Below are 71694 nucleotides of genomic sequence, written 5' to 3' on the forward strand. Positions count from 1 at the left end.
TCTTCCTTTTGGTGTAAGACAATGGACTTGTCCACACTTTGCTTGTTCCACACTTAGAAAACACGAGATCAAGTGGTTTTCCATTTGCCCCACCACTTCCCCTGGGAAAACTCACTCTTTATTGCTGAATCAGAGGATACATCAATGCACAGAAAGCCCAATTGATGTGTGCTCTGATTCAGCAGTAAAGAGTGTGTTTTCCCAAAGCAAGTATGGACAAGCTCACTGTCAAGCATGGCTCCTTCATGCCAATAATTTCCAAAATACATAGGGGAAAAAAGAAGAAACTGGAGCTTTGCATACCCCTCAATAAGCTCTGGGCTTCCACAAATCCCCAGGAGAGACCCCTCTGTGAGACTCCATTGAATAGTATTTTTATGCTGTTTTATGGTTGTGTTATGCTGATCAACTTTGTTTATTGTGCACTATAAAAGTCTACAAGTAGTTGGATGCTGACAGTTGAAAAGACAGGGCACACAAGCAAAAGAGAATGACAAACGAACAATTTTTATTTCACCGGACATTCTCCATCATGGAGACTTATTACAGTGTGAAGAAACATGTCAAAAGATGGATGGAATTAAACCCCCCTCTAACCAACTAAGCTATCCTTTAAAAAAAAAACTTATTGAAAAATATATTGTGCTAACATAAATTAACCTCCTTTGATATATTGTAAACAAATGTACAGTCAGTAAAATGACTTAAAACAGGAGTGAGGAAACAGAATAGATTCAAAAGTTGAAGGTGAGAGGAAATAGGATTGTAGGGAGGAAATTACAGGACAATTAGGATCTGTTTTTCATAATAAAATAAGTAACTGCATTGCAACTAATCAAAGGGGTGTATATGTGTGGAAATTAAAGTGTTCCACGAACAGCACCTTTCACCAGTTAAGTTTAATAGATGTAATGGAATGATTCCAGATTTGCATTGGTGCTGTTCAGAGTCCAGGACAAATGATTTCCACATTGCTAGAATGAGAACCTTGTGGCAATTAGGGAAATTTCTACATATATTGATCATCTTGTCACTCTTGAGAGTATTTTGGGTTTAGCTGGACTATCTGATCCATAGCTGTCAACCCTCCCTGCTGTTCCCCACTACTATATACATAGCTCTCAACCCTCCCTGCTGTTTCCCAATGCTATAATAAGGGAATTTCCCGCAAAAAAGGGAAAGGTTGACAGCTATGAATTTGATCCCAGTAGATCATAAAGAGCCTCTCATTCATTTCTTTATCATTGTCCTTCGCTGTGCTGTTGTATTGTGAGGGGAATAGTGTTTGCGTGAGGTACGCTTTTCTTTACATTGCAATGTAGTCGAAGCAAAATTCCAAGTATGGTTGATCCTTGGCCAATAAATTATCCCTATCCTATTCCTATCCTATAACTGATGTTCCATATGCTCAAATCAACCAACTTTGTTAGGTTTAGGGAAAGCTGGAGAAGGGTATTCAAAATAGCATCTTTATTACTGGTAAACTGGAATCAGTTTTTAAAAAGAAACAAGCAACCAAACTCTCCCATGGGGGGGGGGGAGCAGCATTTTGAAGTTAAAAGAACACTCTACCAACATTTCAGATCAAGAAATGCAATAACTTCTAATGTCATGTGTGAAGGTGACTGTATGATAGGGTTGCCATATATTGAAGAGCAAAAAAGAGGGCAGCCTGAGCCGCTGCCAGCCTCAGCTGGGGAAAGAGACACATGGGTGCACAAGGCCTCTGCTGCCCCTCCCCCCTCCGTGTGCCTCTTTCCCCGGGCTGCCAGCGGCTGCGGTGTGCAGAGCAGCCTGAGTCCAAGCTGCCCAAGCCTGAGCCCCCCCCCCAAAAAAACTCAGACATTTCCTTTAAAATGTAAAAATCCACCTGGACTGGCATGTCCAGGTTTTCCCAGACGTATGACAACCCTACTGTATGGGTTTTCCTTACTAGTATTTGCTATATGTAACAGTGTAGTACCAGCCTTATAAACACAGTATAGGAACAGATCAAGCTGCCTGGAAAGGTTGTTGTTGCAGTTCTTTGGACTGTTTTCAAGAGGATGCTTGACCTGCCAGGAATGCTTTGGATGCAGGTAATTTTGGTAGTGCAGGAGTGTGCAGTAGCTGTCCCACAGAACACCTCCCAGCTGTAGAATCCAATGGTTCCAAAAATGTAAATGTGCCTGCAACCTAGATGCTGCCTTTTCTTTGTGAGATCTATGTTTACCCGTGCAGGAACACTGGAAAAAAAGACACAACATTCCATAAAAATTCTTGTGCACAATATATCCCTTCTGCCACCTTTTTTTGCTAAACAGAGAACAGGTTGTGAATCTATGGACATGCACATATATCTCTGTGAGTGCGTGCACACAAATGCGCGCGCACACACACACACACACACACATCTTCCGAGAGATTTACCTATGTGCCGAAGCTGTAAAGAAGGGTATGTGAATCTGAATTTATGATATGGTTTATCTCCGTAGATCACAGCATAAAGATATTTTAAAAACCTAGATTCAAAGGTTTGTTAGCTCTCACAGCGCCAACAGGACAGCACTTAACCTAGAGATATTTAGGACTCTGCACACGTCTGCTTTGCTTTAAGGACAGGTATGCTTTCCTTCCCCCTCCCACCCTCTTTCTAGTGTGGGTTTATGGCAAAATTGTCATGCCCATGCTTCTGTAGGCCTTTAGAATAGTTAGGGAATCTCTAATCAAAGTGTGTATGTATTGTAATTTGCTACCTGCTTAGACTGTAACTTTGCTGTCTAAATCATCATTTTTATATGTTCTGTCACTCCTGTTTTATACAAGGTGTGACCAGAAAGTAGGGTTAATCACCCCTGTATGCATTAATGGGAACTGCTGGATTCGTGGAGAGACATGGGAGACGTTCATCCGTATCTCCGCTAACATATGCGCATTGTGCTCATGTGGTAGCATTTAGTAGCTGTTAATAGTGCAGTGCGTTGTGATTGAAAATGGAGCAGAGAGTCAATATGAAATTCAGTTTCAAATTGGGTAAATCAGCATCGGAAACCCACAAAATGCTCACAATTATGTACGGAGATGAAGCTGTAACTCGAAAGACAGTGTATGAATGGTGTAAGTGTTTCCGTGAAGGGCGGCAAACCATCGAAGATGACCCTCGGTCTGGCAGATCGTTGAGCAGAACAGTGGCAAATGTTGACAAGGGTTCATGAGTTATTGATGCGGGATCAGTGTTTGTCCATCCGAATGACGGCGGAAGAATCGCAAATTCTGTGTGAAATCATTACTGAGGTTACTGAGTTGTCCCATCCTCCATATTCTCCTGATCTGGTCCCACCTGATTTCTTTCTTTTTCCAAAACTGAAATCTGCACTGAAAGGGCACAGATTTTCCAACATTTCACACGTCCAAGCTGCTGTGACGAGGGAACTGAAAGCAGTATGGAAAGAGGATGTCTCCAGAAGTTTCCAACAGTTCTACTAATGTTGTGAATGGTGCATTGTACAATATCAGAGGGGACCTACTTTGAAGGCCTGTAAGGTATGTATGTTTGAATATTTCTCGCTGTCCGATTTCTGTGACCATTCACCGAACTTTTCGGTCACACCTTGTATAATAAACCAAGCTTTCTTTGTTTCTTCATGTGGGAGCTTCTTGTGGGCATAAGATTAAAGGTTAACACACATCCATAACAAACACACGTCATAACTCCAGCAAAAGTTCCTAAACCTCTCAGCAGTGTGTATATGAACATAGAGTACATGAATGCTGGTGATGCATATGTAAGTCCAGGTACACACATTGTAACAAAGCAGAAGCCCCTTTTGCACCTGCCTGCATGAGTTGCTGATTCTACACATCAGCATACATGACAGCTTGCTGAGGTGCAGGCGATGCATGGCTTTCTTTCCTCTCAAACATTTTCCCCCAGCTGGGGTGGAAGGATAGGTACCTGCATTTTCCACCTCATGTGTCTTAAGGGTCAAAGGCTTATTTCGTTCATCCTGATCCAGCCTTTGTAGCAACTGGCTCCTGCTGTTCCTTGCTGATCTGAAGCTGCGCTCACATCTCAGAAGGCGTTTTCCACGCACAGAACAACCAGGGAGTCGGAGCAGCTATGTGCATCCGCTGTGAGGAACTTGCCTCCGGCTGGAGGTGAAGCAAGGCCTTTGGACTGGCTGGAGGCTGTTCGCCACTCCTGACAGTCTTGATTTTCGGCCTGGCCTCCCAGTTGTTTGACACCATGCCAGACTGCCTTTTGTCTCCTGAACATACAAACAGCAGGGACATAGAAAAGTGGATAGCTGAAGTCAACTGCATGGCACAAAAAAGCACCCATCCTGTCTTGTCTCAATTCATTATTCCCAAGGGCTAAACTAGACACAATGGCTGTGGTTGCATGTATTTAAATGTGGAACTATTATCCCAATAGCATAGAAAGAGGTTGGATCTGATTTTAACAGCAAAAGGGAAGCCCAGCCCAGTATTTCCTGCAGGTTGCATTTACACCTCCCAGCAGCTCCTCTGCTCAGGTGTTTTTCATGGATAGGTGGAATCTACACACATATTAAAAAACGCTGTGAAAATGCTTTTTAAAAAAAAGTTTTGAAAAATATATTTAATTTGCCATAGCTCATGGTTGCCATCTAGTGTCAGATTTGTGTATTGCACTTTATAGCACACTTAAAACATTTTATTTGCAGCTGTATCGCTGAGTCCATAGCAGAGCTGTCAACCTTTTTTTGCAATGGGAAATGGCACTGGAATAAGGGAATTTCCTGCAAAAAAGGGGAAAGTTGACAGCTATGGTCCATAGTCATGGTTCCTTCCATTACTTGTGGTAAGAAAAGCACATGGAGAGACAAGCTGTGGAACAGGGGAGCTACGCAACAGGCAAGATGCAGGTTCTGAACTCTTCACCTGTGTGCTTCAAAAACCTTCCCCAGAAATCTAATATGTTGGACAAAGTTGACCTCATTACCCCTTCTGGGCCTCCTGAATATTCCCCACCCAGATATTCCCCAATTAGGTACAGTCCTACATATAGGGGAACTGGTGAATATAGTTTGGGATGCTCTGCTTGTACCTCCCGTATGGTCACATATCCCTACAGATGCTTTCTCTCCCCACATGATACTCACCACATAGGATCTGTCATGACATTGCGCCCACTGAATGTGTAGATGGGGGACTTTGGGGAACTGAAACGAGCAGCACTACTGAAGAGTGAATTCCAACTCTTTGCCAGCAGCTGGCCCTGCAACAGAAACAACACTTTTAAAACCCAAGTGTCTCAGCCACAGCAGCAGAAGGCACAAGAATCCTGCCCTTCCCAAAAACACAGGAGTGCCTGCTAGGATCATCACTTATCCATGAGAATTAGTTGGGCAGTTGCTAGGCAAGCGCCACATGCCTTTTTCACCAGGTACCAGTGCTCTCCTCAGAAATGATGTCTGCATTAAATCAAGAATTCAACAGGATGTTGCTACTAGCCTTAAGGTTGACAATAGGCAGGCTCCTGTCAGTTCTCTTCACGATGGAGACTAGGCTTTGAGTGGATGATGACAGGAAGGCCCGGAAAGTTCCACGCAGCTTCGCCTCCTGTGACTGCCGATAGCACCGCAGGTCAGCGCCACCAATCCCATTCATACTACCGGTCAGGGGAATGTTGAGGGCCACTAGGCGGAGCTAGAAAAATTGAGGGATTTTAGTTAAACACCTGACACCTAAGGAGGACAACAGGGTGGAGTAGACCAACCAGAGGAGTGGTGTCAATCAACCAGTCAGGTTCTTGTTATGGCCTTGCCAGGTTTTGCATTATATCTTCAAGGGGGCCTCCAGAAAGAAGAGATTGGTACAGCAAGGTCTATAAAAAAGGTAAAGGACCCCTGGACAGTTAAGTCCAGTCAAAGGCAACTATGGGGTTGTGGTGCTCATCTCGCTTTTCAGGCCGAGGGAGCTGGCATTTGTCCACAGACAGCTTTCTGGGTCATGTGGCCAGCATGACTAAACCGCTTCTGGCGCAACAGAACACCGTGATGGAAACTAGGAAACCAGAGTGCACAGAAATGCCGTTTACCTTCCCGCCTCAGCAGTACCTATATATCTACAGTGGTACCTTGGTAGTTGAACGGCTTGGCCCCCAAACAAATCAGCTACCGAATGCCGCAAACCTGGAAGTGAGTGTTCCGGTTTGCGAATGTTTTTCAGAAGCCGAATGTCCGATGCAGCTTCCGCGGCTTCCGATTGAGTGCAGGAGGCTCCTTCAGCCAATGAGAAGCTGTGCCTTGGTTTTCGAACTGTTTCGGGAGTCGAACGGAATTCCGGAACAGATTAAGTTTGAGAACCAAGGTACCACTGTACTTGTGGTATGTACCACTGGTATGTTTTCGAACTGCTAGGTTGGCAGGAGCTGGGACAGAGCAACGGGAGCTCACCCCGTAGTGGAGATTTGAACCATCGACCTTCTGATTGGCAAGCCCAAGAGGTTCAGTGGTTTAGACCACAGAGCCATCCGTGTCTCTCCCCACCCACTGCTGCTAAATTCTTTGCCTGAGACAATACTCAAAAACAAGAAAAGGCAGGCTGTTGTGCCAGCAGCTTGGCTGCTTTACACTCCTCTCCTGTTGAACTTACTGAAGGGATCCTCTGGGGGATGCTAGGTGGTACTGTCTTGACGGTTGCTTGGCTCTTGTCATTTTGGACCTAGGAAGACAGGATACATGGTGAAACAAAACACTTTTTAAATGTGACTCAGCTTAAACTCAAATACTGTGTCAACGAGCCCTTAGAATGCATGTGCATATAAACTGCAGCTGAGTATTGCCACCCCCAGACACCATCTGCCCCTCCTACTAGCTTTGCATGAAGTGCAAGAGAACTAGGAAGGAGATGAAGGTGATAGCAGCAGCAGCAGCAGCAGTGCATGCAGCCTATTCCCAGTAAGAGTTTTCTGCCTGTTCGTAGCCGTGGTGGGGCAGTTGTTGAGAAGAATTAAACTGGGCTGGAGAAAGGAGTTGTTGGTGTATAGAGGAAGTGCTTTACAAAAAAAATGAAATTTATTACTCAATCGGGTTTATATCACTTAATTTCATCATTACTTCATCCAGCAGTTAACTATGTTCTTCTGCATGTGTGCCACCCAAATGGGTGTAATATGGGCTTTTGGTTTCTTTGCTCTCCCCACTTTCAGCCCTTTAACTGTTATGCCAAAGCAAAACCCAGGAGACCTGCTGAATGGGCAATGGCAAAGGGTTAGAAGTTGGAAGAAGTCCACACCTGATTTCTCTCTGTAGACACCGAAGGGTCATCTCCAACCAGTAAAGACTCTGAATCCTCCAGCTGATCAAAAGACAATAGAAACGTAACATTTAAGGCCAAACCGAAAGGTGTAAAAACAAGCATTTGTTCTCATGTGAGAAAAGTTTAAATAAATTTGCCATCAGAGCAAGCATTGCAAAGGGTCTAAGCAGTCCAGGGAATCGTAGAGCAGTCCTACCTCCTGCTAATGCAATAAACCCACTACAACATCATCCCTGGTAAGTGGCTGTCCATTCTCCTGTTTCATATAGTGGCCAACCAGATGCTTGTGTATTGGAGATATTGAGCGAGTCTGAGTGCTGCACATCTATAGAGTCTTGCACATTAGTGTCCCAATGTTTTCCTACCAGAAGCCTGCTCCATCCCTTGGGGGTTCGGAAGAAAGCTTCATTCCCTTCACTGACGTAGACCAAGCTGCCTTCAGGAATGGAGGAGGCCGATTTGAACATCAGCTCTTTTGACTTGAAGATCCACGTGGAGTGCTGGAAAGTAAAGGAAGAGCAGGTGCCTTTATTAAAAGCACACTTACCCTCAACTGGTGGAAGGCTTTGCAATTCAGCGATCAAGAGACCTGTAGGTTAAGACTGACCAGAGTTAAGGCTATCTCATGCTGCCTCTCAAGCTCCACAAAGCCAGGAAACAGGAAGCTGAGGCCGATGCTTTAAGAGACATACTGTGACTTTAGTTGTGCCACATCATAAGCTGGGCTTGTTTAAAATTTGCCATCCGTGTGCCCCCATGTTTTTCTTTGGTCTCTCAGGCCCCAATGAAGTGTCTGGACCTGCAAAGATGCTCCACATTGTTTTGGCCCTGTAATGACTTACGAAACACCTGAGCCTTGCCGTATTGCTACAGGAATCCTTCAGTGAGTGAACTGTCTATGCCTAGGTGGAGTGTCCACAGTGTGTGTTTCTGTGTATGTTCTGGGGTATGTGGGATAGTTGTGTGTGTGTGTGTGTGTTAGGATGTGTGCAGTTGTGGAATGTGCACTTCATGTTCTTGGGGGGATATGTGCAGTGTGCCCACAATAACTTATCAGGCTTCCAAATGTGACCACAGCCCCAACGGCTGGTGTCCCCTGGTCTGTCCCACAACTAAAACAACAGGCATTACACATCCTATTCGCTAGGTGGCTCCCTCTGCAAACACTGAAGAACGGTCAATGAATATTGCTTCAATATTTATACGGCACACACATCGTATTATTTTGCCAACAGTGGCTATTATAGGCCTTAATGGGGCAATAAAACCATAATAACGTTTGAAGTGCTCCTCAGAACGTCATGAAACCAATGAAAACATGTCTTCAAGGAGCCTGAATTACTTCCATAGCTTCCCACCGAAATTGGAAACAAATATATGACACGGTTGTATAAAAATTGGGAGTAAAAAGGGTCAACGTGTCAATTTTCAGCACTTTTTAAACTTACTGTATCGTTGGCAATTTTCAGTGGATCATTTTGAAATTTGGCATAGGGCTAGGTTTCATCAGGTTGATGATTTATGCCATGCTTTACATTTTTAGTTCAACTATTGTCATTTTGATAAGTTACAGAAGTTTTAGGTTTATAGTAGCAAAATGTATTTGTTTGGTTTTTGCTACTCACCTTAACAAAAGGGGTACTCCCGAGCCGCTTCAGTGATCCTTAGATTATTATTGTAGAATCTAGTAGCTACTAACCTAACACTTAGTAGTTGTGTATTGTTTGAGCAGAATTTATAACTTTTGTTCCACCTGCAACCCCTGGCTTTCAGATAAGAAGCATGTTGTCTTAACACAGAGAAAAACATTTCTCTGATAGCTGAGAAATGAGATAGCTGAAGGCAGGGGCGTTGCTAGGGGGGTGCGGTGGGGGCGGTATGCCCCGAGTGGCAGGTGTGACAAGTGGCGGGTGGGGGTGACAAGCGGCGGGTGGGGGTGACAAGCGGCGGCCCCTCCCGCCACTCCCCACGCAACGCCGGTCACCCTGGGAGCAGCAGCGTTGCACGGACGGGGTGCTCCCTTGGCCGTGCGCTGTTGCTCCCGGGGCGACGGAGCAAGCGGCGGCGCATGGGGGTGACAAGCGGCAGCCCCTCCCGCCATTCCCAAGCGCTGCCGCTCCCTCCGTCACCCCAGGAGCAACAGCGCACGGCCGAGGGAGCACCCCGTCCGTGCAGCGCTGCTGCTCCCGGGGTGACCGGCAGCGTGGGGAGTGGCAGGAGGGGCCAGCGCTTGTCACCCCCACGCGCCGCCGCTCGCTCAGTCGCCCCGGGAGCAGCAGCGTCGGACCGCCGCTTCCACAGCCTCCTTTTGAGCCGCAGAGCTTAAAAGCGGGCTCTTCGGCTTAAAAGGGGGCTGCAGAAGCAGCGGCGGCACTCCCGGAAAACGCCCCGGGGGCGGGGCATCGTGACGGCACAGTGTGACGTCACGACGCCCCGCCCCTGGGGCGTTTCCTTTGCCGCCGCGGAGCCTAGCTCCGCCACTGGCTGAAGGAGATTTCATTGAGGGTGTGAAGAAATCCAGATTATTTGAAGTGAATTTCTAAATAATATTTATACCCCACCCATCTGGCTGGGTTTCCCCAGCCACTCTGGGTGGCTCCCAACAGAAAAAAACAGAATAAAACATCAAACATTAAAAACTTCCCTAAACAGGGCTGCCTTCATATCTATTCTAAAAGTCAGGTAGTTGTTTATTTCCTTGACATCTGATGGCAGGGCATTCCACAGGGCAGGAGCCACCACTGAGAAGGCCCCCTGCCTGGTTCCCTCTGCCTGTACTTGTTCAGCTCTTTACCCTACACTTACTATTGGAGGGAGTATCAGAAAGGAGAAGAATGAAGGTGACATACCTTAAACCCATACTGGTTTTCATTGGAAGAATCCTTCAAAGAAAGTCCATCATCTGCACAGCAGAAAAAAGGACAGAATGAACTAACCAGCCACCATCCATCCCTTTGTGGCAGGAAGCAAATATTCCATCAACTGTAAAGGAAAAAGCTCCCACCCCCCACACCAAAAGAGGAGAGTCTGTAAACAACATCCTGAAGTGCTGCATATTAACAGTTCTAAATTAGAATGCCTGGCAGATAACAATTCTTCCTTACTTACTGACTTGGCAACACACTCACAGCTCAAATTCCAAGACCAGTATGCTCCCAGTGGTGGAAAGGAAGACTGTGGGAAACACCCAAACAGTGCACCTTGCATGCATTTCCACAAGTTTCTCTTCCCTTGTAAAGGTGGTGAAGAAGGGACTGGCTAGGGCTAAACGTCTACTAGAAGCGTATATGCAAGTCCTGGGCTAATATTGTGTCATCCACAGGCTGCATTTAGCAAAGAACCGGTGGAACAACAGATTGCAGGGTCAGAGAAAAACCCTCTGCAGGCTATATCCTTCCCCCGAAGTGGCTGCCGGTTGGCCATCTCCGATAGATATGCAAGCCATATCAAACCACAGTAGAACAGATATGCAAGAGAAGCCGCACATTATTAGCCAGAGAGAAAACGGCTTGTACCTGAATCCAAAGATGGGTCTTGGATCAACTGGAAGAAAACAAAGAGCACAGAGATGAGCACCACATTAGCCAAGTTATAGAGACGAATGGAGTGTGCAGAAAACACCTTGCCCAATTTGGGGTGGGACTCAGTGAAAAATGCAATCAAAAGGTTTTTAAATCGGCTTCCTTGCTGAGCAAGGGACCCTTAACCCACAGGGCTGCGTCTTATGTGTGGGGAGCTTCTACCAAGTTCAGGGGTCAGCAGCATTAATTTTGTCTGCAGACCAGCAATGCCTGTTTACACACCGTCTGTTGTACCCAACCATTTCTGAAAATTTTGGTTGTGGTTCATCTTATGGCACTTTGGATTTTAAATTATTGCAAACTGCTTTGAGACCTTTTTTTATTTTGTAAAGAGCAATTCGTTAATGAAATGTATTTGCCAATTATGTAATAAATACCATTATTACTACTAATAATAATATTTCAGCCAAGGCTGCTGCTACACCAGAACCAACCATTTCTGTTTGTTCCGCACAGGAAATATTCCTTTGGCCTGTCCCCTCATGCAGCAGAGGCTTGGATTACTGAACAATGCTTTGGGTGGTGCCTGGCGCTACTTGTCTTTGCAAGACGTATTAGAGAGCAGCAAAAAAAGCAGCCATTTGGCCCTGCCAACTCACCGGTTGCTTGCAGTGCCTCCTGGGTGGGATAGGGATCACCCTCTGGAAATAGACAGATGGGAGGCGGAGGGAGGGGAAAAAAAACAGGTTAAAGAGGAAAGGGGGATAGCTTTCAGAATTACCGTATATCGCGGCGTATAAGACGACTTTTTAAGCCCGAAAAATCTTCTCTAAAGTCGGGGGTCGTCTTGTACGCTGGCAACATCATGCGATGTGACCCGGAGTTCCGCCCCGCCACTGGCTGCATGGAGCCTCTCCCCGGCGCTCCAGCCGCAACTGCTGCCTCAGCCGCCATGGAGCCCGGGCTGGGCGTGGGCAGCAAGCGCGGAGGCTTCCTGTGCGGCGACGGGGAGGTTCTCCCCGCTGCCCCAGGCGTCACTGCTGCCGCCTCAGCAGCCGTGGAAGCCGTCCTGCGCTTCAGCGGCAAGCGCGGAGGCCTCCTTTGGGGCGACGGGGAGCTTCTCCCCGCTGCCCCAGGCGTCGCTGCCACCGCCTCAGCAGCCGTGGAGGCCGCTGTGCGCTTGGGCGGCAAGCGCGGAGGCCTCCTTTGGGGCGACGGGGAGGTTCTCCCCGCTGCCCCAGGCGTCGCTGCCGCCGCCTCAGCAGCCGTGGAGGCCGTCCTGTGCTTCGGCGGCAAGCACGGAGGCCTCCTTTGGGGCGACGGGGAGCTTCTCCCCGCTGCCCCAGGCGTCGCTGCCGCCGCCTCAGCAGCCATGGAGGCCGCTGTGCGCTTGGGCGGCAAGCGCGGAGATCTCCTGTGTGGCGCGGGGGACGCTCTCCCCGCCGCTGCCGCCGCCTCAGCAGCCATGGATCCCGGGCTGGGTGAGTATACCCCAAACTCTGTTTTTTCACATAAAAAGTTGGGGGGTCGTCTTATACGCCGAGTCGCCTTATACGCCGCGATATACGGTAGATACAAAATCCCAAAAAGCAAGTGTTATAAGAATTTTAAGGTCCTCCTGTGTGTGTGGGGGGGGGGGGGAGCACCCTGTTGCAAAAGCTTTAATAAAGATCAGGCTTACTAGCTGCTTTGCTTCTCAATATTCTCTGGTTGGTCTCTGTTATTTTCTCCTACCGATAGAGAACCTACAAAAGGACTCTATATGGGCTCTTGGGTACCCCATAAGGGAAAAGGAGCAGTTTTTTTTTTTTTTTTTTACTTCCAGTGTATATCACAAGAAAACCCCCACCCCATGTATGTGATGTTTAAAAAGTCATTCTCTAAATATCATGTGGCTGCTCTATCTCCCCTAACATTGAGGTGGGGTTTTTTTTGGGGGGGGGAAATGAGGATCACTTACATTAAGGTAAATAACTCCCGGTGGTCCAGGAGGGCCTGGGGGCCCAGGCATGCCAGGATTTCCTGCGGGGCCTGGAGGACCCTAGAAGAAGCAGAGAAAGGAACAGAGACACTGGGTGTTACCTGCATTCTGAAGCTGAACTTTGCAAACACCATTACATTTCACACCTTTACGTCTGAATGGGCTGGCGAATAGCTTGCCTGCTTGCACAACTGTTTCTCGTGCAAGACTCAGGTGGACTCCAGTGCTCTAAGAACGTCAGCCTGGGAACTTTGGTTCCATACAATGCTCATTTAGTCTGGGGTAGTGGGTGGGTGGGTGGAAACTGGGGCCAAGGGGTCGAATGCAGAGCCCTCCGGGGCTCTCTACCTGCATCCCATCACCAAGCCCTTCTCAAGTGCTTTTGCCTGGCTGGACTGTGATTACGCCTCCTGCTAGCAGGACCAGCCTACCCATGAGGGAAGATGAAGCAGTTGCCTCAGGGCAGGAAGCTCTGGACAGCTGGGAGGGGCAGCAGATCCGGCCTCTGATGAGCACACCGCTCATGATCTTCTCCCCCCCCACTGTACACTCGCCGCCACATGCCCATGCATGCATGCAACAGCGGGCGCATGCCAGGCAGGTGCATGCATGGTGGGTGCACAGCAGCATGCAAGCATGCAGCATATGGGACAGGGGCAGCAATTTGTGTTTTGCGTCTAGTGTCCTGGGCTGGCCCTGCCTGCTAGCCTGGATGGAGGGATGTTTTGTATGTGTGTGTGCTGAAACTTGTGGCTTTTGCATGGCTGGAATGTATCCTCCTGTTGAAAGGTAGGAGTCGCATCCATTGCTCCACCCACTTTTGCCTCTGTACCCCATAAGGCTGCCATGAGGGAAGCCAGCGCTCAGACTGAAAAAGGTTCCTTACTCCCAATTTAGGCAAAAGTGCTTCTTTTTATCTGTTCTGTTCTGGTTTTTTTTTTTTTAAAGGAAAAGGTCAAGATTGGGAAGGCAGCACATTCTGAAGGCAAGATACAATTTTTTAAAAAAACAACAACAACCAAAACCAAACCAAGGTCTGTTGGAGAAGATGAAATGGCTGGCTTACACGGCTGGCAACTGAGCCATATATCTCAAGGTCTCCTTTGCCATTCTGGAGGAGGAGGAGAAGAAAAAGACGCCAACTCAATATCCTGGTATTGTTTATGGGCACATCTTGCCCACCCACGTCATTTTTACTTAATACATAATCCACACCCCCTCCCTGCCTCTTTTCCTATTGACTGCAGAAATTCAGGATGTTTATACCCATGGCAGGTCACATTTTGGAACACAACCACCCGTTAGCAAAGGCTGGGAGAGTCTCCTGACACTGCACTTTTGGCTCTTTTTATAAACCGCTTTGAGGCTCTGTTAGTCAACCGGTATATAAATCTTGTTACATGAAATAGTAAATAAATAAATAGGCCAATAACGGTGGCAACATTTTCTGTTTTTACTAAGCCATGCCTAAAGATTAATACAGTATTGGCATCGCTTTGGAACATGCATGTATCAGTACGATGGAGAAGCAGTGGGACATATTCAAGAATTGTTGGTTGATTTTTGGGGGTGTTTTTTCTACAAGTTGTGTGCACCTTAAGAGGGAAATGCCTGGGGAAACGCCTCCTCCAGTATGGCCCATGACAATCCAGACTAGCACTGAAAGCTCACTAAAATACCTTTTGCCCTACAGTGGCTTCTGCTTTTGTTTTTTGTTCCTCTACAGGCAAAGGCTTGTAGCAGATACCAGCACAAGTTTCCCCTTAGTTGATCCTTGGAGGAAACACTGCCCTGTGCACTCAGCGTTAAAACCACTGATCCTAAATGGCAGGGGGGGGGGACACATATTTCAGTGTACCTCTTGATAGGTAAAAGGTGTCCAGGAGTCAGAGTCAGCTTTTGTTGCTCCAGGGCAGTTGCAGCAATCCTGGGTAAGAAAACACAATGAAGGGCCTTAGAACAAGTTGAAGAAGAAGAAGAAGAAGAAGAAGAAGAAGAAGAAGAAGAAGAAGAAGAAGAAGAAGAAGAAGGGGAAGAAGAAGAATGCATCACAGTGCTTTGAAGATGTGGGTCCTCTTTGCACAACTACGTACCCGTTCTCCAGGTTCTCCTTTTTCACCCTGCAAGGGGGAAGAAAAGAAACCAAACAGAAGATCAAATTGCAAATCACCATGGCACACTTATAAGTACAGTCTACACTTAGAAGCACACAGCAACAAGCTTCTGATATAAGTACTTATAAGTACACAGCAACAAGCTTCTGATATAACCAGGATCAGGAGCTCTCAAGTTAGAGAACAAAACTCCTGGGGATGGTCCTTCCCCCCCCCCACCCACCCACCCAATTTCGGGAAGAAGACAGGGTGGTTTGCCGACTCAAAGGTCACTTCAATGAACATGTGGGCAGGGCTGCCTGAAGCTGATGGTTCGGGAGGACTCCAAATCACCCCACATTTAGAATCTCTAGGTTCAAAACAGGCCTTTCTTCACAGCAGCTTCCCCTGCCCAGCGTACAAACTTGCACTGCTAATTGTGTTCGGGGTATGATGAAGCTAACAGGGCTATTAACTGCTGCTTTGTCCCCTAGGTTTCGTTGCAGCTCTTTGCTTCTGAAAAGATCGCAGGGGAATAGATGGCTGTAGTAGTAAACGGGCTTTTGCCACAATCCAGCAAAGCAGATCTAAAGTTGCAGGCAGCTTCTCCGCACCTTAAAGTATGAACTCAGGAGGTCTGTGGCCTTGTAGTCAAACACACACAAACTCATACTGATACCCAAAAGTTCTTTTCACTGCTCTTCAGAAGGAGAGGTAGTGGACTCTCCTTCCTTGGAGGTTTTTAAGCAGATGTTGGATGGCCACCTTTCATGTCTGCTTTAGCTGAGATTCTTGCATTGCAGAGGGTTGGACTAGATGACCCTCAGGGTCCCTTCCAACTCTACAATTCCAGGATTAATCCACGATTAACTTATTAGACAGGCATGAAACTAAGGGCTTAGCTATACTTCTTTTTGCACTGCACTTTCCAGGCACAGGTCTGTGCTTTAGAACTCCATGTAGGAGCAGGGATTTTTTTTTTTTTTTTTTGTCCCAGCGCTTTCTCATTTTACCGCTGAATTGGAGCAAACCTTGCTTCGTTTTAAAGCACTAATGCGAACATACACAAGAGGCAAGACAGAAGCAGAGGAAGGTGGAGGGAAAGGGAGAGAGCGCTGGACAGAAATCCAAAGTTTGTAAGTACCATTTTTTTATTTTTTTAAAATAAAATGTAGGCTTGGAGTCCCTCACCTCTGACTCACACCCGCTCTGCTTTTGATACAAGGCAAAGCAGAGACCAGAGAAGCAGGGAGAAGATAAGATGGCAGGAATATAAATGCTGAAGAGACAAACAAAAGGATTTTTTTTCCAGGAGGAAGAGACACATATCATGAGAGGATATGAGCAAAAATAAACACAGCTACAAACAAGGATGAATAGAATTCGTGATCATGGGTTCTCTGGGTTTCCCACTTTTCCCATCCTTTCAGCTCAGGAAGAAAACTTTGAGGTGGGCTCAGTGAGCGAGGGCTCCTACCGCATCCTTGTGAAGAAGGGGCATCACCCAAAGAGAAAGGAAGGAGAGGCAGCCCACCACCCATCTCTCCACTCTTCCCCTTGTAATTGGGTGGCAGAGTGGTGAAAGTGAGGAAGAATAATAATTTCCAGGGTATCCAAAGTCAGCTCTAGTCCACAACCTAACTACACAGAGATTTTAGATGCCTTTCCTGTACCACCTTGTTTCTCCTGCTGGTATGACAGGGATGGGGGAAAGGGTGGTGCTGTGGTCTAAACCATTGAGCCTCTTGGGCTTGCTGATCGGAAGGTCTGTGGTTCGAATCCATGTGACGGGGCAAGCTCCTGTTGCTCTGTCCCGGCTCTTGCCAACCTAGCAGTTCGAAAGCATGCCAGTGCAAGTAGGGCTGGGGAACCTGCAGCCCTGCAGATGTCAGGTTACAACCCCCATCATCCCTCACCATTGACATTGCTGGCAGGGACTGAAGGGAGTTGGAGCCCAAGAACATGTGGAAGGCCACTGCTTCCCCCCCCCCCATCTCTGCCATGCTGCTTGATAGGCTTCATACTCACCTTAGGACCTGGAGGCCCAGGAACTCTTGCATGAGTGTTGCACTACAAAGAGAGAAGAGAAGGGCATTGATGCAAGCCATAAGGAACCCCCCCCCCCCAACAACTGCCCAAGCAAAAGTGACAGATCCTTTGGACCTGTGTTCTTGGCAGACTTTGGTGCATAGCTGTCAACTTTTCCTTTTTTGCGGGAAATTCCCTTATTCCAGTGCCGTTTCCCAATGCAAAAAAGGAAGGTTGACAGCTCTGCTTTGGTGCTTATGTCCAATTAAGAACAATTTTTGCACATACCTGTTTATATTTATAAAACATATGTATAGTTTTCAACGTCCATTCATCTTCCCTTAAGGAAAAAAAGGATTTTCTCCTCTCTTTTTTGCAACAACTGGGGGAGTGGAAGGTGGAAATGGAAGGGGCAAGGAAGAAAAAAAAAGCAGTCCCGTATGGAGGGGCAAGGGCCCAAGGATCAATAGGAAGCAACAGAAGCCTCGTAACTATCACAAGTAAGTTATACACAAGCTTGCCTTTGGGGCCATCTCACCCCACTTCTATGGGATAAGCAGCCTCATATAACCAACATGCTTAAGTCTAGCTAATGCACGAAGGCTTTAAGACCATAGAACAAGCTGTCTTGCCAGGCTTGGCTAGGTCACGCCTCCTTACCTTGGGTGGAAGGATTATCATGTGAACCCTACCTGTAAGGAGGTCTAAGTTGGATACTTCAAGCTAAGGCTGTGTGGCTTAGGCAAGCTATCTTTGTGTTTCTATACAAATAATTTAGAAGCATTCACCACTTTGGAACCTAAGTTCTACTGCCTGTGTTTTCTTGCCGATGTATGGAAAAACACATGAATATGACTGTTGAAGAGATTGTAAGTAAACCACTTACATGTGGTCTCTTTCTATGCTAAGGGAAGAGGAAAAAGAAGCAGTTTAAGGGTAGCATAGTCAAACTGGGCCCCGCATTGCAGGGGGCGCTAAAACAATGCTTTAGAATGGAGTGCAAGAGGCAGGGTGCATGCAGAATTTTAGTGTTGCACATGGTGCTACTGAAATTTGAGAGCCCAAAGTCTGCCACTGAGGGGAATTTTTGGAAGCAACTTAGAAGGGATTATTTTTTAAGAACTAATAGTCTATATTTCCACTATTTACTTTGCTGCATATTTTAAATCTCTGCTAGGGTTCCTCTAACCAAAAAGTACTTGCCCCGAACTTGGATCTAGGCATCCAGGGAATACTCCTTTTTATTTATTTATTTGATGTTCTGGGGGAGGCCCCCAGTGGATCATGGAGACGGAAGTTAATTGGGAGAGGGGAGAGGAGGAAGAGCCCAGAGTGTCTATGCTATAATTTGCAGCCAGCTCCTGCTGGGCTAGAGCCTGCAAGCTGAATGCACAGTTCTGTTAATAATAATAATTTTTATTATTAAAGGCACTCCCATCCACCTGGACATTCAAACCCTCCACCTGCCACCTGGATGGAGAGCAGGTGAACCTGGGGACTTCCGGTCAGACCTGGAGGTCAGGCAACCCTAATGCCTTCATATGGCTTTCATGATCAGATGGAAACTGGCTTGTGGGAGGAAAACACGTCAGAATGCAATGTTCCTCAAGACACTACAGGACAGGTGTGGATTGTGGTTAGTGTTGTGTGTATATGTCTTCACAAACCAGCCGTGGGAGAGCACTGGATGCAGAGTAAGCAGGAATGTGTACATGGCCTTAGTGTGCCATAAGTAAGCAACCCCAGATGGGTATCAGAGAGCATGCTAGCTCAGAGCAAAGTGCATTTCCACTGACCTGATTCTCACCAGGAGGACCCATGGGCCCAGGTACACCCTGAGGCCCCATTTCACCTTTCACACCTGGATTGCCAAGAGGGCCCTGTAGGCCAACCTCACCTTTCTCACCCTGCAAGAATAAACCATGAACATTATCAAAAGTCCTAAAACAGAAACCCAAGGTTTGTAAGTACAGTGGTACCTCGGTTTCCGAGCATCACAGAAGCCGAATGTTTCGGTTTTCGAACGCCGAAAACCCAGAAGTAATTGCTTCCGTTTTCAAACACACCTCGGAAGTTGAATGGATTTTGCTGCGTGTTTTTCAGTTTTCTCAGTGGCAATTGCAGGCGGCCCTTTGTGCCTTGGTTGTCAAATGTTTTGGAAAGTCGAACAGTCTTCCAGAACAGATTACGTTCAACAACCGAGGTACCACTGCACCAACATTTTTTTTAAAATTATTTTTATAAAGAGAAATGTAGGCTTGGTGTCCCTCGCCTCTGACTCACACCCACCCACTGTGCTTCTGATTCAAGGCAAGCAGAGACGCACCCAAATTGCTTTGGAAATTCAAGCATTTATCTACCAGCTAGCAAAATACCTGTCATTGTTACAGGGTGTACATAGGAGGAGGCCTGCAAGTTCGTGCCCCTGTTCCTGCCCGTCTTATTTAGCTTTCCTCTCCCTTCCATCCTGCATTCCTGCTATTAGGCCGCCCACCTCTGACAGTTCACCCATGATCCCAGTTTCAGCGCTGCTTACCTTTGGCCCGTCCTTCCCTGGAAGCCCTTCTCGTCCTGGAGGCCCTTTCTGCCCGGGGGTGCCTGGTGGTCCTGGTGGCCCCATGTGGCCTGGAAGTCCTGGGTGCCCTTCAGGGCCCATGGCTCCAGGAATTCCCTCTGCCCCCATTGGCCCCGGAATGCCTGCAGGCCCTGTGGATCCAGGTGAGCCAGGCTGGCCAGGTGTGCCAGGGAGGCCTGGAGTACCTTGCTGACCTTCGTGCCCTGGAAGGCCAGGGGGCCCTTGGGGTCCTTCCTGACCAGGGTATCCTGGAGGTCCAGGAAGACCTGGGTAGCCCATTGGACCAGGGGGCCCTTCCATGATGCTGCCCCCCTAGGAAAAATGACAAAAGAGGCAGGGAAAATATCGTTCGGCATCTTTGGGAAGTTGGTAATGCATTTGTCAAGATTTCTCACTTCACAGGAAACCAAAACTAAGATCTAGTTCTTCCTGAGAGAATATACCTGGGTCTGAGTTGGATCACTTCAGATGGGAGGTGGGAGCAACACGATAATATTTCCCTCCACGCACAAAAAATAACCCCCAAATGCAGAAAGCTAGCATGTAAGGGAGAAGACTGGCGCAGTGTGCAGGGAATTTCTTTGTATAGATGCCTATTCAACCATGCAAGCTCCCACCTGCAGTCCGTAGAGTCCTGATAAAAGCTTGTTGCTTCAGTAAGAACTAGGTTTAAGAGATAAACAAGACATGACATGGCTGCAATTCCATGTCCACCTTGTGCTGATATAATGCATGTGTGAGTGTCTTAGGGCCAAAGCTGAAGAGAAGCTGTTCCCCAAAAATAGCAACTGCATGAATGGCTTTGAAAAAAATAAATAAACGGCAGGCATTGGGAACCTGGCAGGGAGGACTTTAATAATACTTTTCCCCAGCTGCAGTCCCAATCTCCTATGCCTGGAAGAAAAGCTTCAGTAAAAACAAATGGAAACTTTTCTTTCCATGCAAATAACAGGTACTGCCTCCGCCAATCCAGATTGGGACTGTAGCATGGGCCAAAGGGTTAGAAACCTCCCTGAAAGCCTGAAAACCTTTGCTCGTAAATTTGATGATATTTCAAAGCGCTGGGAAAAGATTTTAACACACATAGCCCGGATACCCCCCTGGCCCCTGTGCTTCCAAAGCGTTGCTATCTTCTGCTGTGGATCAGTCACATATTGGCACATTTCAGTTGCCCAATTAAAGTTGATTTGGTGCTATTGCACAACAAACATACTCCCCCCCCCCCAATCAGTCTTTTTTGTGATAACCAAAGTGATGGGGAAACACACAGGAAGGTGTGTGATGATAGCAGCTTGATGTAACATCGTAAACACACACACACATACACACACACACACACACACCCCGCCGCAAATAAATCAGAATGAGTGCTCAGAGCTGTCTAACCTCTCCACAACCTTTGTGGAAGCCGATCAGGATGAATGCTCAACAAACAACTCATCAGGAAGTGACCTCCGCTCTCTCCCCCTGGCCCAGTCTCACCTTTTCATTTCCACCATTGGCACCACCACATTCTGGTGCTCCTGGAAGGGACTGGCCTGGTGGTCCCGGGGGTCCTGGAGGTCCCGGTTGGCCTGGATTGCCTGCTAGCCCTCTTTCCCCAGAAAGTCCTCTTTCTCCTGGAGGACCCTGGTCACCTTTGTCTCCCTGCCATAGGGAAGAACATGGGATGAGAGGTGTGCGCTGTGGATTCAGGCAACAGTCAATATCTACAGCAAAGGTCTCTCCTGCTGTGCAAAGCCTTCTCTCTTAGAAACCTCTGGAGTCTTGTACTTGCTTAGATAGGCAGACTGGAGCCAATGCCAGCAGGCAACTCGTGTTCTGCTTTTGGCAAACTTATATTTAATGGCTTATGGGAGAAGCTTATGCACACATATTTTGGGGAAACTTAAATGTATGGCTGGAGATGGGGCCATGGTTGTTCTTTTAGGGACAAGTCATCTTAACTGGAATCCACAGGACTCTTGGAGGTATTTAAGCAGAGGTTGGATGGCCATCTGTCATGGATGCTTTAGCTGAGATTTCTGCACTGCAGGGGGTTGGACTAGAGGGCCCTCGGGCTCCCTTCTAACTCTACGATTCTTCCATACAGAGTGAAATATTTCTCAGCTCACTGCAGGCGAGGAGCATAAGGAGAGACCTGCTGGACCAGGTCAATGGAACATCTAGTCCACCATCTTGATCTCATGGTGGCCAGCCAGGTGCCTATGAGCAGCCCACAAGCAGGACCTAAGTGCAACAGCATCCTTCCCACTTGAGATTTATTTGGGCTGCTGTCTAGCAGCTAGAGTCCCCATAGTAACACAGCATTTGGCCAACCAGGTGCTGCCCTCCAGATGTTTTGGACTACAACTCCCATCAGCCCCTTAGGGAAGGCAGGACCAACAGCTCCAAAACAATCGATCAGTACAGCTCAACAGCATGAACGCATCTCAGCAAGGAGATACAGAGATGGGGGACAGTTGCAGCTTTTGAATGCCTGGTTATTGTGCCACCCTGAAAAGGCACAGATTCTTTGGTTGGGGGGGGGGGTAGGTAGCAACCATAGTAGTATAGATGTGGCCTTCTTTATGGGTGGGGAAGCCCAATAGGTTTTCATTCGCCTTATGCATTTTCTTCAAGACAGTGTTTGAAACTCTCTTTTGTAGACTAGACACACCCTCAGCTGCAGACTGGCCTGAACTTCCCATTACCACAGCAATGCAACACAGGGGGAGAGAGCTTAGATGCAAACCTTTGCACCACGAGGGCCTGGTGTTGCCGGACAGACACACTGGGAAAGATTATGCATCTAAGGAAAACAGAAAAAGTAGTTAGCGATAGATCACCTCTCACCAATGGAACACAGAGAGGAAGGTCATAACTCATAGAGCAGACATAGGCAAACTCCGGCCCTCCAGAAGTTTGGGACTACAATTCCCATCATCCCTAGCTAACAGGACCAGTGGTCAGGGGTGATGGGAACTGTAGTCCCAAACATCTGGGGGGCCGGAGTTTGCCTATGCCTGTCATAGAGGCACTTGCAGGATTTCTTTTTCTTCATGAAGAGCCAACTTATTCAACCAAAAACAAAACCCCACATTAATGAACTTATTAGAATAGCTAAGGGGGGGGGGAGAGAAATGCAACAGTACAAGTATAAGAAACTGCATCATTTCCATATTCCATTTCATCAGGATTCTGGTGTGCAATCCTGCCACAGCCAAGATGCTCCCCTGTTGCTGTGAGCCAGAGCCTTTTATCAGCTTCAACTGGTATGTTTGCAGAAGGTCTTCTTAGAAAAATGAAGCATGGCCTCTGCCCTTAATGGCCTAATCACATACAAATTGGATGACTGCCCTCGTTTGCATGTCACACTAAGCCAACACCAGTGCTTAATTGTGAATGTGTCTGATCCCCTGCAGGTGCTGTGCATAGCACAAACAAACCACAGTATTTTGTGCTGTACAAACCCAGATCATAGTTTGTCTGAAGCAAACAAATCATGTGTAATACTTAAGGCAAGGTTTGTTCTTGGCTTATTTCAGGTTTGACTGCTCATGCTTTGTGGGAAGCAAACACACCACAATTCATATGGTTCATATGGAGAGACAGCCATACCATGGCTTCTTTGTGCTACAGGAGTCACCCAAAGGAACATGATTAAGCCATGGTTTAAAACAAACTATGGTTTAGTGTGACATGTGAACTAGGCATCTGCCTTTGAAGATGTCTCAGAAACTCCAACTGGATCAGAATGTAGGTTATAAGGCAAATGTCATCGGCAATTTAGCAGTAAATGGGGAAATAGTGGAGAACCCGGAGGAAATCAGAAAGTGCTTTCAAAAATTTTATAAGCAACTGTACAAGGAGGAGAGGATAAAAGAAGAAGAGATAGACCGATTTCTGCAACAAAATAGTCTGCAAAAAGTCCCAGAGGATAAACTAGTAATTCTCAACCACCCAATATCGACCCAAGAGATAGAGGATGCAATTAAGAATATGCAATTAGGAAAGGCGCCAGGACCAGATGGACTAACAGCAAAGTTTTATAAGACTCTTAAAGATTGGCTTTCGCAGCCTTTGAAAGAAATCTGCAATAAAATATTAGAAGGAGATAGGGCACCAGAGACGTGGAAAGAAGCCTTTATCACACTGGTCCCAAAACCAGATACAGATAGAACGCTAATGAAAAATTATCGGCCAATTTCCCTTTTGAATGTGGATTACAAAATTTTTGCAAATGTTATGGCTACTAGATTAAAAAGAGTGCTGAAAGACTATATACATAAAGATCAAGCAGGTTTCCTTCCAGGAAGACAAATAAGCAATAATACAAGAATTATTGTGGACATTTTAGAAAAACTGGAAAGAAACATAAATACAGAGGCAGCACTATTATTCATTGATGCGGAGAAAGCCTTTGACAAGGTATCTTGGATGTTTATGAAAAAGAACTTGGAAAAGATGGGAGTTGGAGAAAGATTCTTAAATGGCATCAAAGCCATTTATACAGAACAAAAAGCAAAAATAATAGTAAACAGTGTGATATCGGAGGAAATTGAAGTTGAAAAAGGAACAAGACAAGGGTGCCCTATCTCCCCTTTATTATTTATTACGGTCCTGGAGGTCCTTTTAAATATGTTACGAAAAGAGAAACAGTTAAAAGGAATTAGGGTGGGAGAGAAAGAATACAAATTACGCGCCTTCGCAGATGATTTGATGCTATCCCTGCAAGAACCGGAAAGCAGTGTCCCCAAAGCTTTGGAGTTAATTGAACAATTTGGACGTGTAGCTGGCTTCAAATTAAATAAACAGAAAACCAAGGTTCTAAGTAAAAATATGAGTGCAGAACAGGTACAAAGACTACAAGATGGCACAGGCCTCAATTTTGTTAAATCTGTAAAATATCTAGGAATCAATCTCACAGCAAAAAATGTGAACCTGTACAAAGACAACTATGAAAAACTGTGGATAGAGATAAAGAAAGATCTGGAGATATGGACAAGATTGAAACTGTCGTTAATGGGAAGAATAGCAGCGATTAAAATGAATGTCCTACCAAGGATGCTGTTTTTATTCCAAGCCATACCAATTCTGGATAAAATGGACTGTTTTAAGATATGGCAAAGGGACTTATCGAAGTTTATATGGCAGGGCAAAAAGCCGAGAATTAAGTTTAAGATTTTAACAGACTCCAAAGGGAGAGGAGGCTTTGCCCTGCCGGATTTAAGACTTTATTTTGAAGCAGCGGCCTTTTGCTGGCTGAAAGACTGGTTTAAACTAGAAAATGTAGATGTCTTGGACTTGGAAGGACACGATAATATGTTTGGTTGGCATGCATACCTTTGGTATGACAAAGTTAAAATTCACAGAACTTTTAAAAGTCATATAATTAGGAAATCTCTGTATCAGGTTTGGATTAGGTATAAGGACCTATTGGAGAGAAAGACTCCTAGATGGATATCTCCAGTGGAGGCCAAGGCCTATAAGAGACCAAACATGTCTGCAAGTTGGTTACGATATATGGACATATTGCAGCAAGAAGGGGACTCGTTTAAGTTGAAAAGTTACGATCAAGTCAAAAGCCAAGTCCCTGACTGGCTGCAATATCACCAGGTACATGAAACATTTAAATTGGATAAAAAAATTGGTTTTCAAGTGGAAAAATCAAAACTGGAAACAGAACTGATCGAATCGAACTCTAAAAACCTTTCCAAAATGTATAATTTGTTGCTAGAGTGGCATACGAAAGATGAATTGGTTAAATCAACAATGATAGATTGGGCAAAAGATGTGGGTCATAATATTATGATGGATGACTGGGAGAGATTGTGGCAGAAAGGTATCAATTTTACCGCATGTAACAGCCTAAGAGAAAATGTAATGAAAATGATATACAGATGGTATCTGACACCAGTTAAGTTAGCTAGAATGAATTCTAAAATGTCGGATGTGTGTTGGAAATGTAAATCCTCGAAAGGTACCTTTTATCATATGTGGTGGTCGTGTTCAAGGGTGAAGGCCTTCTGGGATAAGATTTATAATGAGCTTAAGAAGGTAATGAAAATTACCTTTTGCAAGAAACCAGAAGCATTCCTTTTGAGCATGACCAATGAAGAGATACCCAGTCAGGATAGAGTATTTTTTATGTATGCCACGACAGCGGCTAGAATTTTATTGGCAAGAACTTGGAAGGGGGAAGAGCTACCGACAATTGAAGAATGGCAGATGAAGCTGATGGAGTACATGGAGCTCGCAGACCTGACCGCCAGAATCCGAGACCAGAGGGAGGAGAAGGTGTCGCAAGATTGGAAGAAATTTAAGGACTATTTAGTTAAGTATGTTAAACTGAATGTTTGAATATTTGAGCAGAAATGTATAAAAGAGTCGGCTTTTAGAAGTTTAAGGTTAGTTATAATGGTTCAGAAGAAATTTTGATGTGATAGATCTATTTGCATAAGAAGGTTTCAAGACATAGAACATAAGTTAAGAAATATATTGGTTTAAATAAATTCAAAGAGCATTAGGATGTTGAGTATAAGTTAATGGGAAAAGAAATGAAGCTACCTAAAGAGTATATATGTTTTTGAAGACAGAGGAGGGACCAGGGGAAGTCCCCCCAAGAAGTTAAAAACAAGTTGAGAAACAAAAGATAAATGTTTGGTAAGGTTTGTATAAGTTTTCTTTTTTGTATGGTATTGTTGTGTTTTATATTGTTGATTGTGTATTATGTTTTTATTGTGTTTATGTATGTTTAATGTTGTTTTTGTTTTGTTTTATGGTAAAATAATAAAAATCTTATTAAAAAAAAAACAGAATGTAGGTTATAGATTAATCTCTTGGGTCAAACCATGCTATTTCTATATTTAATAAGTAATATATCAAGCTATCTACGTTTCTTTCTGGGCTCACCTCAAAGTGCTACTGTTGACCTATAAAGTCCTAAACAGCCTGGGATTAGGATGCCTTAAGTAGTACTGACTTGGAGGTGGTCAGTGAAGAAAGATGGTTACATATTTCCTCCCACAAAAAGATTTAAGGTAGCATATTTCAGCTCCCTAAGGGCTCTTCTGTCCTGGATAGAGTTACATCAAAGATGCTTGCTGGGTAGTTTCCTACTTCCCTGCAATAGGGAAGGTCCCTCACCTGATGAAAATATGTTTTCTATGCACATCTGAGAAGTCTGGGTCCTCTCCACAGCTCTCTTTATGAAGGTGTGCCACTGAACTACAATTATCACTCTGTGGACACAGTGGACAGCCAAACTCCAAACTACCTGTTCTGCCACAGGGTCCTCTCTTATTATGATTTGCTGAACAAAAGGCATCAAATGTTTACTGGCCTTCTGGATACAACATGTATTTTCTAAGAGAAACCATCTCCAACTAAAACCAGGTCTCCTCCCTGGCACAGAGCACTCCCCTGCCCAAAAACACACATGCATGCATCTTATAACGCAGGAATACCCAGCAGCTGCACAGTGCACACATTTGTCTGTTTTCAAAATGCCAGAAGCAAGAGGAGGCCAAAGAAGCCTAGTGGGCATTAGCTTTATGGAAAAGGAAGGAAGGGCAAGGCCTCTAAGGGGCCAGGGATCAAGGAAAGGCCCAGCAGAGAGGAAATGGGAACAAATGGATATGGTTGGTTAACAGCTGAGGAGGGGTGCCAAAGGACAGTGTGTCTATGGGATGGCTTGGTGGGATAGAAAGACGCCAAGCAGCAAATTTTTCTCAAGAACTTGGCTGGAATTTGCCCCGTCAACTTTTCCCTTTTTTTACCCCAATAATGGAGGCAGTGGCTGTCTTGGGAGGGGAAATGGATGAGGTTTCCTCTTTCGTAATCTCCTGTCAAAAAGCCAAATAAATAAATAAATTACACATTTAAAACTTCTTTCACCAGGTCAGGAATCTAGGGTTGCCATACGTCCTGGGATTCCTGGACATGTCCTCTTTTGCTGGTCCTACATGCCCATCCAGGGATGCGGGTGGCGCTGTGGGTTAAACCACAGATCCTAGGGCTTGCTGATCAGAAGGTCGGCAGTTCAAATCCCTGTGACGGGGTGAGCTTTTGTTGCTCGGTCCCTGCTCCTGCCAACCTAGCAGTTCAAAAGCACGTCAAAGTGCAAGTAGATAAATAGGTACCGCTCTGGTGGGAAGGTAAACGGCGTTTCCGTGTGCTGCTCTGGTTCGCCAGAAGCGGCTTAGTCATGCTGACCTCATGACCTGGAAGCTGTACGCCGGCTCCCTTGGCCAGTAAAACGGAGATGAGCGCCACAAATCCAGAGTCGTCTGCGACTGGACCTAGTGGTCAGGGGTCCCTTTACCTTTACATGCCCATCTGGGGGGAATTTTACATTTTAAAACAAATCAATTTTTGTTTTTGTTTTTGTTTTTTTTAAAAAATATGCTTGGGTGGCTCTGCTTCAGGCTCAGGTTCTGGGAACCCAGGCTCTGGTTTAGGCTTGGCAGTGGTGGAGATGCTATCAGGTGATTGCCCTAAAACAGCTCAACCATTTTTTGTGTCCAGATTTTTACTTGAAATATGGCAACCCTAATATAGACACACCTCAAGGCCCTCCTGGACCATAGCAGAGACTTTAAAGCAGTCTCTCTCTCTCCCTCTCCATCCCTCTCTCTCTCTCTCTCTCTCTCTCTCTCTCTCTCTCTCTCTCTCTGTGACAACTCACCCCCACCTTTCTAAATCTACCCTATTATTTCATCCCATCAGAGTTCCTTCCTTCTGGGTCATTTCCACCTGATTATTCCAGACTTTTTTTTTTTTAAGTTGTTCTTTCCCCCTTTCCATGTAACTGTAGAACTGGAAGGACTATATTTTATCTGACAATATTTTATCTCACTGGCTGACCTTGGGCCAAGTTACATTGTCAGCCTGACCTACTTCAAAGGATTTTTGTGAGGATAAAAAAATTATTTTAAATTCCAGGACTCTGTCAGGCTGCCATAATTCTCTCTAGACTCCTTCTTCCACAGTGACATTGATTTCTTGATCACAAACTGCCTACATACCTCTTTTGCCACAGAGTCCCCCCTGACCACGGTCTGGTGAACTAAAGGAACCAAGAGTTGAGGTTTCACCTGCGATACAAGATGACGACAGTTAGGAAATCGAATGACCTCCCTGCCATTTTACATTGCTAAGGTGCATTGTTACTTTCCATGTAACTGCAGATCTGGAAGGGGACAGTATCTGACAAAAACAAGGCTGCAGTATACGTTTAAAGCAGTATTATAGCACTTTAAACAGTCATGGTTTCCCCTCAGAGAATTCTGGGAACTGAAGTTTGTTAAGGGTATTGAGAGTTGTTGGGAGACTTGTTCCCTTCACGGAGCTAGAAATCCCATAGTTCCCTAGGAAGAGGGGCTGATTGTTAAACCACTTTGGGATTGGTAGCTCTCCGAGGGGAACAGGGATCTCCTACAGTCCCTGGAATTCTTAGGGGAGGCCATGACTGCTTAAAGTGGTATGGCCTTCGGAAGTTTGCCCAGAAGGGAATGCGGCCCTCAGGCTGAAAGCTGCCACCCCCGCCATCTTGAGTGTATTGCTTTGCAAAGTGAAGGTTAGGTAGAGTTTGTGTTAAAATGTGAACCAAACCTGCCAGTAAACCTTACCTGCAAAACATACACATATACTTTCAAGGAAGCTGGTATTGCAAACATGACAGTTCTGCTTTTCCTGGTTACTGTCCCTTTAGTTGTTCCCCCCTTTCCCCCTTCTTCCATAGTGGCATTGGCTTCTTGATAGTGAACTCCCTACATACCTCTTTTGCCACAGAGTCTCCCCTGCCCCCGGTTTGGTGAACACCAGGAGTCGAGACATGTGGGTCCTCCTGAGACACAAGACAATGACAAAAATCAGATAAACTCCTTGCCTGTTTACATTGTTAAGGTGCACATTTGTCATGAAAATGTAATAAGACCTATCAAGATAACCATTCATATCAATCTGGGATTTGATGAGGGGAGTGTCGGTCAGAGGTCATGGAGCTTGGTCAGAGAGTCAAGGCCTGGCATTTCACTCTCTAGAAATTAACCACTCATAGAATCCTGAAAAATACACCTTATTGTTTTTGAGCAAAGCTGTGTCTGTCAATGTCTCAGTGTCAATGACTGTGTCATGTGGGTGGGTGGGCCTCCCAAATAACAATGTCTTTCAGTATCTCTTCCTAAATCCCCAGGGAGGTCCTGAAATATTTCAAAAAGTCCTAGGCAATATACCTACAGAGGAGTAGCTGAGAGTAACTGTATTGGTGATGCTGCCTCACAAACATATGCCATGGATTTACCAAATCAGGAAGGCCATAACCCTCTATTGACTCACTTCAGCCTTCTGAGGATGCCGCTTTGTAACAGTCACCGGAGGCCACCATGATTCTTCAGTCACTGGCTTTGCCTGAAAGGTGCGCAAAGGAGCCGTTAGTAGACATTCTGGGAGGTTTAAAGAAAAGTATTTTCTAACTGGGCGAAATGAATGAACCGAGAATTCTCTAAATAGCACATCTCTGGTGATGGTTGCTATTCAAGACCAGCCACTTAGATTCTATCCATAGCTACTGCAGGTTAAAACTGGCTTAACAGTAATTCACTCTGTCTCCACAAGGATCCTTGGGAATTGTAGGTCTCTGAAGGAAAGCAAGGATTCTCTAAAACAGAATTTCCAGCGCCTCAGCAAAAAAAAAAAAGGCGGGAATTAAAATGGTGGTTCCACATGGCACTTTAGTGCTATATATCCACCATAGCAACCCCACACACCAGAAGGCAATTAACTAATGTATGTTTACTCAGAAATAAGTTCCATTGAATAAAGGACTTGCTTCTTCTACTTACTATCCCTTTAACTCCCCCACCCACCCCCTATTCCTTTCTTTCAATGTGGCACTGTTTTTTCCAGAAGAGAATCCCAAATGTACCTCTTTTGTCTCAGAGTCTCCCCGGATTGTGGTTTGGTGAACTGAAGACATTGTGGGTTTTGCATCTTCCTGAGATAACAAGATGGTAACAGTTAGGAAATCATATTTTGTAAGATGCCAACTAAGACACCAAGTCTCCTCCTCCCTGCCACTGAGGAGGCCTCCCGCCTCCCAAATCAAAGTGCTGCTATCTTCTTATGGTGTGGGAAGACCTAGGAGCAACACAATGCACACATTTATCTGTTTTCCAAAATGGTAGCTGATTCTTTAATTTGTTGCTTTCTTCACTCCTGGCATAGGTATTGGTCCTTTGTTTAGTCGTTTGCAGAGGTTTTTCCATGGAATGCCATTTGTTTCGATTGAACTTTAAAGAGCAGGTTTCCATAGAGAAACATCTGGAGCAAAAAAGGAAAAGGGGAAAAAAAAGAAGGCGCTTGAACACTGAGCTTTTCTAAAGCATGGACCATGCCTGGAAAGAGTAGAGATGTGGATAAGCCCTAAAACGAGGTAGGTAGCAGCTGCCTCGTGAGCCAGCCTTCAGGGGCAGATGAAGACATCTAGATTACAACAACCCACTTGCTACAGAAAATAACAGAAGCGTACCAGCCCAGTTGACACCCCCTTCCCCAGTGCTGTTACTAGGCTGTGTAAAAATTCATCATCTTCATCCTCGGTGCTGCCTTCAAGGGTGGTTTGAAAGGGAAAATCCATGCCAGGAAACACTTCCTCCTTGTCAGCTGCAGAGGTAGCCTGGGAGGGGAAAAATGGAATTTGTGGGCACACCACAGCCTGACATAATGTTTGTGGTATAACCAGTCTCATATAACCAACATGCTTCAGTCTAATTCAATGTTTCCCAAACTTGGATCTCCAGTTGTTTTGGGACTGCAACCCCCATCATCTTTAGCTAACAGGATCAGTGGTCAGGGATGATGGGAATTGTAGTCCAAAAACAGCTGGAGACCCAAGTTTGGGAAACCCTGGTCTAATGAATGAATGAAGAGGTTAAGACCATATATATGAATTTTGAATCCCTATAGTCCTCTTCAGGTTCCCCCCCCCTCAGACAATTATCATGTGAGGGGGAATAAGGGCCGTGTTCCCTAGCACCCCTGATTGTTTTAGTTTTTTAGTTTTATTTTTTTATTAGCAAACAAAAGTGTAAGCATAACAAAAAAGGATGGGGAAAGGAAGAACCAGAAATTTAAACTATAAAGCCTCACGGTCTGGAAGGACAAAAGTGCAAAGACACAGCACAGCTACAACCGGATAACAAAGCATTCACTCATACAAAGATTTGCTGTGCAGATAATAAAGATTTATAAAAATGAAAACATTCTCCGCCTGCGAGATCCATTGTAGCTGAGAATAAAAGTTTGTTGCTGAACTATGGGGTATAAAAAAGGCTCCCCACATGGCAGAGGTTCAGTCCTCTCGGCAGGTGAGGGGCTGTGGGAACAGCGATGGCAATGAGAGGCAGTGAGGGGCAGCAGTGAGAGTGCTCCCCCCACTTTCCTATTCATACAGTGTTAATAACATGGGATTGGGAGAGGAGAGAGACCCCAGAACTGGGCTTATGCCTAACTAATATTAAGCGCGAAGCAAGCAGAAAAATCCAAATCATAATCAATTTATCTGTATGCCACCTTTTCACATACACACAAAATTATGCTGAAAGTGACAATCAGGGCAAGGCATCACCAAACCAACAGATTGCAAGAATAATTTAATAATAGCAGCAATAATAGAACAGTAATTCTATAGCAAATGTAAAAAGGTAAAGGGACCCTTGACCATTAGGTCCAGTCATGGACGACTCTGGGGTTGTGGCACTCATCTTGCTTTACTAGCCGAGGGAGCCGGTGTACAGCTTCCAGGTCATGTGGCCAGCATGACTAAGCCACTTCTGGCGAACAAGAGCAGCGCACGGAAACGCCGTTTGCCTTCCCACTGGAGCAGTACCTATTTATCTACTTGCATTTTGACGTGCTTTTGAACTGCTAGGTGGGCAGGAGCTGGGACTGAACAACGGGAGCTCACCCCGTTGCGGGGATTCGAACCGCCGACCTTCTGATCGACAATCCCTAGGCCACCCGCGTCCCAACTAATGTAGCAGCATACAAAAATCCCAGAACTAAAAATGTAGAAACATCACAGATGACACTAAAGGCTCAGTATCTTGTTGTTGTCAAACAAGCCTCTACAACTTAGGGAATGACCAACGATGCTCCTGCAGATGATCAGTGACTGGGATCAGGAACATCTGGTTTGATTGTTCTGTATTTTTTTTATTTTTTGCCTTGTTCTTGGTACTGTTTTGTATCACTTTCATAAAAATTCCAATTTTTATTTTATTTTTACAAAAGAAACCCCACAAAAAACCCCAAACCTCTACTGGGATATAAGGGTTAAGGCAATCTTTGAGATACCCTGGACTTAAGTTGTTCAGGGCTTTGTAAATTAACACAAGAAGCTTTAACCTCTCTCAGTAGCAAGTGGGCAGCTAGAGCAGCTGTTTTAACAATGGTGTCACATGTTCTCAGGTAGAAGCTCCCGGTCTGGCCATTGTATTCTACACCAACTGTTTTTTTTTAAAATATATTTTCCAATTAAACAAATTAAACAAATCATAAACATACAAATACACACAAATCCTCGCTCTGCCAAGTTACGACTTCCATCCATCACGTCAGCAGGTTTTCTAGTCCAATCTAATCATGCAGTTTCTTACTTTAGTCCTTCCACCAATGTCATAGGGTCATTCCAATCCTGCTAGTGTCTTCAAACTTCCACGGTTAAATCTTATATAATCAACAAATTTACTCCAGTCCTTTTGGAATTTTGATTCATCCTGGTTTCAGAAACCAGGTATTCTACACCAACTGTTGGGAGGCACCAGAAACTACACATTTCACAGGATTTTTTTTTTTTAAGGGCGATGCTCAGAACCACCACCATCCAAAACAGGCAAAGCACCACACTTCCCTCATACAAATAATCTAGAACTAAAAAACCCCAGCAGGAAACATTTGTCGTCCGTCCCCCCAGCCCAAACAGGCAACGCCATCCCAACCAAGCAGCCCAAATAAAGTCAAAAACCTACACTTAAAAAAGTAATGTTTAAAAATTAGGAAGAAGAAGGGCACTTTCGAATGGAAGACACCATCAAACAGAGGAGCATCTCCTGAGAGCCTTTCGAAACACAAGACTCTCCTCTGTAAAAGCAGGACACACGTCCCTTGCTTGGGCTGGTCCCTTTCTAGCCATTTCCCTTTGGCCAATTAAGCCCTGTACATGTACTGAATCCAAGGATTTGTTGTGTCTGACAGGACCTTGGTTGCTGATAAAGTGGAGAGAAAGGGACCAAGAGAGAAGAGCAAGCGATTGTGTGTCTCAGGGTGGGGGAGCTAGCCTTGGGACTTTGGTCTGCATCTTCCACACTGGGAGCATGCTCAGATGAGCAGCCGCCTGGCCTGAATTGCCATAAGCCTTTCATGCTGAGATGCCAAGTGGGAAAGGCTGAAAGGCTGTTGCGCCTAACCTGCAGGGTGTGGGAGGGAGAGCAGTGCAAAGGAGGACGGTGTACTTTACAGGGTGGGTGTGTGGAAACACAGCCGCACGTATGTTCCTGAGCTGCCACTCACAACCCCTAGAACTTAAGAATTGCCTTGTTGGATTAGACCAAAGGTCCGTCTCGTCTTGCATTCTCTTTGCAGGCAGATGCCTCTCTCGAAGCACTTTGGCTATGAGTACAACTTGGTGGTTAAAGGATAACTGATCAGCCTGTTTATGTGCTACGTTACATTTGCACATGTAAACATTCCCCATTTCCTCAGACTACCGGGTGGCAGGGCGGAGAGACCATAGCTCAGAGGTAAAACACATGCTTTGTATGAGAAGATCCCAGGTTCAATCATAGAATTGTAGGACTTATATTTGGAAGGGACCTGAGCACCATCTAGTCCAACGCCGGCAGGAATATGCAGCTGTCCCATACAGGGATAAAATCTGCCACCTTGGCCTTATCAGCACTACTCTCTAACCAACTGAGCTATCCAGTGCTGATTCAATTGCTGGTGATCTCCAGGTAAAGATGGTGAAAGACTTATTTCTGAAGCCCTGGACGGTTACTGCCAGTGTAGATCAAAGATGGGGAACCCTGGCCTTCCAGATGTTGATGAATGACAATGCCCAAGAGCCTCAGCAAACAGGAATGGTGGAAGTTGTAGTCTAGCAACATCTGGAGGGTCAAAGTTTGCCCACAACTGATATAGACCAAGGATGGGGATCCTGTGGGCCTCCAGATGTTGTTAGATTACAGGTCCTCTCCCTGGGGGAGATAATACTCAGCCAGATGAATCAATGGTCTTGCACAGTAAAGAGCAGAATCTCCATGTTACACTGAAGTGGGTTATTACTTTTCAGTTCCTTATTTCCATGCCAGTTCCGTCAGTGAACTTGATAGAGGAACTGTTTGACTGCTGTGTGTCCTTCACATTTTCTTCACTGCTCACAGTCAAGGGCTCCCCCCCCCCTCTTTTATAACTGAATGGAATGAGGAGGTGGTTGCTCCTACAGATTAATTATTACATACAGGATTGCAATCTTGTATATACGCCCCTTCTCAGGTAGTAATGAGACGACATGTGCTGAAAGCTGCAGCTTCACTCAAAGGCATGCAGCTTTCAGGTCACCGATCACTGAATAGTGTTCATGGATATACTTCTAAAATCTTTTTCTGCTCAGGGAGTGAAGGACTTGCAAAATGATGAATCTTCTCTCTCTTTTTCTAACCCCAACCCCCATACTGTATATTCTCCCATTCTTGCAGGTGAAGTGTGAACATGAAGCATATCCATAATTATGGAACATTTAATATTGCACTAGACCAGTGGTGTCCAAACTTTTTGCGAAGAGGGCCAGATTTGATGAAGTGAAGGGCCGTGGGGGCCGACCAAAGGGCCAACCAATGTTGTTGACCTTTTATTAGGATTGAAGTTGTTGGACTTTTTCTAGGGTTGAAAGTGTTGAGCTTTTTTTAAACTGACCGGTAGGCCAGATTAGGCCCCCGAAATGGGCTTTGGACACTAGACAAATTCTTACACAAGTGTTTGAAAATGAAAAAAGATAGGGTTGTTGTTCATGATTCTGGGTTGTTCTTTTAGCAAAAGCTTGTTTATGCCCTTCTGGAGGCCAGAACATACGCAGGGTGAACTCTCTGGGTACAATTTTGTTCTTATCTCCGCTACACACTCACACACTCACTTGTGAATTCACACATCCAGATTCAAAAACAAACTTATTTCACACGCAAAGTCAGACACATCACCTCTGGCTAGTGCAGAACGTTGGCTATTGGCCTGAAAGTCCTCAGTTCAAATCGCGCTACGGACATGAACACACACACACACACACCATACATTTAAAGCGCACCCACCCCAAGCCCTGGGAAGTGTTGTTTACCCCACACAGAGCTACAATTCCTGCGCCCAGGGCTTCCAACCCCCCTCCAAAAAATGTTTACTCTCATTTTGACTCAAGAAAACCACCATTTTATAGTTCAAATCGGGAAAAATAAATACAGTAAATGGACAAAAGTACAAAGATTCACAAAATGTTTAGGGGTATGCATACCCCCAGAAAAAAGCATTGCCTGCACCCTTAACAAAGTACAGTTCCCAGGATTCCATGTGTGCGCGCACATAGGGCATACAACTTGGTAACCATAGTCCTCTTCCGTCAACCTACAATACGGGGGGGGGGGTGATAGTGGTGGCTAACTTTTATGTACTGAGTTGAATAGGATCCAAAATGCAGCAGTCTGATTGGTCCTAGAACAATAGGATTGAGATTGCAGCAGTCTGATTGGTCCCAGAACAATAGGATTGAGATTGCAGCAGTCTGATTGGTCCGCAGGAGCCACCCAATCCAGCTCCAGGTGGAAGTGAATCCGCACTCCGATTGGCATACAGGAGTATCCCAGAATTAGCTAATCACATGGGGCCCATTGTGTAAATAGTGTATATAAAGCAAACGTTTTGGGGGAACTGCATTCCTCACTACTATGAGCTGAATAAAGAGCATGAAATTCACACTTGACTCCGAGTATATTTCACTAACGAAACAAAATATTACGGAAATCACGCAAAACGCTATGAGTGACTTGAACATGCTACATAAACGTGAAGTGTTATTTTGTAAAGCGATTTAAGGTTTGTTTGTTTTTTACCATCAAGAGGTGTATAAATTTTACGATATAAAATAAATAATAAATTGCTCCTATTACTTGCCATGGTTCAAAATCCCCACTTGCCCATGAAGACTGGGTGACCTTGGCCCAGTCACTGCCTCTCAGCCTAACCTACCTCACAGGGTTGTTGTGGGGATTAAATGAGGAAGGGGAGGGGGAGGGAATCTTTTGTGGCACCTTGAGCTCCTTGGAATAAAAAAGGTGGGATAGAAATGCAACAAATATAAGTAAAATAAAACAAATATGCACCCAGTTACCAACACACGCCTTTGCAGCTGCGCTCTCCCTTCATAATGATTTTACACATCCGTCACAAACACACTGTCACACTGTCAAACCCTTGCTTTATTAGGAAGCCAAGAAATCTAGGAGGTGAAAGCTTTATTCTGTATAGAAATATAGTGATGGCTGGGAAATGCATTGACTCTCTGCTTGCCGCACTGCTCTTAAAGTGGCACTGTGGTCTAAACCACTGAGCCTCTTGGGCTTGCCGTTCAGGAGGTTGGCGGTTTGAATCCCTGTGACGGGGTGAGCTCCCGTTGCTCTGTCCCAGCTCCTGCCAACCTAGCAGTTCGAAAGCGCATCTGTGCAAGTAGGTAAATAGGTACCACTGCGGCAGGAAGGTAAACGGCATTTCCGTGTGCCTTGGCTTCTGTCACAGTGTTCCATTGCGCCAGAAGCAGTTTGTCACGCTGGCCACACGACCCAGAAAAGCTGTCTGTGGACAAACACCGGCTCCCTCAGCCTGAAAGTGAGATGAGCGCTGCAACCCCATAGTCGCCTTTGACTGAAAATAACTGTCCAGGGGTCCTTTACTTTTACCTTTTACCTTCTTAAAGGCATAGGAGCCTTCCCAGATGAAAAGCAAAACAAAACCCTGCTCACTTGCATGAAGCAAAGGGTTAGGGTGGGGAACCTGTGACCCTCCGGAAGCTGCTAGAATATAACTCTCGTCATTCTTAGCCACTGACTGAGGCTGATTTAAACTAGTGCCTGATAACATCTGGTGTGCCAGAGGTTTCTCATGCTGCAGTGCAGGAACAGGGGACAGGGAACCTGTGGCTTTCCTGGATGTTTTTGGACTCCAGTTCCCAAGATCGCCATCCAGTATCTCCAGGGGTGTTGGGAGTTGTAGTGCAGCAACATATGGAGCGCCACAGATTCCCCATGCCTGCTGTACCAGTTTGATGGCCTACAAAGCTCCCTCCAGTTCTAGAGTTCTGCTAAATCTGCTAGATGATTCGCCACAAACATGGGTGCTAGGCATGCCTTGGCCTTACCCAGACTTCCCACGGCAACTGCTTACCAGGCCTGGTGTTGTTGCTTCAGAGGAAACCGCCACCTCCTCTGTAAATGTCCCTGGTGTGTCCCAAAGGGTGGGGGTGCTCAGGACCGTTTTCTCAGTGGGTTCTTCCACATCTGCTTCCGTGGCTGGGAAGGCAAAATGAAACCAGGTTAGGAGCTTACCACCACATCAGAGCGCCCAAAATGTAAAAGAAAACCGCACTGTTTCCGACATTTGTTTTCCAGAGCAGTGGAGTCATGGAATCATAAGAGCTGGAAAGGATCACAAAGATCATCTAAGTCCAACCCCCTGCAATGCAGGAATCTTTTCACCCAGCATGGGGCTCGAACCCACGGTCCAGGGATTAAGAATCTCATGCTCTATCAACTGAGCTATCAGGAAAGAAAAGCCAAAGTTAGGAGAATGCCATGTTTGTTTTCTTTCTTATTGCTGCATTCAATTGTGAACAGCCCCGAGACCTACAGGTATATGGCGGCATACAAATTTAGTAAGTAAGTAAAATAAGTACCGGTAAGTAAGTAAGTAAGTAAGTAAGTAAGTAAGTAAATAAGTAAATAAGTAAATAAGTAAATAAGTAAGTACATCCAATTCTTCCTCCTTCTGTGCTCAGGGTAAGGCTCACAACAACCTTGTGAGGTAGATCAGGCCAGAGACCAACCTGGCCAATACTGCTCTTGAAGCATCAGGGCTAAGCAGAAATTTGAACCCAAGTCTCCCCCTGTCAGGGTTTAGCATTCTATCCACCACACAGCATTCTCCCCAGCTTTCCCCTGGCAAGGCTTCTGTAGCTCTCATAGCTGCAGAAAAGGCAGCAGTTCAACAGGCAGACCCCACGTGCACAGGTGCTGTGGAACCCTTGGGAGCGAAAGCTGTGCACCTCACTGCATCTCCATGCAGGGGAAAGCAGCACCTGTTGAAATTCTGCCTGCCACACAACTTATATGGTGGTCACTCTAACCCCAAACAAGCTGCAGTCCAAATACCTCCCGATGCAAACTCCTAGTCCCTTTCCCCTATCTTGTTCTATTTACAACCCAACCAAGCAGTGTTAACTGACTCCAAGCTGTCTCTGCTCCAAACATTAACCTTTCTGGAGCCTTCTACATTTCCAACCCCTTCGCCGCATAGAAGAGCAATGGAAAGCGGGGTGGCAGGAAGAGAAGAAAATAGTTATTGTGCCTTTTGCACCTACCTTTGGGGGTTGTTGGCATCATCGCAGTTGTGGTTTCTTCCTGACCCCAAGCCCACCAGAACTGAGCAGCAGCGAGGGGAGCCAGCCCCACTAGCACCAAGAGGATGCAGAGCCAACGCAAAGACGGGGCCCCCCTGAGAGCACCCATTGCAAATCTGCAGTTCTACGATTCTGCGATTCTGTCAGTGTCCTTCCCAGCACTTCCCAAACCCAAGCACACTCTCTCCTCTCTCTCTCTCCAGGCCAACCTTTGGCACCCCTGATCCAAGCTCTTATCTGCTTAGGATGCCCGCCCACCAGGCGCTCTCTGCCAATCAGCTGGCATCTCACACCACAGCACTGCTTGGTACCGCTGAAGGCACTGCACAGAGCAATCAGCATTGGACAGCGGCCACAGATACCTCAAAGCCGTCTCCTTTTCTGGGGGAAAAGGCAGGCAAAAACGTCGACATGGGGAACATCAGCTGTCTCCATCAGCATGATGCCTAGGCTCTGCGTCCACAAAGGCAGTAACGGTTCTGAATACCAGTTGCTGGAAATTGCAGGAGGGTTGAGGGCTCTTGTGCTCAGGTGCTGCTCTTGAGTTTTAGTTATTTGTTGCATTTATATGCCACCTCTCCTCGCACCCACCCACCCAGGGGCTTAAGTTGGCCTACATGGTTCTCCCCCTCCTCATTTAATCCCTACAACAACCTGTAGAATCATAGAAGAATTGGAAGGGACCCTGAGGAGCATTTAGCTCAACCCCCTGCAAAGGAGGAATATGCAGCTGTCCCATGCAAGGATTGAACCTGCAACCTTGGCATTATCAGCACTACGCTCTAACCAACTAAGCTATCAAGGCAGAGGTCACACACAGGGGTTGATGTGCCTTGAAACATAGGGAAAAGCACACGTTTCCTACTAGTCCACCAGCGCTCAAGGCTTTGTGGACATTTGTGTTAGATGAGTTCCACACATTGCACCAACTTTTGCCAACCCAGTGCCCTCCAGATGTACTGGACTACAAGTCCCAGCAGCCCCACCCAGCAAAAGCTTATATTGCTGTATCCCAGCTTGATATTTTATGAGAATGTGGTGTATAGATATAAGAGTCCACAACATCTGGAGGGGGCCAGGACGGTGAAGGCTGCATTGCATGATTGCTATTTTTTTTTATAAAAAACCCCCCTGAAACATCAATCATAGTTTGGCAAGCTGCTCTAAGTCATGGGTTTAATAAAACACAGAATTAAAGGGGAGCCCTAACTGTTTCCCTGGTACCTAGGTAGGTAAAAAGGTAAAGGACCCCTGGACGGTTAAGTCCAGTCAAAGGCGACTATGGGGTTGTGGCGCTCATCTCGCTTTCAGGCCGAGGGAGCCGGCGTTTGTCCGCAGACAGCTTTCCAGGTCATGTGGCCAGCATGACTAGACCGCTTCTGGCGCAATGGAACACTGTGACAGAAACCAGAGCACACAGAAACGTTGCTTACCTTCTCGTCACAGCGGTACCTATTTATCTACTTGCACTGGCGTGCTTTCGAACTGCTAGGTTGGCAGGAGCTGTGACAGAGCAACAGGAGCTCACCCCGGCGCGGGGATTCGAACCGCAGACCTTCTGATTGGCAAGCCCAAGAGCCTCAGTGGTTTAGAGCACAGTGCCACCCGCATCCCTAGGAATCTGCTTTATACTAAGTCAGACCAATGGTCCATCCAGCTCACTACTGTCTACATCAGTTTTTTCTCAAACTGGGGTCTCCAGCTGTTTTTGGACTACAATTCCCATCACCCCTCACCACTAGTCATGGGAGTTGCAGTCCAAAAACAACTGCAGTCCCAAGTTTGGGAAACCCAGAGAGAAAGCTCTCCGGGGTTTCAGGCAAGGCAAGGGTCTTTTCCAACCCTACTCAAGAGATCCGGAATGAACTGGGGACCTATTGCATGCAAACCATGAATGCTCCTTTCAGAGTGAAAATTCCAGTCCTCACTGTTCTTCATAAAGGGCTAATTTAACTGAGAGAAGGGTCACTCACATTAAAGGGTCTGTTTGAGGTTGGGGGGGGGAATCATGGTGAGGATTTCTGTCTCACAAAAGTTCAAGGAGCATTGCAATATTTGGGGTTGGGGCAAGAGAAAAAGAAGAAGCAGTGTGAAATGGTATCAGTGATGGATGAATAGCAGTAGGTTAGAACCGGGAAGGGGGTGGCCATCCGTCACAGATGCTCTAGCTGAGTTTCCTGCATTGCAGGGGGTTGGACTAGATGACCACCGGGGTCCCTTCCAACTCTACAATTCTACGGTTCTAATATTTAGTCCCCCAAAAGTTCATCTCCCTGCCCTTTGCCTCTGTCAATGAGCATGCTACCCTACAGACTAAACACCATCCCAGTGGGTGATAAAAGTTTTGATGCAGTGAGGGTGCCTGTTTGGGTTTTTTTTTTTCCAAACAGCTCAAGGCTGCCTGACAAACTCTTCTGCCTTCTGAGAGGAAGGGCAGAGGAATTGGGGAAGAGTTCACTCCAATAACTGTTTAAGGAAGAGCATATTTCTTTTGTGGAAGTTTCTTCAGTGCACGGCAAAAACATATTCCACCTCTCTCTTTCTCGAAAAACAAAATATTAAAAAGAGGAAAGAAAAGCTAAAAACTCCTGACACATTTATCATTCCAAAAATGCCCTAGTAAACAGGTGGCGCTGTGGGTTAAAGCACAGAGTCTAGGGCTTGCTGATCAGAAGGTCGGCGGTTCGAATCCCTGCCACGGGGTGAGCTCCCGTTGCTTGGTCCCAGCTTCTGCCCACCTAGCAGTTCGGAAGCACATCAAAGTGCAAGTAGATAAATAGGGACCGCTCCAGCGGGAAGGTAAACGGCGTTTCCATGCGCTGCTCTGGTTTGCCTGAAGTGGCTTTGTCATGCTGGCCACATGACCTGGAAGCTGTCTGCGGACAAACGCCGGCTCCCTTGGCCTGTAGAGCGAGATGAGCGCCGCAACCCCAGAGTCGGACACGACTGGACTTGATGGTCAGGGGTCCCTTTACCTTTACCTTTAAACATTATCTTGCTGCTGCCCACCTTTGTGAACATGGACTTCTGTTGATTAAATTCAGAGACCACAACTATGTATTCCATATTTTTATGCTCCAGTAATACATGTTTGATGGCAATCTCTTTTTCCTGTAAGGCATAATGCTTCTTCTTCATTTGTTAGCCGCTGAAAATAAACTCAGTGTTTTCTAGCATCTCTTTGAAACATCTTAAGGAGGTCAAGGGAGCCGTAATCCCAACACAGTGTTGCGATTTTGGGTGGGGAAGGGGGTAGGCTGTATGCTTGAGTTCCGGGATTCAATTGCGGAAATAACCAGGCATGGTGTGAGTCACTAAGGTAACAAAGGAAGTGGCTCTGTGCTAGAGAACAAATGGGTGGGCTCTTCTCCCTCAACTTTTTGGTAGTTAGAAAGACAAAAGGCCAGAGTGGAGGTGTGAGAGCTAGAAGCAGGAGGAAGCAAGCCAGGAAGCCAGAGAGACAGAGCCATACCTGATCTCTGCTTGAATCCAAGGTGACCAGGCTTGTTGTTGTTCAGTCGTGTCTGACTCTTCATGACCCCATGGACCAGAGCATGCCAGGCACCCCTATCCTCCACTGCCTCTCGCAGTTTGGCCAAACTCATGCCAGTCGCTTCGAGAACACTGCCCAACCATCTCATCCTCTGTCGTCCCCTTCTCCTTGTGCCCTCCATCTTTCCCACCACCAGGGTCTTTTCCAGGGAGTCTTCTCTTCTCATGAGGTGGCCAAAGGAGACCAGGCACAGCAAGCTTATGTCCCCCAGTGCAATGTGAAATCTGCCTAGCACCTACAACAGCCTCGCCCCATTCTTGTCTGCTATCTCCCCTCCTCCACTCCATTTTAAGAGTGTGGCAAAATGCAGACTTTGTGGCTTCAGCATCAAGCCAGCTTTCCTCTCGCCCTACCCACCGCCCTCTGCTTAACATCCAGGCTGATGAAAAGTTCCACACCCACAGGCGTTTCACTAGGGATTTAAAAATGTCTTATGTTTCAGCGAAGGAAAGGCAACAACGAGCAAGAGGAAGGAAGAGGCAGAGAGGCCAAAAGCATACAAAACATCCACAAGAGCGGACAACAAGCCCAAACAGGAGCTTTTTCCTGCAGAGAAGGAGAACCCTGACAAGCTGACCAGAGGAGGGCTGAGGGCAGGGTAGTTCCTCTTCCTTTTATACTCTAATGGACCAGCCTGCACAGCAGATAATAACCTCAACAGTCGGAGGGGGGGGGGTTGTGAATGGTTGCGCCTTGCAGTTTGCTGGTAGTCCTTGGGTCTGGCACTATTAGCTTAGCTTATCCACACCCCTTTCTGTTTGCCCTGCCAGGGAAACCCAGGGGAAACCCAGTCTTTGGTGCTGAATTAGAACAACTGGCAATCAGGTTTTTTTCCGCAGATTGCTTTGCTCATTCCAATTTAGTGCTAAAGAGAAGGTTTTCTGGGAGAAAAGGGGCAGGGCAAAGGTAAAACCACCCAGATCTGTGCCTACAAAGTGTAGGCAAGCAGAAAACCGCTAAGATCGGCACCCACCCTGTGGAATGCAACAACCCCCCCCCCCCCAATCAAGGATATAAAAGACTATCTGACTTTTAGGAGACATCTGAAGGCAGCCCTGTATTGGGAAATTGTTAATGTCTGATGTTTTACAGTTTTTTATATATGCTGTAAGCCATCCAGAGTGGCTGGGGAAACACCAGCCAGATGGGCGGGGTATAAATAAAACAACAATACCAACAACAGCAACAACAATTATCGGCACAGGACAAGCGCAAGTGTGGAAAAGACCTGCATCTGAGCCTAATTCACCTTGCAGGGTTGTTCTGAGACTTAAAATGGCGAACGAAAACAAAACCCGCATGTCCCCTGGCCTAAGCATTTTCAAGTAAGTGAAATATTGATGTATTAAATTGTATAACTTATCTGGGCAATGTCCTCGTCATTTACAGCAGTTAAGGACATTTTAGTTTTGATCCGTTAGTCCATTCTGTTTCAATTTTTCCTCTTCAGTAGTTCCCCACCCCTGCCATTGCTTCCCTCCCCAGTCCCCCCCCCCCCAGTTATCAAAAGTTGTTGCTAGACATGGTACATTTTGAAGTTGGCTGTGGTGCTGTGAGGCATTGCCAATGGGTATCACAATGCAAGAAGATCAAACCATTCTCAAAGAAATCAGCCCTGAGTGCTCACTAGAAGGACAGATCCTGAAGTTGAGGCTCCAGTACTTTGGCTACCTCATGAGAAGAGAAGACTCCCTAGAAAAGACCCTGATGTTGGGAAAGATGGAGGGCACAAGGAGAAGGGGACGACAGAGGACGAGATGGTTGGACAGTGTTCTCGAAGCTACTAACATGAGTTTGGCCAAACTGTGAGAGGCAGTGAAGGATAGGAGTGCCTGGTATGCTCTGGTTCATGGGGTCACGAAGAGTCGGACACGACTGAACGACTGAACAACAACAAAATCACTCTTTCTAGGCAGGGAAAACAAGGCCTTTTGGCAGGTGGAGCATGTCACATCTTAGTGCTTCAGGGCTGAGGGATGCTCAAAGCATGGAAAATGGGGTGGGTGTTGACGTCTATTGGCAAACCAGGCCCAAAAGGATTTTGCCAGAAATTGATTTACCATTGCCATTTCTTTTCACTTTCCCTCTCTGCTTTGGTGCCCTCGGGTGGACACCTGTGAAAATGCAGGAAACAGAAATGCAGAAAGTGTGTTTGTCCAATACCTAGAGGGGTCTAGCTCACCCCCAGGATATTCCCAGACCCAGGACCGGTGCTAGGGCTTCTTGCGCCCTAGGCAAACCACCTTCTGGTGCCCCCCGCCCCCACCAAAGCCTGCTTTAGCGGGAGGTGGGGGGGGGGGTGGAGAGGCAAGCAGCAGTTTCTCCGCTGTAGCAGAGAGCTTTAGTAAAAAAAAAGGCAAAAGATTTATACGATCTGAAGAGAAAGCAGAGTATGTAGTGGAGAGCTGCTGCTCGCCCGCCCCGCCCCCCGCCCCCGCCTGCTTTAACGGGAGCCGGGGTGGTGGTGTAGGGGGCAAGCAGCACCTCTCCGCTACAGCGGAGAAGCTGCTGCTAGCCCGTCCCGCCCAAGCCTGGCCAGTGCCCCCTCCATTTGGCGCCCTAGGCAACTGACTAGTTCGCCTAAATGGATGCGCCGGCCCTACCAGACCTCACCTTCTGCTCTGTCAGTCCATAGCACCCCTGAAGCGTATTAACAAATAGCTCGTTTTGAACAAGAGTTAGGAATCTTGGGGCACATTTAGAATAAATGCATCGCTTCACAGATTTCCAAAGCACGCTTACCTAAGTGAAACAGCAGCAAATGCTGCTGGAGAGATGGCAGAGAAAACCTCGAACTAAATCTGACTAAACCCAGACTAAAGCACATTTTAGGACCTAATTTGTGGAGATAACTGCTTTTCTGCCACCATTGCACTTGCTGTTTGGAGCGATTTCCGTTTACCTTCTGGCCTCTTGGAGAAGTCCTCCTCTGCCTGCTGTGAGACCCTTTCCAAATAAAATTGCTTGCATCCTGCCTTGATTTTACATTGAATGGAACACCAGTGGAGACACCATTCACATCTGCTTGTCCAACTTCTGTGGATATTTTTTTCCCTCCATTTGTGAGGCCTGCAGATGTGGTCAGAATTCTTTAGAAGTATACAGCTGACCATCTGTGTGCACTTGACCCTTGCCCATTCTGGCTGGTTAAAGTAGCCAGAGAAGGTCTGGCCAACTGGACAGAAAATGATACTAACACTCCCTTGTGGGAGGGAGTGGTCCCTTTACAGCATCTTGTTGCATCTGGTCATTTTATAATCTTCTGTGCTTGCACAAAGTGCTTGCTTGACTCGGCTCTGGGAATCTCTGGATGAAAACAATTATCTGGGACTCTTTTTTAGCGTCGCTTCCTATCTGGTTGCAGGATTCAAAACCACCATGCCTCTGATGCACAGATGTTAGCCCAGCCCGGCTGGCTTCCCTTTCATTTGGATGCAGTTTCTGAAGCTTGCAGGCAACCTGCTGCATTCTCGTCCTGCCAAAAGAGTCTTTTGTTAGAAATGTGTTAGGCTATTGCAATATATAATTTCTCTCTAATGCTGAGGGATGCGTTCTGGCCACAGTGCAAGAGGCACTGAAAGTCTTCTTGTCATCCTACACGGTTCTATCTATGTATCTCAAGGAGACATACATGGTTCTCCCCCTTCCCATTTTATCCTCACAACAACCCAGTGAGGTAGGCTAGGCTGAGAGTGAGTGACTGGCCCAGGGTCACCCACTGAGCTTCATGGACAAGTGGGAATTTGAACCCTGGTCTCCCAACTCCGAGTGCAACCCGCTAACCACTACAGCACACTGACTCTTACATTTCGTTATATTAGGAATAACTGAATGGAAACCTTTTAAGTAACACAGACTCTGGAATATGAATGGCTTACTAGATTGAGATGCTTTATGACTCTTAAGCTTTTGAACTGCATAACTCAGGGGTCGGCAACATGCAGCCTATGGGCTGCATCCGGCCCACAAAGACTGTTTTACAGGCCCACAAGCCGCCCCCGAACCGAGCTGCCCACTCGGCGAGTCCCCCGCGCGCTGCACTAAACCAGTGCAGCGCAGCACGGGGACATGCCGAGCGGTGCCGGAAATCGCGTCTGCGCACGCGCACATACCGGAAATCACTTCTGCGCAGGTGAGATTTTCGGCATCTGGGCATGCGCAGACGCGATTTACGCCGTTGCGCTGTGCCGGCCCGGCCCACAGACTATCTCCGCGGGAGTGATCTGGCCCATGGCTGGTAAGCCTTGGCGACTCCTGGCATAACTCTTCATCTTGAAGGAAAAAATGGGGAAATGAACATACCCTCCAACATTTCTCCGGTGAAAATAGGGACACCCTATTCCACCATCACCATTTTATTATTTATACCCCGCCCATCTGATTGGGTTGCCCCAGCCACTCTGGGTGGCTACCAACACATATAAAAACATTTTTAAACATTAAAAAACCTTCCCTATACAGGGCTGCCTTCCAAAGCTTGTATAGATACTTATTTCCTTGGCTTGGTGGTCGCTTTGCTCCATACCCTCCAACATTTCTCTGATGAAAGTAGGGACGTCCTAAGGAAAAGCGGGACATTCCAGGATCAAATCCAAAACCAGGATGGCTTCTGTAAATCTGGGACTGTACCTGGAAAACGGGGACACCCTTGGAGGCTCTGAATTAATCAGGGACACCCTGATTAATTGTGGGCACATCTGGAGATTGCTGAGCTAGTGGGGCCTGCTCACATCTGTACCCAAAATAAGGAGTATTCTTTAAAACCTCATGAGGGCGCCATTCACAAAGACTTGAAGGCTGGCAGTGTGTAAATACATTATACATGAAAAGCAGGTTATCACACAGATACCAGGCATGAGTTGTCTTCCCCATTGTGCCTGCCAGTTGGATAGATTGCTGGCTTGAGGTACCATATCAGATTTGGCTTGATCAAGCAAAGAAGAAAGGGAAATTACTGGAGAATATTTTGCATTAACAGAAGGTCATAAGGAGGGTTGCCACAAGTTATTAAACTGACGGGGGGGGGGAATGTAAACTTGGCGGAGGGGGAAGAAGTTACTTTAAAGTGACTTTAATCTCTCCCCCTCCACAAAAAAAGCTTCAACAGTCTTTTAAGAAAAAGCAGGATGTAAAAGCTCAATCGCAAAGTGAGTGTGGCTTAAGTTTTCCTTTTGGGTTGAAGCTGGTTTGAGGGAAAATGCACCAAATAGCAGTATTTCTCAAGAAACTACAAGGTTATGGGTAACACCATGCTCAAATGCCAGCTGCGGGAACTCACTGGACAGAGGATATGGTAAGGTGTAAGGTAAAGGTAAAGGGACCCCTGACCATTAGGTCCAGTCATGTCCGACTCTGGGGTTGCGGCGCTCATCTCGCGTTACTGGCCTAGGGAGCCGGCGTACAGCTTCCAGGTCATGTGGCCAGCATGACTTAGCCGCTTCTGGCAAACCAGAGCAGCGCATGGAAATGCTGTTTACCTTCCCGCCAGAGCGGTACCTATTTATCTACTTGCACTTTGATGTGCTTTCGAACTGCTAGGTGGGCAGGAGCTGGGACCGAGCAACGGGAGCTCACCCCATCGCGGGGATTCGAACCGCTGACCTTCTGATCAGCAAGCCCTAGGCTCTGTGGTCCCTATGGTAAGGTGTACACAGCCTAAATATAACTCTCGCTGGTTTCTTCCATATTCCAACTCTCAATTAGCAGCAAAGGCAGGCAAGGTGATGATCACAGGTTCTTTCCATATGAGGCTGAAGTTGACGTTATGCTTCTTTTGCCCCTAAAGAAAGTAAAGTAGTGGAGAGTCATTTGTGATGCAAATGTGCATTTTGGACAATGCAAGATATACATTTAGTTCACAAAGGAATAGCCACTTTAAGGCTTATGCATGAAGACACTGTCAATGGCTGCACTTCAGTTTTGAAGCATTTGAATTCCAGGTTATCACTCTATGATTCAACGGTCTTAAATTGTCTGGTTTAACAAAACAGGGTGGATGGAAGGAAGGAAAGAAGGAAGGAAGGAAACTTTGCCAGTGCCAATCTTACGTATGCTTGATCAGAGAGTAAACTCATTCGAATATATTCTGAGTAATTAGGCACGAGATCAGTCTGTTTCACATTATGATTATGTGTTTTCAAACTGTTACATACCCTTGATAAAAGTAGGCATGATTATCATTTCCTAGTTGGCTCAATTTAATTTATGAAAGGCATATGCAAGCTTTGGTTATTATTTTTTAAAGTGCTTATTCGTTTTTCAGAAATGACAGCAGGCAACTCGAAGAAATAACAGTGGAACAAATAACTGTGTGGAACACTCACTGCACTCAGTCAGCTGCACATATTCTAATGAGAAATTATGAGAACGGACCCACAATGAGAGTGCCTAATTTGACTACAGAGGCAGGAAGTCATGTGTTAAGCAGGTTAGCTTAGTGTGTGTGGCTGTGTGGGTGGGCGTAACAACACACTGCTCTTGTTTATGAAACATATGAAAGGGAACAAAGAACTCGGGTGTTGGACAAAAGAGTTCTGCTAAAGTCAGAAGCTCACATACACTTGTAGAAACCTACGGTGGTCTATAAATCAGGTCTCACCAGGTTTTTGTCCTGGAATTTATTTTCAAAGCCAGAACAAGTGAAGCAGGAACACAGAACAGCCTACTTTTGAGTCTTGAGCAGCATGCCTCTCCTTGATCATCACCAAGTGCCCACAACCAGTTTCTATGCATCTGAAATTGTCACTAAGCTCACTTAAGGTCAGAGACATAACTCTTGAGGTAAGTTTGAGCCCCAAGGAACTATGCTTTTTTATTTTTAAATGAAGTACCGGTATTGTCAGTATGAGAGGTTTTTTTGTTTTTACCTTACTGATATATCATCTAAAGTTCAAATCATACAAACATTTCTGAAGACCCCACAGGGTGGTGCAATTCAAAGTAGGGAAAAAGTGGACTTGAAAAGAATTAATAGAATCATAGACTATGTCTAGTCCAAATCCTTCCAATGGAGGAATCTTTCACTCAGCATGGGGCTCAAACTCACAACCCTGAGATTAAGAGTCTCATCCTCTGCCAACTGAACCATCCCTCAGTTGCTCCATTGCTACTTCTCACCTTTCTTTATTCTTGTCCCAAGCTGGAAAATAACCCCATCAGGATGTAGCAGGGATGGATAACCTGGGACCCTCCAGACATTGGACTTCAACTCCCATCATCCTCGACCATTGGCTTTGGTGGTTGTGGCTGATGGGAGTTGGAGTCCAGCAACATCTGAGCAGCTACAGGCCTCTATACCTGGGTTACAGTGGCTTGGTATCTGAAGAAGTGTGCATGCACACGAAAGCTCATACCAAGAACAAACTTAGTTGGTCTCTAAGGTGCTACTGGAAGGATTTTTTTATTTTTTATTTTGTTTTGATTATGACAGACCAACACGGCTACCTACCTGTAATTGGAAATGTGTGTGTGTTTGCACCACAAGTTTGCACAACGAGGTAAAAGGTGGATAGAGTGTATATCCTCTCTTCTCTCGAATTATCCAGTGGACAAACAAAAGGAAATGGTGCTCGCTTTAGTGTTTAAAGCAGTGTTTCCCAAAATTGGGTTTCCAGCTGCTTTTGGACTACAACTCCCAACATCCCTAGCTAGCAAGACCAGAGGTCAGGGCTGCTGGGAACTGTAGTCCCAAAACAGCTGGAGACCCAAGTTTGTTCCAGCGGGAAGGCTTTTGTTTGTTTTTTGAATTGTGTATTGCATTGTTGTAACCCACTCTGGGGCCTTACGCTGAAGGACAGGTAAAGGAACTTACAGATATATAATAAATAAATGCTTCTTTATGAATACATAATTGCCTTACGAGTGGCTTCGGACATTCTTGCAAAGGAAGCGAAGCACATGTGTTCTGCCCATCTGGTTCCCTGTTTTCTGCTAGAATACAGGAGATGCACAAGGTCCCCACCTGCACATGCCTCATGTGGAAGCAGGGAAAACCAATGGATACCGGTATGCTATTTGCTAATTCCCTTTTTCTCTTGTCCAGGTAACCTGCAAAAACAGGAATCCATTTTCTGCAATATCTGGCAATGGCCACTAGCATAGGTGTTTGGGTTTGTTGTTGTTTTTTAATTAAGCCTAGACAAGTTCATGGAATATAAATCTATCAATCACTAGACACCACAGCTGCCAATAACGTATACCTCTGATTCCTGGATGATGGGAATAAACAACAGGAGCTGGCCGTCCCTTTTAGAGCCTGCTTGTGAGCTGGCTATTCTTAAGAGACTAGATGGATCCATCATATCACACAGGCAGTGGTGCCATCGGGACAGGACTTTAGGGCAGGCGTTGAAGGCCCCACTCAGCAGAACGATGGGGAGCTTCCCCAAGCCCAGCAGAAGTGGCCCACCACATTTTTAAATAAGCAAAACAGAACAAATTTACAGCCCTCTTCCTAGAGTCCCATTAAAACCCAAAATCTGAAATTACCTAATGGCAACACTGGACCCAGCATGACCATTCTCATGTTCTGAGCCTAATCAATGCAACGCCTGTGTGGCCACAACCTCAGACGAGGCATGCATAATATAATTGTGGCATTATTCTTTCTCTCTCCCCCCCACCCCACCCCACCCCCAGCCCAGCCTCCCCACCCTCCCTTTCACAGAGAAACCAAACAGGCACTGGCAAACTGCACTCGTAACTTACCAAAGTAATAGGAGAAGCATGGCTGGAGGGCTGCTGCTATTTTCCAGTCCCGGCACAGGTTTCCGTCTTTGCAGCAGCTGCAAGCTCTTTGTGCTTCCTTCCTCAGGGCAAATGAGGTCTTTTCTCAGCTGTGGGGCAAGCTGCCTTGGTTGCTGCTGCTGCTGCTGCTTTTCTCCTTTGCCTCTCCCTCCAACAGGGAGGTGTGGCCAGAGAGTGGTATAAAGTCCAAAGAAAGAGCTTCTCCCCCCTTCAGTACAGAGTCCCCCTTTCTACTGGAGATCAGATTCTCTGCTCTGCCAGCAACACAGTCATTTTTTTTATTTTTGCAGTCGCCTTGCCTGTTGGTCCCTTGCTGCCCTGTAACACCTGCCTGCCTGCCTGCCTGCCATGCACTCGGGGACTGCGCCCATCACTCTGCTGCTCCTGGTACAGGTGGGCTTTTCCGTGAGCCTCGACGCCATCCAGTGCCCACCATGCTCTGAGGAGAAGCTGGCGCGCTGCAGGGCGCCCACCGGGTGCGAGGAGCTGGTGCAGGAACCCGGCTGTGGGTGCTGCGCCACTTGCGCCTTGGCCAAAGGAATGCCCTGTGGGGTCTACACGCCGCGCTGCGGTTCTGGGCTGCGATGCTACCCGCCGCAGGGAGTGGAAAAGCCTCTGCACACACTTATGCACGGCCAAGGGGTCTGCATGGAGCTGGCTGAAGTGGAAGCAATCCAAGAGAGCATTCAGTCCACAGGTAAGTAAGGGGGGGCATCAGGCTCTCAGGCACACAAACCAGGCAGGCAGCTCTACTGGCTGCACCAGTTGTGGTGCAGAGAAAATGTTGTACTATGGTTTGGATGTGGGGAAGGGTGGATTTGTTTGGGGGTACCTTACCTTTGTGGGTAATGGCTTGCGTTCGCAGTCTTCAAGTTGCCAGCTCTGAAAACGGGCACAGCCATAGCTATTGGCCAGTACCTGGAAGGAAACTGACACCACATTGACAATTGCTGCACCCTTGACCGATGCTAGATTTAACAACTTCACGCTCTCTCTTGGGACCCTTAAGAGAGCTTCGTGCTGCATGTCAGGCTCACAATATGCTTCTTGGCTGCCAACTTGTAACTCAAAAATAACCTGCGCGCATGTTCAAAACGGCAAGTGGCAAAAAATACTTGTTGCAGGTCGAGTTTCCAAGGGCTGCGGTTTACCTTTCGCATTGTCTTCTGTGGCAAGGGAAGTGTGCTCACATGTGTGGTGGTGGGGAGATCATCTGCTCCGTGGTGAAAGATTTGAACATGTATTTCGTTATGTTCTACTGTTAGTGCTGCATGGTTCGTGGTAGTCCTTTTCCTATGCGTGAATAGTCGGGGGGGATAGAATGGGGCTGAAAATAACTGGTATTTCAAGTTCCTTTTGTTTATCTCCAAAGCTCTCTCGGCATAGCTTTTGGCACATGGGAGAAACAGGGCTATTCCAGACAGGAGCTTACTATTGAAAATGGGGGCCCTTTCAGATATGGCAAATGGGCTGTTGGCAACATGTGGCGGTGGTTTGTCCCCCCCCCCTTTCGTTTTAACTTACTGGATTGTATGCACTTCAAATGTTAACTGCACAGACGTGACAAACCTGGGATGGGGAAAGAAAAACAAATATTAATACAGCCTGTCTGCATATAGCTCAGTCATTAGAACATGAGACTCTTAATCTCAGGGTCATGGGTTCGAGCCCCATGTTGGGCAAAAGATCCTTCCATTCCTTGTGGTTGGACTATATGATCCTCAGGGTCCCTTCCATCTCTACAATTCTATGATTCTTTGGCTACAGCAAGGCATGGCTGTTTAAGCAATGGCTTGCACCTCTCTTGTTTAGTTTTTTCACTGTTTTCATTTTTAAGTACTGTTCATTCCTTACTAATACAAATTATTTAAAAATATATAGCGGGGGAAACGCTGACATTTTAACGCTGACAGCGACGCATAGACACTGTGGAAAAACTTGCGGGTACAAAGAGCACTGAACCCCACAATATCTAACAGGAGGCTTTTCCAGCCTCCCTATCCATCCACCTAAGTGGCGGAGCTTCATGCTCCAGCACCGGGGGATGGAGAGCAGGCGGGGCTGGCACACGTCCTGGGGGTGTGGCGCCCAACGCGGGCGGGGGGGGGGCAGCCGTGATGGCACCACACCGGGATCGCGCTGCTGGGGGCGGTGCGCCCCCCCGCACTCCTCTTCCTCCGCCAGTGCACCCACCCCCTCCAGTATTGGACAGGAAGGTGTTTTGTCACTTTATTTGAAGTTGTTTCCTAAAGATCTCCAAGTGGAGATCAGATGCGCCTGCGTAGATTTCAGCTTCCTTTTCCTTTCAGCTACGAAAGGGAGGCGTGAAGGGCAATCTTGTGCACATCTAACTCGGACACGCTTAAATTCAGTGGGAACCGTAGCTGTCAACTTTCCCTTTTTTTGCAATGGGAAACGGTGCTGGAATAAGGGAATTTCCCACAAAAAATAATAATAATGGAAAGTTGACAGCTATGGTGGGAACAGGTTCCCAAGTAATTTGCATGTACAGAGGATTGCAGCCTAAAGTACATAAGGGGTAACTGAGGCCTTGGAGCAGCAGGTTGGGACCAGATGACTCTTGGGACACTTTCCAACTCTGCGGTTCTATGATTCTATGTGGGGGGTTTCCTTTTCTTTTTTCTTTTTAAAAAGAAAATACCAGTGGTTGTTTTTTGTTTTAATTTCCATGCAAATCATCTCTACTTCAGTGTTAGCATAAGTCCTTCACATCTAATTGCCCCAGTAACAACTGTTTCAGTGCACTGATCCGATATGCAAACATGCCAATACAAAACCTTTCTCGAGCGTAGGCTGTGCCAAGAAGTTGCACACAACACGCGTCAAGGGCATGTAAATAGTATTCAGCCATGACTGTTCAGTGCCTCTGACCTGGAATGTCTTGGAGTGCTAGTGTCAATCAGGACCACCTATTTCTGCTGCATGGAGCCACATCCTTAAAGAGAGAAAGAATGGAAGGTCGATCTTGGAGATAAAGTGATGAATGATTTTTTTCCTTCTTCCTTTGAGACTGGGAGGAAAGAAATTTCAGTGAAGAAATTTGGTTTGCATTCCCTCCTTGCAGCAACCCCCCTCCATAACTCCCATACCCATATATTTTTTAGAAGCAATGCACAAAACTCCGAGATGCACAAAGAATGGTGTTAGAAGTCACGTGAGTGATATCTAAATGTTTCACTATTATGCAATCGTGTTGTAAAAAACAAACAAACAGCAGTGCACATACCGGTACAGAAAGGTGTACTCATACCTACATACAGGGGTGCCAACTTGAATAAAGTTTTTTTGGGGGGGGGGCAAAAAAGCCCCATCCTTCATAATCGATCGCATGGTGTGGTGCATGCACACCATTTGAATGGCAATGCCCATCAACTTTGTGGGGCCCGGCCCCCTCAAATATTTTAGGTGGGGGGCTGAAGACCCCTTAGCCCTTAGGAGTTGCTTGCATATGCCCAGAAGGTAAAAAAAATAATCAAAAAAATCGGAGGGGGTGTAGGAAGAGAAGAGAGGCAATCGAGGTGACCCCTGACTCTGCACCCTCTGGAGTGGACAGGACATGGTGGTGAGATGTTTGGTGTGGAGAAGGCACTGAAAGGATGCAACTCATTCTATGCTGTGTAAGGTGCGCTGCGACTGCAGCATTCAGCAAATAGTGGGAAATAAGAGACTGGTTAGCGCTGGAAGGCTCCTGTCTGGAAGCAACCATTGGCTGGTGTTCTAAGAACATGCATGGCTGCAATCGACAGGTTCTGCAAAAAGTGCCCTGGCCTAATCCACCCGGCCAGCTTTTCTGCCTTTACGAGCCGGCAGAAGCTCGACAGGCAGCCACTGGCAAGTGACACTTCCACAGCATAGAGAGGCAGAATATCATCTCCTAATTGCGACTGATCCATCCGCTGAAAGGCTACGGGGCTGACATGAGAGTCAGTTGGCAACCTTGGATTATTTAATCGGCTTTACGTGTGCTACATTTTCAGTGACATACAAAGAGACACCATACTAAGGGATCTTGTGCGTCCCTGGAATACTGTGTCCAGTTCTGGGCGCCACAGTTTAAGAAGGCTATTGACAAGCTGGAACGTGTGCAGAGGAGGGTGAACAAGGTGGAAACCAAGCCTTATGAGGAACGGTTGAAGGAGTTGGGTATGTTTAGCCTGGGAAAGAGGAGACTGAAGGGGGATCGTATGACAGCTTTCTTCAAATACCTGTTGCACGGAAGATGGCACAAGCCTGTTTTCCGCTGCTTCAGAGGGACCCAAACCAATAGATTCAAATTACACGAAAGGAGTATCTGACTAAACACCAGGAATAATTTTCTGACAGAGCTGTTAGACAGTGGCTACCTTGGAAGGTGGCGGACTCTCCTTCATTCTCCTCTTCCTTCTAAACGGAGAGCAGATGGACAGTTCTTTCAGGGGGTGGACAATGACCTTTTAGTTCCTTTCCAACTCTACAGTTCTACGATTCTGTGTTTTTCAAAAACCCACAGTGTTTCTATTAAAAAAATCACCATGCAAAATGTTGGTACAAAGGGTACCAACTTGAATAAAATATTGCGGGTCCCAGGTAAGCCCCACCCTGCATAATCAATCACAAGGTAAAGGTAAAGGGACCCTTGACCGTTAAGTCCAGTTGCGGATAACTCTGGGGTTGTGGCGCTCATCTCGCGTTACTGGCCGAGGGAGCCGGCGTACAGCTTCTGGGTCATGTGTCCAGCATGACTAAGCTGCTTCTGGCGAACCAGAGCAGCTCATGGAAACACCGTTTACCTTTCCGCCAGAGCAGTACCTATTTATCTACTTGCACTTTGATGTGCTTTTGAACTGCTAGGTGGGCAGGAGCTGGGACCGAACAATGGGAGCTCACCCCGTCCGGGGATTCGAACTGCCAACCTTCTCATCAGCAAGCCCTAGGCTCTGTGCCAATACCAAACCAAATCAAGATCGGACAAGATGACCCTCGTGGCCCCTTTCCAACTCTACCATTCTAGTATAAATCAAAAAGCAGACTGTGGCAAAGATAAGAGTCCTTGTTCGCAAGGCAGATTTGTATATGAGCCTTTGGGTAGGAAATGCAACTTATTCCCTATGTGTGGCCTGGGGATCAAGTAACTGAGATCACTTTCCCCTTTTAGCATGAACTGCCTGGTGTAAGGGCCATCTATTATCAATCAGGATGCAAGGAGATTAGGGGGGGGATTGACAACAGGAGGTTGCTAGATGCTCCTACTGCCTGCATTTTATCAAGGTCACTCCGTATTTCCTGGTACTTGTCGCTGGCAAATTGCTGTCTCTCTGTTATGCCTTGGGGGAAGGGATACCTTTAAAAGAACGTGCTGGTAGAGGGCTCAGGGGCGTCTTGCCCACAGAGGCAGGTGGTGCAGGGCACCAAGTTCTGGAGGGCACCTGGGAAGAGGCGGAGGCTGGACACGGCGCCTCCCAGCATCAGCTCACTGCCTTCGCCCATTGCCCTGAAGCAGCACCGGAGGGATCTTTGAACCACGGCGCCAGATATGCTTAAGACGGCCCTGAGAGTGCTCACATGTACACTATCTTAGTTTCTGCCAACACACCCCTAGAGTGTTAAGGTTGCTGAATGTGTTTTGATTCTACAGTGAGTACAAACCGATCCATGTGAGGGTGGAGCATCACCGTACTTTTCTGTGTCTGAGACTAAGGTTTTTTTAACTGAAGAATTATTGTTAAAATGGGGGGGTGGGGTGGTCGTCTTATACATGGGTAGTGCCTGGGGGGATGTGGGATTGGTTGATGCCTCGAGCCGGAGATGGTCTGCAGTCCCCCCACCCCACCCCATTCATTACCTTTGTGTAATCCTCCGCAAAAAAAGCTCAACAAGTTTTTTTTTAACTTTTATTCCCCCAAAATAGGGAGCATCTTATACATGGGGGCGAGTTATACATGGAAAAGTATGGTATATTGAACTTTAAGCTCTTGCAGCTCCAACCCCAGCCCCAGCCTTGACCTCTATGGTTAGCTTATTAACACAAACTGCTTCAGATGCTATCATACTTTTCCAAGTGTCCCGATTTTTCCAGGGACCGTTCCAGAATTATGAAAGCCACCCCGGCTTCTTATTTGATTCTGAAATGTCCCCATTTCCCCTGCCAGTGCTGTCGCCATTAAGCTCAGGAAGGAGGATGAGCCGGCCCTTGTCCTGAGTGGCAGGCAAGGGAGCATCTTGTTGCCTCTCCATGGCCTCCTCCCTTGGGCAGCTCGTAGTGGATATGTCTGCTGCCACCAAGGGCCACCTCTGCATGATGCACCGGCTCTGAGATGCAAACAGAGAGCAGGGCGGGAAGAAAGGGGTAGAGGAGCGGAGCACAAGGAATCTTGAATTGTTTTTTTAAATGTTTGGCGTCTAATCTTACCCCTTTCTAAAATGTATTTATGGTGTGTGTTTTTCTTTTGGTAAATCTACAAATAATAAAATGAGGTTTAAGGGGTTTTTTCAGGACAGTGGAAGGCATGTGTGCTGGGTCCCGTTGGTCATTCACCCTTCTTCTGATAGGAAATTCTTTGCGAGGGGGGGTGGCGGCAAAAATGGGGGGGTTGAGGAGGGTCAGTTGCGGAGTGGGGGAGTGAGATATGTCCCTCTTTTCATTTGAGGAATGTCGGAGGGTATAGGCTATTGTAGATTCAGGGCCTTGGGGGTGGGACCTGCCAACAAATTCAGGCTCTGCCATTATAGCTGATGGTGAAGTCTTGCTCAGCAAACCCATTTCCCTCAGCGATCAGACTTTTGCCAAAAGGCAAATGATGGGGAAATGCCCTTGGCTAGCACTTGCTTTGACACGACGTCATCTAACCAGCCTCCTTGCAAAAACAGATCGCGATAAATACTCGGTAAACAGGTGGTTTGGAGAAGCACTCTCAGGATAAAATAAATAGCACAGCGTACGGGAAGCAGAAAAGGCTTTCATCCGAACTGGTGGTGATTTGTGCGGTCTCTCAGGCAATGATTCTTGGTGTGAGGCTGTGTACCCTTTACTCTGCATCTGGCATGCTCCCAACCACAGTTTTGCATGACATTATCCACACTCCACATCCATTCTGTCACTTCTTCAGGAAATGCCACCTTTTGATGCATTTCCACCTCGAACCGGATTCGAACCAAATTGAGGAAAAAGAGCCACCTCGATGTGTTTAAGCCAGCAATGTGTGCACAGCAGTTTTAGTTACAAATACACAGGAGGCGCTCTGTGTTCATTTGTGAAATATGAGGGGAGGGTGAGGGTTACCATTTTCTGGGGTGTGTACCTGTGCCTCGGAGCCAGCCCAAGATATTTGGCTGTGTGAGGCAAGACACAAGGTGGTGCCACCAACCCTCCCTATTCCTCATACGGATGCCAGCCACTTGAATCTGAATTCCAGCACTGGCAACACAACAACATCCTCTATCCACATGAAGGCGATAGGCCACCTCAGGGGACAAAGGGCAGGCCACATGGCACGCACCTCTCTTCTCCAAAGCCTTGCCACTGCCGCTCTGCTCTGCAGCATCAGCCAACCAAGGTGGTTGCTTCACTCTGCTTTATGGGAGGGCTGGTCCTGTTGGTATGCTTCTGGCAACAGCCTGAACCTGCAGAAATTATATAATAAATTTCTGTCCTGAATCTCCCAACATTTAGTTTCATTGGATGTAATTAGTTAAAAAACTTAAATGTCTACATCAGGGTCCTGGATTAATTTGAGCCTAGAGAGGTGAAGTCAGGGCTGGCCCAAGACATCTTGCTGCCTGAGGCGGACAAAATGGCGCCTCCCATTCCATGTAGAAAAGTACATTGGAGCAGCAATTGATACTTAGTTCAACACTGGTGATGGGATAGCACAACTGAGGGAAGGAGGCTCACTTAGGGGGCTCTGTGTAACACAGAGAGCTCTCCTTCAACATCACATTGCCCTTCCCTCCATATCTGCTACCCAAGGCAGCTGCCCCACTCTGCCTAACAGTAGGGCCAGTAGGGATGGATAGATCTATCAGTTTCAGTTCTCTCTCTCTCTCTCTCTCTCTCTCTCTCTCTCTCTCTCTCTCTCTCTCTCATTTTTCCAATGTTAAATTCAGTTATCCACACTTCTGCAGCAATTTTTGATTTATAAAAAAATCGTCACGAAAATTTGTCAACGTATTAGTGTGAACTTACAGGTTTTTGTATGCAGTTTCAATAAGGGACAATTCAACAGTCAGAACTGACTAGGAATGTGCCTCTCTAATGTGGTAGTTAAGTGAAGACAGAAGAAAAGGATGTGATCTTGAACATCAGTGGAGCTTCCCATGATTTTAAATACATATTTAACTCTCCTCTTCTGTCTTCTATCTTCCTTGTTTCCCTTATGTATCTTCACTTGTTGCACCATTCAGAAATATGTTGACTGGCTAATGTACTTAGGCATCTGAATTGTTTTAATAAAAACAACAACACATTCCTAGCCAGGACTTTTGCATCTTTTAAAAGCAGGATGACAAGCAGAGTTCAAGAGGTGACATTTCCCATCACTTCATTTCCATCAGGGAAAAACATCTTAAAGGCATGCAATTATTTCGGACTGACCAAGAATGCTTCCTGGTATTGTTCTCTAGACAGGGGGAAACCTAACATTGCATTGATAGCACACCTAGAGACTGCAACTGGGGTTTTTAAATGGGAAAATTAAATTAATGTTCACTAACGTACAAGCTTATGAACCCTACTGAAATTAGAATTACTTCTGAGTTAATAAGTTTTGTATTGGAGTATTAGTGTGACCTCCTGATGATTTATTTTGTCTCCTTTTTGCTTCCACTGATGGCTTTTAATATGTGTCCCAGTGAGCTGAGGATGCATGATTGGGGGGGGGGGACGGGACCTCATGACCATTTTGCACTAGATTCAGCCCCTCTTACTTACTAACACACATTACACCACATGAAAATAAATGTGCTGTTTGCCTCTGAGTCTTTACTGGCAACTGGCCAGAGGGCTGCAAGTCCTCTACACAACCCCAATCATTCAACACAATAAATCCACTTGTTCCTTTGAGGAAAATATATATACAATTTAAATGGCTGCCTTTAAGTACCCTTGAGTGTGGAAATGTGTGATCAAGGGCTTTCAAAAGGTCTTCACGGATTAAGGGTCCAGGGAGTTGAAAGCATACAGGTGGGTGCAGAGGTTAGCATCCTGAGAATCGATTTCCAGCTTTGTAAAACTGTTTCTAGTTGCTCAGAGTCTTGAACGTATGTGGGCAATGCCTGGTGGCATCACAGAAACGGGGGTGGTTTTCTGGATGCGATTTCTGCTAGTCAGGAGGAGCTTCAGAGCCACGCCAAGCTCCACACCAGATGGCAGGATAAGAAATGCATGAACATTTGCTTAGCTAACACACTTCGTGCAAGTCACAAACGTAGGTTCACTTTGGCACAGGCTTGCCTTGTCAAAGATGCCATCTTGCCAGTAGCTCAAATAATTTGGCCTAGCATCTGAAATCACAGTGGAACCGTTTCTTATAATGCAGGCATTGTGAAGGCCTCTGTTGATTCTTCGCCCCATGACTTTTCTTGATGGCACTGTTTTCCCCATGCTGGATAGTGTGCGGGAACATATCTTCCTGATGTTTGGCTCGAAGAGAGCAGAAGCCCAGCTGCTTCTCAGACTTGAGTTATCATGAAGGTTTTGTTTGGTTTGAATCATGGCATCCCAAAGGATGCAACCCTGGAAATTGCAGCAGGAAACTGGCTTCCCTGCCTCCAGTGGAAACTGGGAAGACAAGGCATCCAGGAAACAGCTGAGGCATCATAGGACCACACTCTCTGAGAATGAAGGCCGCGGAAAGGCTTCCTCCATCAGCGGACAGGAAAAACTTTCCCATCACTTGTTGGGATTGAGAAGTGACCTCAACTGCATATTGTGGTAAATCAAAGTGGCTTACCATGAACGAGCAACTGTGCTCATGCATATGTGCACCTGCCATGCTCCTCATTTCCCTAAGCTGGAAACAAACCTAGAGTGTTGTCTTAGCATTGTGTGCAAATCATTACTTGTGATTTCTCACCAAACAAATGACAAGAAAGAGCTAAGAGCAAACCTTGATTTTGTTCATTTTAACTGATTTGACTGCCAGTTTTACCTCTTTCTTTTGCACTAAGTATTGCATTATCATTATCTTATTTAAAATAACAAATCAACAATAATAACATAGAACAATAATTAATATTTATTTGTGTGTGTATAATCTGCAATCTGCCCTAGGCTCAGGAAAGATGAAGGGTATGATAAAACTTTCTAAATAAAGTTGTGTGCTTGCTTCCCTTCCGGTTTGCCCTCTAAACTGAGTAATGTAACGTGCTTAAGATGTAAGGTCTAATTAAGATTTGCAAACTGGATTTTTAAAAAAATATTTTTTTAAAAAACATTTTGAGGTGAGGTGAGCAGAACTGTACACAGTATTCTAAATGTGGTTGCACCATACATTGATATAATGGCAGTTTTATTTTCAAATCATTGTAATGATCCGAGGAGAAACCAAAGTGCTCTGATTACTAAAGGCAAAAGAGAAATCATGGAAAAATTGTAACAGGGTTGGCAGCTACCATAATTCCTTCCTTCCTTCCTAGATGTGAGAAGATAGGTCTATCAGTGGCTCCTACCTTTGAGAGCCAGATGTTCACAGACATTCCCTGTGATGAACATCCCTAGGATGACTGGCTGCCATGCAAGACAGAGTTCTGATCTAGAACATCATGTCTGAACTTTACATGGATGAGTGGGATCCTCCTGGACCAAACTGCTGATTTCTTACTTGTGCTTTCTACCCAGCAGATACTGCTGGCTGAGTGGGTTAATGTGTAGCCCAGAGAGTAAACATTTTTGCCTCGTGTGTCTCCTCACTACCAGGAACAGAATCTCCTGAAATTGTTATTTTTGGCTCTGTCCTTTGTAGGGTGACAAAGGGTAATCGATGCCCTTGGCAGTGGTGGTGAGGAAGGAGGCAGAGATAGGAAAGGAGGAGGGTGCCGGGGGAGGGAAGGAGCAAAGGTGGTTTAAAGGCACAAGTTGGCAAGAGGGTTGTTTTTCTAGGATTTTTTTTTTAAGGCCCGTGTTTTGGGAAGAAGGTTCTTTGTCTACCTGTTGCTGACCCAAGTCTGATGTAAAGGGGAAAGTACTTTGTGTCACTTTCTTTGGCAGTAAGCAAATTCAACCAATTAAGATTAAAAACATGCCTTTGAATGAGTAATGGTGATGGAAGAAGACATTTGAAAATTCTGAAGGATAGGACAAAACACAATCTCCGCCTCATACCTGGGAATTTGGTTGCTAGGCAACAGAAAAGCCTACAATGCTTCTCTCCCCATCTTTGTTGTTGTTGTTCAGTCGTGTCCGACTCTCCCCATCTTACGGTTTGCTAAGTAAAAAAATAAAGAAAAGGAAGCCCCAGGATGCAATGCTCCATTCATTTTAGTTGCCAGGCAAGTGTCTACAGCTAACTGTGTTCCCCTCTTGTGGTGGTTACTAACCATTGTAAGTATTATCAGGTATTAGGGTTGCTTCTTTAATGCAGGGCTGAGGAACCAGATGATAAAACTCACACTTACCTCAGCCCCAACCATTATGGTCAATGACATGGCATGATGGGAACTGTAGTCCAGCAACATTTAGAGGGCTGCAGATTTCCACCCTTGATGTAGTAGAAGGCACTGAATTTTGTCTTTTTCATGGTGTGGAAACCTGTATTACCAATTTGGTTCTGTGCTTTTTCACAAATACTGTCTCTCTACCACCCCAAATATGTTTTAATTTCCCTTTGTCCTTCCCCTGCAATCAGGCATGGTCTCCCTTGCTGGCTTTGATGAAACAACTGCTGACTTGTTCTGGATTGACTTTCTCTCTACTCAGCCTCCACTTTCATAATCAAAGGCTGAGGTCTTTCTGTTTTTCCAGTGAATATTAGCCAAATCTGCCCAGGCCAAAATGTGATGATTTTTTAAAAAATTATTATTACTATTATTATTATTGAAGATAATAAAAAGGCTTAAAAACAAACAAAAAACTACTAGATAACTAAATGCAGGGCAGGTGTGCTGGTGGTGCTCAGCCATCCAAACCAGATGGACAGTCTACTAGCAAGGAGTCTACCACTCAAGCAGCGGTTGTTTAGGGAGATGATTCTGGGTGGGGTGGCGGTATAAATGTAGCCATAAATGTCATCTGAGGTTGGCCACGGGATTTTTTGCATTGTTGTAGAAGAAACTTGAGTACGACATTCAGATTTTCTGCTGTCACTGTAAAAGGGCCAAGTGTGCACCTTTGCAATGTGCAAAGGCAACCGAGCCACTTGCCAGTAGTATGTCTCTGACAGGAATGGCCCACCATTCGAGATCTTGCACGTCTGATAGTTGTTGAGGGAATTTCATGTGGTGCCAGTTTGACATGTCTCAATGCTGCCAGGGTTTGAAAATACGTTTTTTTCCAATTCCCTCCTTCTAAAATACATGAGTCCTTTTGCTGAAAAGTTGGCCATCTCTGTGCTGCCACATTCTGAAGACTAATTAGCAGAGTGTAGGTAGCTTCCTGCTTGGGAACCACACTTTACAGACCCTCCAAGTGTCCTTATTTTCCAGGGACGTCCGTGATTTAGAGAAGCCGTCCCGGTTTCTGATTTGATCCCGGAATGTCCCATTTTTCCTTAGGATGTCCCAATTTTCATTGGAGAAATGTTGGAGGGTATGACTTTGGTATTTTATTAGAAAGCAGAATATTGAGTTTCTGAAACTCAGCACGAAAAGCCATGCTAAAGGCAGCATCTTCATGTGGACCTCGTCTTATCTTTGCTGGTAAAGAAGCATGCAAACTTGCAAATTCCAAAGAGGCCTCATTCATAGCATTGCCAACTTTGTTTTGTTTCTGACAAGGGCTTCTGTGCCTGTAATGAGAAGCAAACCATTAGCTGGTGCAGCTTTGCCCCCTCAAGTGCATCTGCATGCCAGGAGAAATTTCATTTGTTGAATTTACATTTTCCATCTGTTAAAGGCAGAAGAGCTGTATGAGGAGAGGAAAGGCAGCAACGCTAATTATTCAGACAATAAATGGCAAAGCAGTATATTCTGTTACAGCAGTTTAAAATAGGGTGAGCGACTAATAACTGGAGTGCAGAGAACTGGGCTTGACAGACATAAGCATGATTTGGTGTCAGCCACCTTCACACAATATATATTTATATGAAGGGGAAAGGCCCTGTTATAAATATGAATATTTTGGCTTTTTAAAAATTGTCCTATGTAACTTGGTGACTCCATATCTGGGAAACTTTTCTGAAACCACTAGACTTTATACTTTTGGTCTACTAGGATTAAAATAAAGTGTGGGGACACATACTCTAGTAACTAGTTCTTTTTAAGCTCATACCTACATCCCACCTAGGTAGATTGGTTCTGTGACACCAAGCCAGAAAACTGTTATTTCTGCTCTTGAATCCAAATAACCTTGCTTAAGGAATTGGCATGTGAGACTGCTGACTTTTGCCACATGAGGAGTACTGACAAATTGGGAACCGGACCTTTGTTGTGGTGCAGTCTAGGAAATTAGGGCCAGCTTTTCCTTCCAGATCTGCATCTGTGATCAAATTTCCTTTCCCAGTGGCCAATTCCTCCCTCCTCCTCCTCCTCCTCCACCTCCTCCTTTCCACGTTCCAGTGACCTTATTTTAAAAAAGGTTCTGTTTGTATCTGGCTTCATTCAAAATGTTTTTATTTGCTCCCATTTAAATTCAACACTCTTGAGATCGAGAGAGAAAGGGAGAAACTTCAATTTTCGCAGAACAGGCCAAGACCACTTTCCTCTGCCCCAAGCAGTTTCCATAATGGGCACCAGAAACACAAACATTTCTGCATGTTACGCAGTTTGGTCAGGCTGGGGTTTGGGGGGGGGGATGCATTTGAAGCTTATCCCACAATCCCACAAGGTATGTAGCCACTCTTTTTAACCTACCCACTGTTTTTGCAGCCTGACAAGCTTTGTAGTGTAGAAGTTCAGCAACAAGTTAAACTTAGGCTAACTTCTGTCCTCCAGCATGTTGTTGGCTTGGAGTTGTTTCAGCTGCTAAGGCAGACCCTCCAAGTATCCCTATTTTTCAGTGACAGTCCCGGATTTACAGAAGCTGTCCCAGTTTCTGATTTGATCCTGGAATGTCCTGCTTTTCCTCAGGACGCCCCTATTTTCATTGGAGAAATGTTGGAGGGGACACTGTGGCTTCCCTGAAAGGCTCCTGGTAATATTCGTATACGAATGAAGCAGAGGAATTATTGAGAAACCCTTAGCCTGGCTTTCAGGACTATAATTCGCAGGTGTGTCTAGGCAGAAGGACATAAAAAGGAAAGGCAGCTGTGCTGGTCCAAAAAACTCCAAAATCCACAGCTGGGAAACAGCATTATTTAGAACCAACCAAAAATGCCACAAAATACTGAAGGAGCTTTTCATGTTTCAGAGGGAGGGAGGGAACTTTAGATCATTTGACATTTGCAAGCGTAGGCCTTGACAGGCCTCTTGGCTGCTATTCTGGAGGGCAGACCTTCTTTTGAAGATTCCTTTCCATGGGAAACAATGAACAGAAGGGGGAGGGCAGGCCGAGAAAGGAAACAGCAAAAGAAATTTTTACCATCTACTGGTACCAGACTTTAACCTTGAGGGGAAGCGGGTGACAGCAGGGCAGACCTGTACCTCTTTCAGTGCATCTCAGAACAGGGAAATTAATTTACAACAGACATGGCCATCATTTCAGTTTCACCTCACATTACAGTGGTACCTCGACTTATGAATTTAATCCGTTCCGAATGCACATTCGTAGGTCGAAAAATTCATAAGTCGGAAAAAGGGATTTCCCCATAGGAATGCATTGGAAACGAAAAATTCGAAAAAATTCGTAAGTCGAGTAAACCACATCTAAAATTCGTAAGTCGAGCAAACCCCATCTAAAACCGCCAACGGATGTCCATTCGTAAGTCGAAAAATTCGTATGTCGAGTAATTCGTAAGTCGAGGTACCACTGTATTTCCTCAGGAACGACTACTTCTCTAAGAAAAGCCACAGCTTCAAGCAAGACTGGGGTTGTTTCCAGATAGGAAATCTGGTGTTGCTCATGCCCACAAGTGCCACCCCCCCCAGTGCACACATGACATTGTTGCCCTCAAATGCCAACCCATACTTTTTAATCATTAAATTAGGATTTCCCCTTGTTGCTTCATGTCTGTAAAAACCGGGCCTGAGGTAGTAGAGTTAAGATTGTCTTTAACCTGAGAGAGAGAGAGACTGTGTAGACCGTTTCAGGCTAGATTGGCCTTCTCCAACCTGATGGCCATAGTGGGTTAGGCTGATGGAAATTAGGAGACTAGGAAGCTGCCTTATCCAGAGTTGGACCATTGTTCCATCTAGCTCAGTATTGTCTACACTGACAGGCAGCAGCTCTCCAGGATTTCCCAGCCCCACCCAGAGATGCCAGGGATTAAACCCAGGACTTTCTGCATGCAAAGCTGATGCTCTGCTACTAAGGTATAGCCCTTGTCAGCCAAAACATCTGGAGGGCACCAGGTTGGGAAAGGCTAGGTCGAGCCAGATTGTGTGCCCAGGGAAAGACACCAAGCTTACTTCACACCTAACCAATAAACTGGTTACATCCCCCTTCTGGGATTGTGTTTAACACAGAATGGAATCCCACACTTAGTTTTGGTCTGGCTTAGTAGAAGACAATGATCTGTCTCTCCCAAAGTTAGAAACCTTGGAAGAACACAGAAGAGGCTACTTGATAAGTAGAAACAGAAATTCAAGGCACAACCAGTGCTCAGTTGCCTGAGGAGCCTTCAGTATCCAGTGTGGACAGCCCTGTTCTTGGTATATCTTTCTTTTTCACCTTTTCTTCTCAGTTTCCGTTTGCTCCACACTGAAATCTTCAGGATAAAATGGGATACCTGTCCCTGGATAATCGAGGGTCGTCAGCTGTGTTTTTCTTCCAACGGCTTGTAGAAGCAATATTTCAGGCCTACCCTCTGCGGAGCTAGCCTACCTCACTCTGACAGTGCTAAAAACATGTCCTGTAACGTTCAAAGGCTTCCACAGAGGGGTCCCTGTTCAGTTTCATTCAAAAGAGCTGGCAAGAGGCCTGGGGTTCTTCTGGCAGACAGTTTTGTTTCAGTCTGCCAGGATTGCTCATCCTCAAAGCAAAAGCGCCACGGAACTCTTTTCGTTCGCAGAGATCGATAATTCGATGCAGACCGCAGTGGGCGTGGGAGTGTGCGCTTCGCGGCATGACATCTCAACCTTGCAGCTGCAGATAAGTTCAGCAAGAAGAGCGCAGGAGAACACACACAAACACACACACACACACACACACATTGGGGAGAAATGTTTACTCTACCAAAATATGAAGCTTTAAATGCCCTGGCTTCACAGCATCCTGGGTTTGCTTCCCCTTTCAAGAAATGTCAAACTAAGCAGATGTGCTCTCTTGACACTCGCCTCCCCGTCTGCCAACATCTGGTTATATTCCACCGCTGGAATCACATTTAACCCAGAAAGCTTGTTGCCAAGACTCTACGCGGCTGAAATTCGCTTTTGGCCTTTCCTCCTCCCACCCAGCTCCCCTTTCATGTTGTGAAACAAGCTATGGTTTGCAACTTGCCAGGACTAAGCATGGTGTTCCTTGACGCTTACCTGTTCAGACTGTGGTGCAATGCTGGATCTCCTCATGGCTAGGCAGCCTGGCCATCCAGGAGACCAGGGCACACAGGAGGGATAGCTCAGTTGGTAGAGCATGTGACTCTTAATCTCAGGGCCATGGGTTTGAGCCCCACATTTGGTGGAATATTTCTGCAATGCAGCGGGTTGGACTAGATGATCCTCGTGGTCCCTTCCAGCTTTGATTCTATGATCTATAACCTGGCTACTGAATGTGGAAACATCCTACCCTGGCTCTCTGAAAATATGGCTGGTGAAGAAACCTACCGATCTGACAACCGGAAACACACAGCAAGAGCTCACAGAGAAAGTCCCCAAGGATAGTCAAAAAATGCAGGCAGCAGAGTTGGTCAAAATATATCTGTCTTTCTGCCTGTGTATGTATTTGTGTGAATGTGTACACACATGCATATACCCACCAAAAAGTAGCAGTACATTGCATAAAATGAAATTAGGATTAGCATGACTGCTATGCTGAATGCATAGTTTCCTGGGAGTAAGCTGCACTGAACTCTGTTGTGTTTACTTCTGACTGCATAAATTCGGCCTGCAAGATACTTCAAGCTTTGACAAAATGTCTCCAGCCAGATGAACTGCAAGCTTTAGCTTTTAATTAGAAGTGCAAACGGTCTCACAAAGAAGCGCTGCTATTTTAAAAATGCTAGTGCGACGTAAAGGTAAAGGTAAAGGGACCCCTGACCATTAGGTCCAGTTGCGGACGACTCTGGGGTTACAGCGCTCATCTCGCTTTATTGGCAGAGTACAACTTCCGGGTCATGTGGCCAGAATGACTACGCCGCTTCTGGTGCACCAGAGCAGTGCAAGGAAACTCCGTTTACCTTCATGCCGGAGCAGTACCTATTTATCTACTTGCACTTTGACGTGCTTTTGAACTGCTAGGTTGGCAGGAGCTGGGACCGAGCAATGGGAGCTCACCCCGTTGTGGGTATTTGAACTGCCGACCTTCTGATGCAAAGTAGGATCCCTGTAAAAGGAAAGAAGTATCTTGCCTCTGCTTGATTATCCTCCTCATTCTCCCATTTCATTATCGACTTTTTATTTGTATTTCTATTCTTTGTACAGTATATCGTATTGTTGTTTTATTGCTATGGCCGATGGCTGACGCAAATTCATTCATTCATTCCCATCTATGCTATGCTAACTGGTCACAACAGACCTGAAAGCCCCATTATCACCTCATTCCCTTGACAGGGTAATTGATGGGCCCTTCTTACTCTGATGTTCACACAGATAATGCCATGCCCCTGGTTTTTTTTTGGGGGGGGGGAATAAGTCATTGAACTTTGCTGCTTTGTGTTCCCTTTCCATGGAGTCCTGCTCCTGTTGTTTCCCCCCCCTCAGCACCTGGTAATTGGAACTATACTGCTTCCATATAAGGAAGTTCTCCTCTGTTTTTATGGCTTTCCCGCCTGTTTGTTTAACAATTCTAGCCTTATTTGTAATGCTTTCCACAAATTTACTGTGGACAGGCAGGTCTGTTATTTCTTGAAATACCCGCAAACGCTTAAAAAGCAAACAGACTGCTGTTAACTCTGGCCACTTTCCAGTTACATTGCATTACTTAATAGTTCAGGATGAATAATCAAACCAGTGGTTTTCAAACATTCTGCCTTCGGGAAACATTTCCCACATTGATTATTTCCACATTGATTCTGGGGAGTCCTCTGCAGAGTCATGCAACAGGTCATCATACTAAGTCACCTAATGGCTTAGTGCAAGACACAGGCTGTTTTGGAGAGGACAGGCATACACACAGCTCAGTAAAGTCTTGGTCTGGCATAGTGGGTCACAATATTGGCCCATAGGGTGGCCACATACACATCAGCAGCAGCAGAAGAGGTAATGCACCACCAAAAAAATAAGTCAAAAGGATACCAATTTACATGAAATTTGCATGCAGTGATTCGTATGTATAAATGCAAATTGGAAAATAACTAATTTAAACAGAAATGCAACACATAATGGGAGGAGGGGGAACTGTGACCAAGTGCTATCTAGGTGCCAACTGTTGATGGGCAACTTCAAGAGCTCTGCTCTCCCTTCTTGGGGTTCTTTTACACCAGACTGCCCTTGAGAGATCTATCCTCTATTACTAGCACTGTGCCCTGGAATCCACTCATCTTGGAGAGAGACAGTGTGGTGTAGTAGTTAGACTGTTGGACAATCTAGGTTCAGAATCCCACCTGGCCACGACTATGGAACAGGCACTCTGTAGCACCTGTAATAGTGCCTGTTCTGCAGATCAAAGTGGGCATAGATAAGAGTACACCACCTTGAGCTCTCCAGAGGAAAAAGTGGGATATAAATGCGAAGAACTACCGGGTAATAACAAAATAAACTTTCTGCTGCGGGGAAAACTCTTAAATTTCAGGCAAGGTGTCTTTTAGAAAAACTTATCCACTGCTCTTGCTCATATGACAAACGTTTCCAAAGGACATCAGGGTTCCTTAACAGTTTCTGAATTAATCTGAATTAAAGCAACCCAATAAAAAAAGAGGAAAGGTAGCAACAGATAGGCTAAGCTGATCTGCCCAAATCCACACGAGGAAATCTGTGGCACTGCAGGGATGTAAGCCTTCTATGCCCCCAGGCAGCCTGCAAGCACCGCATGCCAATCTCCACTCAACAGGGCTCTGCTTCAGGGCCTTGGCGGGAGATCGCAGCCTCCTTTAAACTTCAAGCAGCTGTTTCCCTGGCACAGTGCCTTCTGATTGCTATGGTTTAAGAGGCACATAAATAGAAGTAGGGGAGGGAGGGAAGTGGTTGATGGCTTTTACAATGGTTACCAAGCTTTTTCTGGGGTAGCTGCTGAGCACCCTTGACCTACAGCCTGTTGGGAAAGGTGTTCGTGCCAAAGAGGCTTGTTGATAAAAGCGCCCTTTGGCCAAATTTGTCCTTTGCCTGAAAGCAGTGGAGGGGAGCAGCCACACCATCTGGAAGCTGGCTGCGGAGCCACCTGCACAGAATCCAGACAAATACGAGCATCACTCTGTCAGGTCCAGTATTACCTGTTTTGCCAGGGAAGGAGTCCCCAAGTTCTCGGAGAGAGATCCTTTCCCGCTCTGCTGATACATACATAAAATTGGAGATGCAAGGGATTGAACTTGGGACCTCCAGGGTTTGATGCAGAGGCCCTGCCACTGAGCTGTGGACCCTATCCATAAGGAGTGCATATGAAGCTACCTTATTCAGATTTGAACCATTTGTCCAACTAGCTCAGTACTGTCTGCTCTGGGCAGCTGTGGCTCTCACACAAGGGTCTTTCCCAGCCCTGCTGCCACCCCACAACCCATTTTAGCCTAAGTTGCCGGGAGATGAACTGGGACCTTCTGCACTGATCACTGAGCTAAGCTCATTCTGCAAATCACAAGCTTCCAGGTTGCCTAGACACTGGGTAAGGGTAGCCAATGTGGCACCTTCCCAACATTGGAGATCTGCAACTCCCATCATCCCTGAC

General features: G+C 46.1%; 1 protein-coding gene across 1 annotated transcript; it reads right to left on the minus strand.

Moving 5' to 3' along the window:
• Nucleotides 1–3908: 3908 nt before the first annotated feature.
• Nucleotides 3909–39309, minus strand: LOC117058091 (collagen alpha-1(XVIII) chain-like). Its single transcript, XM_033169023.1, has 26 exons — nt 39140–39309; nt 37948–38072; nt 30995–31141; nt 30392–30460; nt 29803–29874; nt 29243–29311; nt 28491–28559; nt 27243–27308; nt 22217–22273; nt 20965–21129; nt 19444–19794; nt 18704–18814; nt 16908–16949; nt 14880–14906; nt 14645–14713; nt 13853–13897; nt 12766–12846; nt 11465–11506; nt 10800–10827; nt 10134–10186; nt 7650–7784; nt 7261–7323; nt 6619–6687; nt 5476–5670; nt 5124–5239; nt 3909–4247 (listed from the first exon to the last, which is right to left on the minus strand). Exons 1-26 carry the CDS (start codon nt 39285–39287, stop codon nt 4052–4054), a joined length of 2610 nt encoding a protein of 869 aa, XP_033024914.1. The 5' UTR covers nt 39288–39309; the 3' UTR covers nt 3909–4051.
• Nucleotides 39310–71694: the final 32385 nt, after the last annotated feature.

The sequence above is a fragment of the Lacerta agilis genome, chromosome 14, assembly GCF_009819535.1.
Source record: "Lacerta agilis isolate rLacAgi1 chromosome 14, rLacAgi1.pri, whole genome shotgun sequence".
Classification (NCBI taxonomy): Eukaryota; Metazoa; Chordata; class Lepidosauria; order Squamata; family Lacertidae; genus Lacerta; species Lacerta agilis.

What these genes read in the sequence shown, in the direction of transcription:
- LOC117058091 (XM_033169023.1), bottom strand. Translation starts at nt 39,287, where the DNA reads ATGGGTGCTCTCAGGGGGGCCCCGTCTTTGCGTTGGCTCTGCATCCTC. An exon ending in GGCATCCTCAGAAGGCTGAA is followed by an intron (nt 29,312 to 29,802) that starts GTGAGTCAATAG and finishes CTTGTGTCTCAG; the next exon opens with GAGGACCCACATGTCTCGAC. An exon ending in AAGGAGAACCTGGAGAACGG is followed by an intron (nt 14,714 to 14,879) that starts GTACGTAGTTGT and finishes TTTCTTACCCAG; the next exon opens with GATTGCTGCAACTGCCCTGG.